Source organism: Anolis sagrei, chromosome 1 (assembly GCF_037176765.1).
Source record: "Anolis sagrei isolate rAnoSag1 chromosome 1, rAnoSag1.mat, whole genome shotgun sequence".
In the NCBI taxonomy this organism is placed as follows: Eukaryota; Metazoa; Chordata; class Lepidosauria; order Squamata; family Dactyloidae; genus Anolis; species Anolis sagrei.
The window spans coordinates 233,813,332-233,885,420 of NC_090021.1; the positions used below are offsets into that span (position 1 = coordinate 233,813,332).

General features: G+C 41.4%; 1 protein-coding gene across 9 annotated transcripts; it reads right to left on the minus strand.

Moving 5' to 3' along the window:
- Nucleotides 1-3,278: 3,278 nt before the first annotated feature.
- On the minus strand, nucleotides 3,279-48,795 carry SLC43A3 (solute carrier family 43 member 3). 9 transcript variants are annotated; one of them, XM_060771877.2, is made up of 15 exons: nucleotides 48,690-48,792; nucleotides 42,389-42,524; nucleotides 42,117-42,173; nucleotides 23,114-23,344; nucleotides 21,467-21,596; nucleotides 14,550-14,596; nucleotides 12,937-13,013; nucleotides 12,592-12,684; nucleotides 10,575-10,714; nucleotides 9,541-9,677; nucleotides 8,684-8,866; nucleotides 7,375-7,494; nucleotides 7,057-7,243; nucleotides 6,123-6,246; nucleotides 3,279-4,055 (listed from the first exon to the last, which is right to left on the minus strand). In XM_060771877.2, exons 4-15 carry the CDS (start codon nucleotides 23,292-23,294, stop codon nucleotides 3,906-3,908), a joined length of 1,569 nt encoding a protein of 522 aa, XP_060627860.2. In that variant the 5' UTR covers nucleotides 23,295-23,344; nucleotides 42,117-42,173; nucleotides 42,389-42,524; nucleotides 48,690-48,792; the 3' UTR covers nucleotides 3,279-3,905. The 9 variants fall into 9 exon arrangements, with proteins under 9 accessions (XP_060627860.2, XP_060627879.2, XP_060627898.2 ...); XM_060771896.2 differs by lacking the exon at nucleotides 48,690-48,792 and adding an exon at nucleotides 48,376-48,464; XM_060771915.2 differs by lacking the exon at nucleotides 42,389-42,524 and having other exon boundaries at nucleotides 48,690-48,791.
- Nucleotides 48,796-72,089: the final 23,294 nt, after the last annotated feature.

Consider the following 72,089-nt stretch of genomic DNA (forward strand, 5'->3'; position numbering starts at 1 on the left):
AACGACTTGTCTACATGGGTCGAATAACCTGTGATCACCCAACATTGTGTCCTGGCTATCCCTACAACATTTTTGAATTTCTGATGGGTGTGTGTTTATTCGTTCAGTCGCCTTCAACTCTTTGGGATCTCATAGACCAGCAGATGCCAGATCTTCCTGTCAGCCATTGCCACCCTCAGCTCCTTCAAGGTTGAGTCAGTCACTTCAGTGATAACATCCATCCATCTTGCCCTTGGACAGCCCCTCTTCCTTTTTCCTTCCATTTTCCCCAGCATCATTATCTTCTCCAAGCTTTCCTGTTTTATCATTATGTGGTCAAAGCACTCAATCTTTGCCTCTAATATTCTTACCTTCAGTGAACAGTCAGGCTTTATTTCCTGGAGTATGGACTGGTTTGATCTTCTTGTGGTGCAAGGGTAATGGTCTTCTTGCCATTGGATGGGTAACATAGAGTAAACCCGATCAACCCAATTCAGCTCCACATTAAGGAAGGTTGAGGAATGTTCTGGTTTTTCCCTAAAACTTATGAGTATTCTGAATCTTCAGAGCAGTGTGGAAAGCAGGAGTGGGTCTGATTTGGACCAGTTTACTATGCACTTAGGTCACCACTGCCATCTCTTTTTCACTGCACTCATCAGCACAGGGAAAGGGGTGTGGCTGCAGAGCTCCATGTGAGTGAGCTCCTGGCCATCACTGGTTATACTGGTTGTGGGTTGGGTGGTGTATTTATGCATGTTTTCATTCATATCAAGGTTTGTTTGGTTTTTTTGTTGGGGCATGTGTTGGGGGCAAAAACTGCATGAAATTCACATCTGTGTGTGAGAGAGGGGGAGAGAGAGAGAGAGAGAGAGAGAGAGAGAGAAGGAAGGGTGGAATGTTGTTGTCGGGGGGGGGGGGGTTGAGGAAGCACATAATTGAGGACCAGAGCCATGTGTGACTTGAGGGAAAATTTCCTTTGTTCCCTACCCAAAGCCTCCCTCTCTTTTTCTCTCTCCCCTCCATCATTATATACACACACAAACACACACACATAGTTTTCAAGTCCTTATGGGGTAAAGACAGGAACAATAGCTTACCAATATAAAGAAGGAGCTGTGATGCAAATCAGATGATGATGAACTGGTTCAACTTATCTGAGATAGAAAACCAGTGAGAGTGCTCCTATCCTCCTATTCTTTCCTATAAGAACTACCTTGGTTGAATTGCATCTCTGCTCTCTTCTTTTCTCTTCTCACCAGCAAGCAGCAGCACTGGTTCCTCGCAGGGCTGACAACTGCAGAGGGATGGTAGTTTTGGATACTGCTCAAAGGACTACAAAATAGCTCCTTGCACACTGTAAAAAGTCTTATACACATGGTTTTCTGCATGCATGTCACTTAGAAGGATTCAAGCTTTTTTTGTTTGCTTTGCATCTCTGAAAATAGTGTGGGTGCTGTGAAGTGCATCAAAAGCATTCTGACACATGTGTAGATAAATTACTTCTGCGAACCGATGCGCATTTGTAAGAACCTGTATTTCATATAATTTGAAAGATAAGAGAGAAACATCTTATTTCCCCTCCTGCATTACATTTACTCTCCTTTTTGGTCCAGTAGTCACCAACAATTGTAGAAGCACTGCTGTTGTCAACTTCCTGGAAAGATATTCAATAGCCTGCTTCTAAAATGTAGGACTCTGTCGCTTTCCATTAAGGTTGGTGGTTCAGGTTTGCCAGCCAAACTTGAGATGTAGGGACAATTCATGAGGCCATTAAGCATTACCACAGTTCCTCAAAGCTTGTCAGTCAAGCAATGAGAGAAAGAGAGGAGAGGAGGAAGGGAGAGAAATAAAGAAAGCACAAATGAATGAAAGACAGAAAGAGATAGTGAGCACAAATATCCTCTTGGGAAATTAGAAAATAACATTCAGTTAAAGTGCTGTTTCCAAATCAAGGAAAGCATGGGGATTACTTCTTCTCACTCACTTAGAGAGATGATTTAAGGAACATTTAATTTAGACTGATGTAAGCAGCGTCAGCCCTGGTTAGTACTTGGATGGGAGACCACCAGGCATGTAGGCGGGGGGGGGGGGGACCTTAGGGGGCTTCAGCCCCCCCCCCCCCCGAAATTCTCATGGTGGTCCGCGAGAAGGCCTTACTGGCACATTATTTAAACTGTTATGTTTATTCATATCATGATCTGATCACCATACTCAATATATCCCATATGCATGGGGGTATTGGAGTAATGATACAAAAGGTTTGCTAGGGTAGACCTTCTTTCGCTCAGACTCAGCCCTCCTCCCCCCCGAATCAAAATCCTGGCTACGGGTCTGGAGACCACCAACTAATATTTGCTTGTTGCAGGCTGTTTTCATAGATGAGCTAGACATTTGCACCTAGCACTTTCATCTTGACTTGGAGTTAAATCCAAAAACAAGTGAATTTGCAGCTTATCTGAGGATGACCAATGAAACCAGAAACCCAGAGCCAGGCCATGAGATCTGATGACCCTTTTAAAGAATAAAAAGTATGGTATTTGGTTGGTGTGAGATTTCCATGCTGTATGGCCATGTTCCAGAAGCATTTTCTCCTGACATTTTACCCATATCTATGGCAGGCATCCTCAGAGTTTGTGAGGTCTGTTTGAAACTAGGCAAGGGAGGTTTATATATCTGTGGAATAATGTCCAGGGTGGGAGAAAGAACTCTTGTCTGCGTGAGGCAAGTGTGAATGTTGCAATTGGCCACATTGATTAATATTGAATAGCCTTGCAGCTGTTGCCATAGCCCAACTTGGACATTCCCCAGATATATATCTCATTTGTCTAGTTTCCAACAGTCCTCACAACCTCTGAGGATGCCTGCCATAGATGTGGGAAAAATGTTAGGAAAAAATGCTTCTGGAACATGGCCATACAACCCGGAAAACTCACAGCAACTCAGTGATTCCAGTCATGAAAGCCTTTGACAACACAGGGTGGTGTATGTTTCTCTAGTGATGTCCAAACCGAAAGGTCCCTTCTTAAATAACTAGAGCTCTGGCTTTCTGACAAAGAAAGGAAGCCAATAGTCATGTTCTCAAGACTCATGAATAACTAACAACGGAAAGAGAAAGGGAACTCCAAACCTATATGTTTTCATACATTTAGGTCCTTTATGATACATTTTTAATTCAGCATTGAGCCTTGTTGGGTCCCCACCACCAATTCCTTAACAGTAATTCCAGGGGGCCTTCTTCTTGCCGTGTGTAGACTGGTAATTGGTTTCCTCCCTTGTTTTTCTTATAATAAAAACAAAAATGTTATTCAAGTGCTTTAATGGCTTAATTTTTTTCCTTTTTTGGAACTGAGTATGGACCTTGGTTCCTTAAAATATCTTTAAAAATCCAAAACCATGAGAGCATATGGTTTTTAAATTACTTCCAGACCATGATAGAAAAAATGGGAAAAACTCCACTTCTTAAAAACAATACTTTTCAGACATGTTAAACACTCTGACTGGAAAATGTTAAACTAGTGATAGTACTGGCATTTGTACATGACCCACAAAAATATAGCTCTATAAAATATCAAAATAAAAATACCTAAAAATACATCTTAATCCTCCCGTTTTAGGAACATAAAATGTAAATTTAATACCTAGAAAAATAATGCCTTATAAAGAAAGAGCTATGAACAATCTGGCTTTTGAAACACAGATGTGGAAATCCAACCCAAAGTTATATGTTTTAGTCACTTGTTTCAAGGCGCTTAAGTGTGGCTGATAGTGTTGGATTATGACACATTTTCCTGGCAGAAGGGCTCACAAGGAGACAAGGCTTATCCTCACAGTATGCTCTTTGATTCCCTTTACAGGTCTTCCTTTTCTTCTTAAAGTTCCCTTTTTGTTAAGTTTTAGAGGTTTCCAAAGTCAATGCAGGGAAAGGCTCAAATGGAAGACTCAAGGCCAGGTTTCAAGACAGGGATAGTTGAACTATGCATTTCATCATGTTCCTTCTGTCGCCGCCTGCACTCCCGCCACACTATGAAAGGGTTAACCAAAGCCAATAGCATTAAGATTATGAGGCCAATATTCACCTGAAAAGAAAGGAAATATTATCAAACTTCAAGTATGTATCTGACCCTGGGAAAATATACATATTTCCACAAGCACACAGAAGAGGAGATCTGGCTGGGTGACTGCCATTCAGATGGGCAATAGCACAAGGGAGCCCTTTCAATCCACTTCCCAACCAATCAGTGGCCAGTTGAATCAGACATGAAGCTCACCTGGTTGCCTTCTAGCAACCATTACACAGCTTGGGAAGCAGTACTTAAAAGGAGTTAGTTGAACAGATTTCAGGTTGCTCACAGATGTTTCAGAATTTGGGTTGAAAAGGCAAAGTCCAGGTCTAGTCAGGTGAAATTTCTGGGGTTCTCTATGATGTTACACCTTGAGCAATGTTCATCAGAGTCCTTATGCAAGCATAAACATTTGCCACCCAGTCTCCTGAGCTATTTGTAAACCACAAAGGTTGAGCAGGCACATAAGAGCCCATGAAAGGGAATGGAAAGCCTATGTTCCTGTAAATTGCATCCAGTAATCTGGAACTGGCAGAACACATAGGCCACTAAATTGCCAGATCTGACATAAATAGCAATGCTACAATTGCAACCCTTTAGTTTTGACTGGTCAACAAAGCAGAACCTTCTTCCTTGATGAATATCAGGCTACCATTCATGTCACATCCCTGACTTCAAGGACTTCCCAATGCAGATTAAGATCCATAGCTGGCCACACACAGGCCTAGTTTGGTTCTGAGAATGGCTATGGCTGAGGTTATTTAAGTTTTTTATGTGCATATTCAATTTGGGACTTAGATACAGAAAAGCCTATAAGTGAAAAGGAGTGTGTTGAAATGAAATCTTAAATGTCCCAATTGTATTCCTAGAAGATATGAGTTCTGGTTCATCCTCCTCTGAATCCTGACAAATATTTGGGCAAAAGAGGGATTTTCAACAGTTATGTTCACAGAGCCTCTTGTTACCAAACTGCTCTCATGAACACACCTACTAAACGCCAGGTGTGCCATATCCCTTTCTACAGCTTATCACGTTTACTGGGCACATATTAATGTAAATGACTCCACGGGGGGGGGGGGGGGGATAATTTGAACTGGTCGTTCTATTGCTATTATCCAGATTGAAACTGTTTTTCCTAAAACAAAGTAACCAATAATTCTAGTTAAGAACAGTTTGCATGGATTTCACTTTGAAAATGTCTTGAATTCTAGTGAATGGTAAAGTAAGTTATACTTATTTTGCACAACTTGCCATTTGAATATAGATCTAGACACATCTCCGTATTTTTGAATGTATATTTTCTGATTGTATATTAGATTGTTTGTGTCAAATAATTGATAAAATAATTAAAAATATTAATAATTTGAACTTCACTAGGTTTTTGCATAGGGTGGGCATCCTCTTTCAGCCCAAGGACCACATTCAATTTCAAAGACGTTGTCAGAGGCTTCATTCCAGAGGTGGACAAAAGCAAAAATGTCAGCATACATAAACTTAAAGTGCTTACTGACACTAAAAGAAGCCCTTCAAAATTTTATAATTGTGGAAATGTTCCATACAGAAGCTAGGAGACATCCAAATGCTGATTTCATGGAGAAAGGAATGTGCCTATCTGGAAGATTTGAACTCAGGGTCTGGGATTCCTCACTCCTGCCCTGTGCAGTATTGCCAAACCTCATTTCAACGTAATGAGCAGGATCCGTTTGGTGACACATTCACATACCAGTCTCTTTTTGGATAAGACAAAGGGGTCCAGAAGATAAGGGGAGACAACTCAGATAATGAAGACACTGCTGCTCTCAGCTCCCAGGAGGAGGAAAAGGAGATTGCACTTCCATCCGTGAGTGCACCTTTGTGCCTTTCCTCCACCAAGCTGAGAGTAACTGCCATTTCTTCCTGCCTCCATCCCATCCTTACCAATAAGCAGCAATTTCAGAGCTCTCTCCCTGGGCTTGACAGCTGCTCAGATGGAAGGAGCATTACCCTCCACCTGTTCAATGTTGGATCTCAGCTAGTAGATCCCCAACTGAGATAGTGACTGCTGCACAGTGAAAGAAACCCACTGGGTTAAAAAACACTCACATAAAAGGGATCCTCTTTGAGTGGGCCCTTGATGAGCGAGAAAAAGGGATACTGTAGGAGAGAAACCACAGCCGAGAGTCCCATTATAAGACCATATAGCTTCCCGAAGTGTTCCAGAGGAAAGCTACAAAAACACAACACAGAGAGAAAATAAATATTTATGGGAAAAGAGAAGTCCATTGCAAAAAGCCTTATGAACTGGCCTTTCTTTTTCCTTATCTTCACTGTAAACTGCCACTGCTCTGATTCTTCTCCACTTCTTCTTTTTAAAAAAGAGAGATGCCTTTCTAAAGATGCTGCATCCCTTATCAGGTTAGAGAACAGTACAAACTGCTTGTTTGTTGCACCTGCATTAATATTTCATGATCCATGACAGTGGCAAATGTAGCATTCAATAGATTTAATTCACGGATTTGTATACAGAAAGGACTGCACCTAAAGTAATTTAACCAGGAATGAACCCTTAATCAGAACCCCCACCAAACAAAACAAAACCAGAAAACCCACCACCATCCACAGCAGGTCTGCAAACCTACAATACTCTGCCTACTTTTATATGCATGTTTACACTGCAAATCAGAACCATTCAAAACCTGGATTAATGCCCCATCTAACTCAATCTTCTGCATTTGACATAGACCAGACTCAAAAAATATGCAGAAAAAATGGCAGTTGTGCTACAAACTCTGGAAGATGCTTCTCAGTTTAAAGGAAGGACTCCTAAAACACTCCTAAAACAGAAAGAGTCTGGTGATGCTGCTGTACAAGGAATCTAAATACCTCTTCCTGCAAGATCCCTGGAGCAACTGCAATGATGCCAAAATATGCCACCAACAGGATTCCAGACTACATACCAACCCGCCCGCCCCCCATGCTTTTCAACCTTCTCTTTTTCTTTCTCTTTCCCCCTTTTTGCCAACAGACAGTTACTTACGCAATAGCCAAGAAAGCAGCATTGCCTCCATAGAGGAAGGAACGGCTCAGAACCTGCAAGATGAAGGTGGCATATTGTACGGACAGCACTGGAATGGAGGCACAGATTGAGAATGCAATGCACTGCAACACTGTGATGAGCAACGACAGCACACAGGAACGCAAGTCCGCAAGTGAATCTGGTACACCTGAAAGACAGATATTGACTCCAGCTGGAGAGAATGCAGAGTGAGATCAAGGGACCCCCAAAGCACCAGAGGGCAGTTTTACAAGAGAGACAATGCTTTACAAGGGAGACAAAGTTGACAGATTTTCATACCCTGGGAACTTCCCTGCTTTTTCTGTCCACGTTTGTGACGATCAAGAATAAGCCCATTCCAGGGGGCACAGAGGACTCCACATAACTGAGTGAAGGCAAAAGCATTGGTGTAGTGGCTCACTGTTGATAGAAAAAGAGGAATTAAAAACAAGAACAAAATCCCCACAAGGAGTCTTTCTCCATTATACCAGAATTTTCATATATATAACCCATGCTAGATATCTGTCTGAGGCTAGAAGGAACATTAAAATCTTTACTTCTTAGTACTCCAGTGGTTTTCCAGATTGAGGCAGCTTTTACTTCTCTTGACTGAGGTTCTTGTGTGCCTGGCTATAGGAACATAGACAGATGCTCTTCCGCTGGCTAATATATAGCTGTTTTGGAAGCTGTTTTGGAAGCTCTTTTGAGGGAGATGGGAGTTGCTGCCCAAAGGAAGGGTCAAATGCCTCCATTCACAATGACAAATGCCAACATTAGGCTAGCATGTCACCCATAGGATCCCAGCCCTCTGTCTGCGTTTGAGAGATCCTTATGCTCCTGAGAAAGGTTTTTGCTGAAGAGCATGGTGTATTCAACTACAGCCTCAAAGTTAAGAAGAAATTAGATTTGTTCTTAAGTTGAATTTGTATGAAAGTTGGGACAGGTACATTTTTAAGTGCAACTATAGCCACACGCACACACCTACACAAACTTTGGACAACATAGGGAAGGTTTAACACCCCTGTGATAGTTGTTTTGCTGTCTGTTTCACCTCACTTTCTGTCCCTGTGATAATTGCATTTTGAAATATTTGGCTTGTTGTTGAAACAAGGATTGGTGAGAAAGCTTCAGTGGAGCCTCCTTTTCCCCATGATAACTCTTCTAGGAGTGAATTTCCCTTTAAGGGGTAGATTTCTCTCACTTCATGTTGCCTCACCCCCATTCTTAACTTGTAAGTTGGATGTTTGTAACTCGGGGACTGCATGCATTTAGTTCTACATGTATATTCACAAAAAGACAGAGAACTAAAAATTGAACACATCATATTCTTTCAATACAGTCCTTTCTCAAAGGTCTAAGAATCTGACTTATTGAGTCAGGAAAGATCTCCCCTAACTATTTTCTCTCTCTCTGCACTCTTCTGTTCTGCTGTCCCAAACCCATTCATCTCAGTAATTCTTCCTCTATGCCTAAATTTGCTCATAGGTTCCATCCTCCTCTAAATCCATTACCACCTTCCTCCATGTCTAATTTTGCTTGTGGATTCTATTCTCTTCCTCCAACAAAGTCCCCACTTCCCCTGCCCTGGTTTCACTGTGCTTTACCATACCAAGAGTTGCATCTTTATCAGACAGCTGTATCAGCATAGGGTTGAGGGTTCCAATGAAGAGATAGTGGCGCAACTGCATCACTGACAGCCACATCAGATGCCAGAAAAACAATTGGGAGAAGACACAGCTCCAGAAGGAAACAACAGCTGGCTCCTTGGTGTTCCGTGTTGTTTCAGTATGACCTAAAAAGAAAGTTATAGATCAGATGGTGTATTTGCATTACTGTTACAGATATGAAGACACACCCACCACAATTATACTTTGCTACTGTTTCAGAAAATGCAAAAACAGGTTTACAGGAAAGAGACAGCCATCCTGCATCCCCAGGGCACCTAAGCCCAGACAGTGTGGGATAGTTGTTAAACAGCAACTTCCTGTTCCGCTTAGGAACCAGCTGCAGCTACCTGGACAGGTCCTAACTTGGGTGCGGGGGAGGGGGGGGAGAGAGAGAAAGAGAGAGAGAGAGAATGAGAATCCAAATCCTTCTTCAAGATCAGTTAGTTTAGTAAACCTGCATAAAGAGTTCCTGTGCAGCAGGTCCTAGCAAGTTATCTAAAACAGTGCCACTAACAGTGGTGGCCCATGGAATGGTGCCATTCCATAAGCCTTCATCCACCAATCTCTAGATAATTTTCAGGAAATAAACAAACAATTGTACAAATTGTAATACCGACCCTAGGCACATTGGGAGGAAAACCGATGGTCTTTCACATTATTGGCAAAATAATATAATATAGCTGAAAATACCCATCTAGAAAGACTAAGGTATTATCCCACATGGCAGTCCTGACAATAATAAAGATACACTAGTTAGAATCCCCAACTATATATGCTGCAAACTAGTCTCAGTATCTACCTTTAGTAGTGGCATTTTCTTCATTGAGTGCTGAGTCAGGATGCAAATTCCCTGAGTCCTGACCCTCATCCAGGCTACCGGGGCCACGTTTTTCTTCATAGGTACGATATGATTGAGATCTCCTCCGACAGCTCATCCTGAGACACAGGAAATATAACTCGCACTTGACTCCTGTTTCCAATACAAAGAGCTAAAGCAGGAGTGCTACAGATAAGCAGAGAATGGTATCTGAGTACAAGATGGATTCTAGCAATTATTTCAGATGATGTCACATAACAGGAAGATCACAAAGCCAAGTCAATAAAGTTCCCAAAACTTTCCATAAAACGCATAAATTATGAATATATATATATATATATATATATATATATGGATTTGAAACTTTTTATGGATTTTTTTTGCATAAAAAGGGAATGAGTGGATAATATTTGGATTTGACAGTTTGTAAATTTTAAATTTCAGGGATGTGTAAGATGCAGAAACATAAAGGGACAGATTGAATTAGGCTTATAGCTGGTGAAAAAAACGGAAGTTATATTTAATGTTGTTTGTAAGTGTTGTGTTTTCTATGTATTTTCTATTGTATGTGTTATGTTTATTTAGCTTAGTGCAACATATAATAAAATTAAAACTAATTAAAAAGGAAAATCAAATTTACAAAAAAGGAGTCACAAGAAAGCGAAAACTCCAATGTTGCTATCTCTCATCACTAGAAGTAAGACTCAGATTATATTTGAATTGACACTTATTACTTTTTCTTCCTTAAATGTTTTGATTGTACACATAGATATATCTGGTAATGGTGAAATGGATAACTCACAAGATGTACTTCCTTTCTTTACATACTTCCTCGTGAGGCAGATTTCACAAATCATAGTCTGACTTAGAGGCAAGCTACAAGTGGCACGCAAACAAGTCTAACTATAGCCACAGAAAGACAGACAAAGAAGGAGTTAGACTGGTGTTTTTAAAGATAGGGAAAAGAAAGGAGTTCAGATACATATCTGACAAGGTTACGGAGAAGTGCTGCTTACCCATACGTATATCCTGGGGGCAGTGGGTAAGGAATATGGCGACGGGGCATCAGGAAGAATGTCCGAACCAAGTGCCAGGCACTGCAGGCTGAGATGAAGAGGAACATGGTTCTCAGCGCAAGGCCCTGTTCGTACAGCAACTGTGGGCAAACACCAGACACCTGAGGTATCTTTGCTACCTTTTACTCTGGTCAATTTGCAATTATTACTGGAGTGCTTCAGGACCTCAACAGAGTAATAAAGACTCAATTCCCACTGCTACAGTTCACTCCCCACCTACTACAGTTTTTTTTATCAGTCCCCAGAATTTCTTTATTCTTTTTAAATGCTACATCTAATTTGGCCACCAAAGAATCATAGGTGCTAGCAGCAACATCTTTGTTGCCTGCCGTTACAGTCACCATCCCAGTTGAAACTCCCTCCACACTAACTTTCCTTCTGTTTACTCCTTGAGAAAGCATTTTCCTACATCTTTCACCAAAAAAGCCTTTGGCAGAAGGGATGTCTTGGTCTTTGCTGCTCCATTACTCATTTTCAGGAAGAACCATAAAACCAAACACATGTTGCGTCAGCAAATCACACCTTGATTTCCTGACTATGCAGAAAAAAATCACTGTAATATAACTCAAGGAAACTGAGTCATGAATTAAGGAAGCAACACCATGTCACATATATGCAGGGCTAAGCCAAAGCTGGAAGAGAAACCTTGTGGGTTGACAAGTCTTCCACTTTTTAACCACAACTTTCTACTTGAAGTTATGCAACTATGGTTCATTCTCCCCAAGCTTTCATCATCCAAAATTTACTTTTTTGTAGTTCACATGAGTTCTCCCACCAAATCACAGCAGTCTTTTGGCTCAGTGCATAAATTGATAGTGTCAACAAAAATGCCTCCAAGATTCGTTGCATTACAGAAGGCTGCAATCATAAACAAAGCACAGACTTCTGCTGTGTACTGCAGCACTGGTGAAGAATGGTACTATGAATATCTCCAATAATCCATTCAGGAGGTTCTTGGGTCTATCAGCTTCATTAGAATGAGAAACAAAGTCACTTAGTAAATTAAAAGCAAAGGCTCCTTGTTGGGACCCTGACCAGAGACAGAATCCCAGGATGCCTTGCTAGGATCAATTAATAGAAATGGATAACTAACACCACTTGATCAGAGGAGATGTGATATGCATCCTGAGTTTGGAAGCATTTACTTTCTTGGACCACAACTCCCAGAATCCTCAGAAGTGCAGTTCATCCAGGCACTGGCTTTGCCAAGTTCCTCTGCTGCATGCCACCCTAATGAGTATGGAGAGCCACAAGTAAATTGACTCAGCCAATTCCTGGAAGGCTTATTCCAGGTTCTGGCTGACTCAACAATTGGCTTCAAGCCTTTTGCACCTTCAAGGTCAGAAAAAATAACAAAGGGAGAAACAGTATTGGTTATGGTCTTAAGGACTATTTCTTCGGGCTCCATCCTCTATTTTATTTATTTATTTATTTATTTATTTATTTATTTATTTATTTATTGCTCCGTTAAGACTGCTACTTGCCCTTCTTCTGGCCATAAAAATAGATAGAGGTATCTACTAGTACGTTTAACTGGGAAAAAGATATTTGTAAACCAGACTGTTTTTACTCTCTGTCTAAAATAACTGCCAGTTCGGTACTTAAAAATAATGGTGATGATAGGTAGGATGAATGAGAAGTGATGTCTTGGATGTGCAGCCAACCACACTCATTTCCATGCCAAAGATAATGGAAGTTTTGATGGTTCTATGATCAAGGTGCTAACTTAGTGCATGTGAAAGACAGCAGCACTATCCAAGCACCCACCAATTGATAGTGACTGTGCTGACTGGAGGATTCTGGGTGTTGTAGTCTAAAAAAAAGTAGCCAGGAAATTCCACAACAAGAACAAAATAAAGAGCTTGTTGACTGGGAGGTGGGTTGTTTTTTGTTTTTGTTTTTTAAAAAATGGTAGCAAGTGTCCTTCTTTCTTGCTCTTTAGAAAACAGACACCAACCTTAATGACAAGAAATACAGCAGATGAAGAGTCAAAAGCCCCATTGTAGAGGGTAATGACAGTAGAACGATTTTTTCCAAATAGGTTCCCAACCTGGAGAAAGAATGTAAAGAGAGAGAATTTCGCATTTTAATTGCAAGTCTGGAAACATATCCCCCACATTTCACAGAGTGATTGTCTAGAAGCAATAAAACTGTATCTGATATGAATCTGTTGTTACACAAACAAAGCATTCTTTAAGAAGCAGGCCAGTCCCATCCCTGCCCTGAAGTCATGAAGGTTTTTCTCCCTTTCCCAGTTCCACCTCTCCCCTCAAAGAAGACTAGAGAGAGAAGAACATCTAACCTGCATGTTGGTGAGAATAAGCAGGATACCACCCACAGACAGAAAGGATAGTGCTGGAAATAGCATCACTGCAGTGGCTGCAAGGGAAGAAGAAAAGTATCAGTGGAAGGCCTGCCAAAGCCACAGGCCCACCATGCTCACATAATACAGACACAGATGGGCATCAACCCAACCTAATCAATTTCCTGTGCTTTGTATATGTGACACATATTGAAATGCCCAATACCAAAAAATGAGCCATATGCGTTGTTCATCTTTTATAAAAATATGTCATACAAATATTCTGACTTACAAGGTTGTTGTAGGTTTTTCGGGCTGTATAGCCATGTTCTAGAAACATTCTCTTCTGACATTTCGCCTGCATCTATGGCAGGCGAAACGTCAGGAGAGAATGCTTCTAGAACATTGCCATACAGGCCAAAAAACCTACAACAACCCAGTGATGTCAGTCATGAAAGCCTTTGACAATACATTCTGACTTACAATGCTCCAATCATCACACTGATACAAAGAACCCCCCCCCCCCCCCCACATGCCACCCAAGTGTAAAATCTGACATCACATTTCCCATATAACAGGGAAGAAAATAATTCATTCATTTTTGAAGCTATCTAGGGATTAGCCCAGGATGCCAGCCAGGGATGTGTTATTCCTTTTTTTATCCCAGTGGTTACAAATGGCCTGCACATTTGTAACCACTTTCCTCAACCTGACATCCTCCAACGGCTCTGTAGTAACTCCCAAAAATCTTAAAGCATGGACTGACATTGATGGGAATTGAAGTGCAATACATCTGTAAGGAAATTGAGGAAGACCTGTCTAAGGGATCTAGCAGCACACAGGAAGTAACTAACAGTCTTCCAAAAGGGAATATGGAGGAAAGAAAGAAAACTTCCTCCTTGCCATTGAGAGGCATATTACACATATATCATAGAGTTTCAGTCCAACAAACTATGGCACACTGGCTTCATTACATAAAAAATGTACATGCTCTATTTATTAAATTTATATGAAATTCATTTATACAACTGATAGTGTTTTCACACATCCACAGACACAATAAGCTATTCAGACAAAGCTCCCTGTTCACATCAGAATGATCTGAATGACAGCGGCTGGTTTGGCCATTCAGGCTGGCACAATTCAGCTCAACTGCTCCCACCAAGAAAACTTCATGCCTAACTGGTATGTTTGTTTTGAAATCTGGATATCCCTCCTTTATTCTTTCAAATGTTTCTGATGCCAATGCCCAGAAAGTCCCCATCAGCATGGCCAATGATCAGAAACTCTAGATGTCCCAAAGCAAAACATCTGGAGATCCAAAGAGTCCTCTTCCTGGAAGTAAAATGAAGCAGATAGCAACAAAAAGGCTGGGGTCTTACCCTTTTGGTAACAGAATATATGAATATTAGGTCCTTGACCTTTATATGATGCCTATCCACATTTGTTTGCTGTTAAATATACAAGACCCTTCCCCTGACTTGCAGCTAATATTCTGAACTTTGCACAGAATGCAAGTGGGAAAAGGTAAGTCTCTAAAAACTATGTTGAATGATACCTGCTGACTCTATTTCTAGATTCTATTATCTTCATAAAGAAGGCAGACCACTCACCTGCTGTAGAAAATGCAATGAGAAGGGTGCCAGAGGTGTAGGCAGATCTGGAAGACAAAGAGATCCCTTCCCCTGAGTTACTAAATAGGAAATTGGTTGTGGGCACATAACTAGGCAGATGAATTAATTTGTCTTTTCAGTTCCCATCAGACACACTAAGCACTTTCCCTTTCTTTTTTTCTTTTTTGGAGCAAATGGGTAGGCAGATGTGGGAACTATGGGCAATACAGCAGAAAACAGGCATCAATATGAGAAAATCTGGAATTGAAGGAAGAGATGGGGGAAACTGAGAATAAAGAAAAAGAGAACTGTGCTGAGGAAGAGGAGGGGAAGGGTAAAATTAGAGAGTAGAGAAAATAATCAAACAGAGCAGAGGAAATAAAACTGTCTTTTAAAAATGGGCTCAGATCCTGTCAGGCTTATTAATATATTTATTTAAAGCCTCAGATCTCATTCCATACTAAACTACATGCAAGAAAGAATACTTGCAGATGCAAAGGAAAATAACACCTGCTGGAGATGCCAATTAATTTGGGGATCACAACATACTTCATGTGCTCCCCTGCTGTAATCGAGAGAAATAGCTCTCTGTTCTGAAACTTCTATTTATACTGGGAGAATAAAACCTCTTTCAAACCATTGAGAAATTTCTTTCCAATAAAAAGCTTCAGAGGAAGAATATTCTGAGGGGGGGGGGTGATTAAACTCCTCCTTCCCAAAAAGGCGTATTGATTAGCACTGGTCTCTGAAAATATTGGCTGGAATCCTGTTGTGTTAAAAATGCATTATTGTCACAGATATAGTGCTACACAGTGACTCCCAACCTGATCTCCCCAGTGTCCAGTTACTAAGCAGCAACCACTTATATTGATGGTGGTCTATTCGCCTGTTGATCAGGAAGCAGCTGGCATTCCAATCTATAGTGCAACAGGCAGAAACAAAACCCCTGTCACAATTTCCCTTTTGCATAATGGAGATTGGGACTGTCAGTCAGCTGCTTCCCAGAGGAACAGGCCCATATCAATCACAGTGGCTGCTACCTAGTATGTGGGAACTGGGAGAGTTTTGCAGCCCCTTTATATCACTAAATTTGTGAATAATTTGCAGGCATTTAAGTTGCCTGGGGAGAGAAGGTATATTTGTGCAACACAATGTATAATTGGGTTAGAAATCTTTTAAAAGGTTAGAAAGGTTTGGGTCACTCACTAAAAGCCTGTAATGACTGAGCCCTTCAGCTATTGGATCTATATAGACATGTAATAATCAACACAACTTCATCACACTTGCCATATATTTCATGTATTTTTCAACTGTGCTAGTACAGTGATGATACAGCTTCTCCACTGCATAAGAAACTAGGATGAAGTATCCAGAGCCAACAGCTATGCTCATGATCTTGGATCAGTTTGGTGGAGCTCTGACCCTCTGTCCCTCCACTATAGCCTCTGGGGAGACAAAACAAGAACACTGCCCTCAGATAAAAATTCTGCCTTTCCAGTAACTCACTCTTAGCAAATGCTAGGAATTTGGTGACTAAAATGTCACTGAGGGAGGGGACCTAATTCTTTTCTGGAAGAGTAACACCCAAATTTTGCTCCCTTTGTTGCAACACCCCTGCAATCATGTCCAAATATTCCTCTGGCTGGTACACACACACACACCACTGTTATTTACAGATCACAAAACCTATGTTTCCTGGAAACATTTTGTACTCCCTAAACCTAAAACTTCCTAGACCAAAAACTGTATGTTCTTTAATCAAATATTTCAATCTCACTGTTATCACCATCCAGTTCAGAGTGTTTCCTGGTGTGCCAGTCATTCCAGACAAAATGCTTATTACATTTGTTTTAGACTGTGTACAACCTGTTGGGAAATTATTTTTATTTGGCATTTTGTTATTATATGTTTACAGTTACATTTTGGAAAGTTAACTATATTATCACTGCACAACACAGCAATCAAGGCACAGTATTATTTAAACAGCAATTAAAATGCAGTTTCAGTAGTTGGCTATAAAAGTGCATATTAAAATCTACCATACTAAGCAAGGAGTTTGAAATAAACATTCTCTGTTTACCTTTTCTTGAACATGGCCAAAAGAGAGAATTTCAGCAGGTGAAGTTTGCTTGAAAAGTTACACCTGTTCAAACTCCCTCTTCAACTAATTCTGAGAGTTACAAGAAACCTGCCTTCTTTGGTATGTGCCTCTCCAGTGAGCAAAAATAAATTTGGTTCTGGCTCTAGTGAATGCTGGAAAGCTGGTCCAGTCAGATTTTCCTTGATACAATATGACCCCACTGTGTGAATGCTGAGGTGGGCAATTCCAGGAGGGAAATGTTTGCACAAGTCATGGGAGTTTGTTATGTGACTGCTAAAAGGGGTGGGAGGAGAGAACCCCAGTCTGCCTCCTCAGCATGTGCCCTCCTGCATATGGTTAATCAGTCCACTACTCACATGAGTTGCATGACTTTGCCCACCACATTAATACTCTGGGTCAATTAAGGAACTCAAATATGCAGTCGCAGCAACTATCAGCTTCCTGTGCTGCAGTAACAGGAACCTTTGGAGCAACAATGGCATCGATAGCAGGCTTCTTTCACAGAATTGTGACCAGACCCTTTTCTGATACAATTCAGTTTGGTTGACCAAGGACTTGGACCCATTCTGCAAACATAAATCCCACTCACTCTCTGCTCCTTATTCCTGGTTGATCATAATAAAAACCTCAAAATGGAGAAAGTGGACCAGATTCACAGTAACTTAACAGAGACACTAGAATAACTGGGATTCAGTGACCTCCTTTTCCTCCAGGACTACAGTCAGAGCAATGCATTTGATTCATAATTACTAATGGAGGCTGGCTTCAAAAATGCATTCTTCACACAGAGGCACTGTTTGTGACCATAGCTTTTGGCAGTTAATTTTAGCCCCAATTATTGCACAAGTTTGTCTGTTCTGGAATGATTGCCAATCATTTCCTTGGTGATCTTTGGGCTCTAGAACTGGATGTTACATGGTGGAGCACAGGGACAGTGCTTCTCTCTGCCTGGTTTGTTTACACATGCAGACTTTTTAATCCTCTAAATATGTTTCTCTTATGTTTTCCCCCTTAAAACTAAAAAAAGAAAAGCAAATCCCAAACAATGCAGCCATTCTGCATGGGAGAGATATAGATAGTTTCTGCCCTGAGGATCCTCATTCCAAAATGCCAAATATCGAGAGAAGGAGAATACTGGAAGTGGACACATATCCACTTTTGATTTTGAGGGGTGTGTGTGTGTATTCTGCTGGGATTACAGAAAAAAATGTTACTCCTGGAGATTTCCAAGAGCAAAAAAGCAGGTTTCTTGGGCCTCCCTTCACCCCCCCCCCCCTTGAAGGATTGGGGACCTCAGAACGTGGACTACACTTTGGTCACCCTTTCTTAGTTGGTTCATCCCCTTGGCCTTTTGTATTCCTTCTTTCTGCACCTCCCCCCTTTTTTGTTTTAAATATGAAACATCTTCAATTCAATATCATTCTCAGTTTATCCACACCACAGATTTGTAGAAGGACAATGTTTATTTTACACGCATTCATTTGGATTTGGATGTGAGGAAGGGAGAGACAATAATAGAAAACAATTTTCCTCTTTTGCTTTAGCTTTTTGTATAATGAACAGCAAATTTTGGCATGGCATTTCATTACTATTCTGCCTCTATCACCTATCAACAATTTGGGATCAAACATAAAAAGCCAGGGAAGATTGTGCAATGAATGAACTCTAGTTTTCAGAACCATAAAGTTCTGCATTGTACAGAAGCTCTGGAGTTTTAACTGCCTATGTTTTCCTTTAAAATAACAATGTTATTATTTTTCTAAATACACTAAAGGCACCAGATCCTGTCTGAACTTGGAACCTAAAGAGGGTCAGATCAGGTTTATACTAGGATGGAAAAACAGCAATGGCAATGGGCTACTACATACATTCTCACAGAGGAAGAAACTGATGAGATGACCTCTGACGATCTCTTGCCTAAGAAAACTCTATGAAATTTGTGGAGTCACTGTAAGTTGACAGGTGATTTGAAGGCGCGCACACTCGCACACAAAATGTAATTATTAATATAACAAACTAATGATTTCCATTAACAATGTTAATATTTATTCCTTGGAGCACACTAAGAATTTCTGAAATTAATTATTTTTAAAAGCTCAGTGCAAGGAGAAGTATGATCTTTGAAACTTTTATACCTTGTCCCTCATTGTGGACGGAGAGTTCCTAATAATTTAAAATAATCTGCCAGCTTCCAAGCTCAGGACATAATTGGCATTATAGATTTTATTTCAGACTGAAAATATTATGTTGGTACTAGTCACACATTCAGGCTGAACTATGAATAAACAATTGTGGAAATAAGTGCAGTTTTGCAGGACCGAGCAGTAGATGCCCTTGGGGCACATTGCTAGAGTTTGCCAAGTGCAGCCAGGTTAAAATTTAAAAGGCAATGGTCCCCCCTTCCCCCACACAACATCTAAATTCAATGTAAGCAACAATTCTGATTTAGTTCCAAAAGCCCACCCATGCTGCACTTAGTACATATCACTGGAAGTCACAGCCAAACACTTCAGTCCAAAGTCAGAAGTCACCCAATGAAATGTCCACAACTGGTGTAGCCTGTAAAGCTATGTGAATAGCTCTCTCAGAACTTGAGACAACTTCCCATTGCTGTTACACTCCAAGAAAACCCAATGGATGTCTGCTTTATCCCCCTATCACCATACACTCCTGACCTGTCAGTTCCTTTTGCTACCCCTAATATTTTACCATTTTCAATTTGCTGGACATACGAATAAAAGCAAAGATATACAAGTATGTCTCTTCAATTCAAGAGCTCTGAAGAGAGATCTCACGGCTTATAAACAGCACTGTGGAAAGGCCTCATGAGAAATTGGCAGCAATTTCTACCTCCTTTGGGTGCAGCTCCTGCTGACTGTGGTGGCAAGCTGTGTGTGAGGGGAATATGAAGAATGGTATTAAGTCAATATGAACTTCCCAGCACTCTGGGCCATATGGAGACAGGCTGCATTGTCAGAGATAACAGGCTTTTATCACTCCAAAAGTCTGGCAACTCTGATAGACTGGGAGGAGAAAAGAAAAGGAGACAGAAAGAGGAATGGGGAAAAATGCAGAGGAAGATGTCTGTACATCACAGTTTCCTTCCCAGGGACTTTGCATATCCCTTCCACACATAAAACGAGTGAGGTCTGTTGACACATGCAAGCATTGACTGGACCACTTCGGACTGCAGGAAGGTAATAATACTTTGGGAAGTACCCCCTGAAAACTAGCCCTGCATAGGGAAGATCTGCTAGAAATCTTCTCTATAATGTGCTATATTTCTGCTGCCTGATTGTTTTTCATGGAAATATAATGAAATGTGGTGTGCCCTGTTTGCATTCCGTTCCACTATTTGCAGACCCGGCACAAGGTTACTCAGAGAAAACACCCTCTACAAGTGCTTTTCATCAAAGTGTTACCTCTCTCTTCAGATCCTGTATCAGCTTGCAGTGGCAATTCATAAACTTATTTGGCCTACTGCCCCCTTTTCTGGAAAGAAAACTCAGCCCCTCCCGAAATCCACCTTTTTTAAGCAAACAGATACAGTAACAAATGTGCATTCTTTTATGTATTTACATTTCTACCTACATCCTTTATTTAACAATTTATTAATGAAACTTTTAAATACTTATTGCATTTGCACTATTATTAGCTACTTGTAACACAATTCAGAAGCAATCTAAATTAGATTTCACACATATCGCTTTTTTATAGTATCGTATTTTAAACATCACACACATATTCCTGCAAATGGATGCTGGACATGCTCACCTGCCAACTCTTTGTTAAGATCTGTTTATGGACTTGGCCATTGATTGGTTATAACTCGCATTTTGTGTACTCATTTGCAAAATAAAGTAATCACTATTTACTTTTAATCTATGTTACACAAAATAGAAGAAACATGTACGAACAATGCCTCAAATTTGTCTTTTCTCCTTTCTTTATGTTTCCACTTCCCCCTTATTTTATTCAACCCCCCCCCCCCAGCTTCAATTGCACCCAAGGCTACTACCACCCCCTGGATCATTCTATTACTCACCAAGAGGCAATATCCCACACTTTAGGAACCTCTAGAGCAGGGGTCCACAAACTTTTTAAGCAGAGGGCCAGGTCACAGTCCCTCAAACTGTTGGCGGGCCAGATTATAATTAGAAAAAAATACGAATGAATTCCTATGCACACTGCACATATCTTATTTATAGTGCAAAAACATTTTTAAAACAATACAATAATTAAAATTAAGAATAATTTTAACAAATATATTCTTATTGGTATTTCAATGGAAAGTGTGGGCCTGCTTTTGGCTGATGAGATAGGGTTGTTGTTGTTATTGTGTGCTTTCAAATAGTTTCATACTCAGGTTGACCCTGAGCGAGGGCCAGGTAAATGACCTTGGAGGGCCGCATCCGGCCCTCAGGCCTTAGTTTGAGGACCCCTGCTCTAGAGCAAGGTTGGACTTGGACTGTAACTCCTTTGCAGAATCATTGGACTATAACTTCCAGAAGTCTTAGCCAAGATATCAAATAGTGAGCAATGCCAAGTTGTAGTTTGGCAACATCTGGAGGATGCTCCCTGCCCCTGGTAGAGTGGCTGCTCTTCAACTGATCAGCCACTACATGGAAGGATGAAATTTAAACAGATCCAAATTCCTCTTTCCCAGTGCTGCAGCAATGGAAAAATCTACACTGCCAATTTTTTTCCAGTGATGCAGCAATTAAAAACACAATTTGCAGCAGCCCTATTTTTGTTCTACATGAACAGAGAGCTCCAAAAAAGAAAACAGGGAAGGCATTGTGCATCCAGAACTTACATGGCAAGCAAGCGAGCGACAGTGGTGCCAAAGCGGTCAAAGATGTAGCCTGTGGGGAAGGTCATAAAATTGTTCATGAAGGAGCCAATGGTGAAGATGAGGGAGAGTTGTTCATCCTGGGCACTGCAGTCTGCAAAGAAAGAAGGTTTTTAAACACAGTCCCTAATGCCTGCTGTGCATAGATCCTCAGTTCTCAATATCTGACATTTTATTTTCTACATAGCTTGGAAAAGTCCTTCGACATAACATAATTGGTTACATAATGCATTTCAAAAAGCCCCCCCCCACTACCATTAAGTATACTTTCCATTACAGACAGTGTTGTGCTTTTTACATGTTCATTGCATTTTCCAGTAATTGTAAAAAGAGTCCTTAGAATTAATAAGACAATGACATAAAACTTGAAAAATGCTACCTGAAATACCATTAAAAATGTCTTTTGAAAGTAACTTAAAAATAACTGGATAGTATTATCTAATGCAGTCTGGGGGTGATCCTGGACTCATCACTAACACATATGTTTCCTCTCATAATATGACTTTTGAAATGTAACTTTGTTACACCCTCATTGGGTATGCATGCACACTCATACACATATACACCAAAGGATCAGTACTTATGTTAATTCTCGTGCTGGCTCAAACCATCTTGGACATTTCACAATTTCCTACCTGGAAGCCTTATAACTTTCATGTCAGTAGTGCTGATGCTGGATTGAATTTTTTTAACAGTAATGAAGGTGCATTTCTGTTTACATTCAGAAGAACTGTCACCTAGGAGTTCCAGGGTTGAGCCTAGCATGGATAGCCTAGCATACCTATGGGGCTGGCAAGACTGAAAACCTTGTTAATCTTCTATCCTGGACAAAGCAGGGAGCTAACTTTCTCTTTATGTCTCAGAACATTGTTACACCAGTCTTTGAATGTCTACAGTCCTTCTTCATGCAGACAAAGAAAGCTCCGTAATTATTTGCACACAAATGGCAAAGACACATGCAGGAGTGCTTCCAGGGGAGTACACCAGCTGGGTAAAAAGAGGCTTCAGTCTACCATTCAATATTTTGGTCCTTTTTTTTCTCAAGCAGATGATGATCCACCTCCTGCCATTTCAAGCCACATGGGGAAGTTAGTACTTCTCTAATTAACTGCTCACACGGAAGTGACAAACCTCCACAGTGAAGCCTAACCACAGATGTCACTCAGGATAAAGAATGGCCTGCATCAGCTGTTCCTGGAAAATATCCTGTGATAAACAGCTGTGCAGAGACTCCTGTGATAACACTGGACCAGCTGACAGCTTTTTGCACCCAGTAGTTCCTATATACCCTTGAGCCTGTTCCACCCTTCTCCCTACATAGCCCCCTAAGGCAGGCCTACCATAATATGATAACAGATAAGCTAAATGTATCCCACCAGCCAAGGTCCACTTGGATCCTTAAAGCTCACTGGGTTCTTTCACCTGCCTTGGAATACCAAAAACAAAACATTATGACAAGTTTGGCAGGCAGCAATGCAGGTTTGGTGGATAGTGTTTGGCTGAGGGAGATTATGAATTCTGCCATCCTGCTACATGAATGTTTGCATGAAATCCAAGGTGTATTTCTATCCCAACTAAACCCTCTTTCTCCATTATTCCCCCTGATCATACCTGTTTGATTGGTTGTTTGATTGGCAGCAGACATACACAGATCCTCAAAGTAGTGCAAGTCCTTGAGGACAAAGACCAACGATGCCCATCCAAAAATGACACCGGCAAAGCACATGCACTCCAGCAGACCTGAGATAAACGTGGCCAGGCGTTTGGCCATTCCTGAACCCTTGGGCTCCATGGCATCTAGGGCACTTCCCTCCTGATTCTGAGGCAATTCGTTTTCGGAACCTGTAGTCATAAGGGAGAAAATGCAGAGTCAACAAAGCTACATTTTATCAGCAGACTTTTCCACATTTAATAACCCACATACCAGTACTACATGATGGGCTTTTTAAACCAGTGGTTCCCAACCTTTGGGCCTCCAGGTGTTTTGGACTTCAGCTTCCATAGTTCCTAACAGCTGGTAAAATGGCTGGGATTTCTAGGTGTTGAAGTCCAAAAAACCCACTGTTTTAAACAGAGGGGATTTCTTTCCAGCATGGCAATGGCACACACTTGCCTCTGTGTTGGAAACATCTGGGGCATTGAGAAACCAGAACAGATTGTATTTGATAGAGCTCCCTTTTCTGTTTTTCTTTTTTCTTTTTAAAGGATGAGTACCAGAATCCCCTGCAGCCAGCAAGTCCAGTGGCATTTTGGAAGCCAAAGTCCAAAAGCGTAATGCTTTCAAAGTCTGCTTATCTGTGGAACTTTCATCTAGAACCATAGAATTACAGTGGTAGTTCATGCACCAGTACCTACCCACAAGCTACCAGTCTACAGAAAAAATCTATGAAAAAATGAAATGAATGTAGTCAGTGGACACAGACACGGTGTCAGTCCTTGACATATTGAGGGAAGAAGAGGGTGCTTTGAAAGCAATTTTCCTGCTTCTTGGCAGGGGGTTGGACTGGATGTCCCATGAGGTCTCTTCCAACTCTATGATTCTATGAAATTCACTCCTGAAACAGTTACCATGGGGGGAAAGTGTCTCAAATGAAGCTTTATCACCAATCCTTGTTTCCACAAAAAGACACATTTTTCAAAATTAGTATATATATTTGGCTGGAGTTACACTTAAAAATGTGTCTGTTCAATTCAAAATGTACGCCATTCAACTTAAAAACAAACCTACAGAACCTAACTAGTTCATAACTTGGAGACTGCCTGTACTTCTTTATTTCTAACCATAGAAGTAAAGATGAATCATGATTGTTGTTTTATACTTTTAATTTATACCAACTTATAGTAACCATAAGGTGATATTATTCCAAGCCCCTTGTCTAGATTTGTCCTTGGTAAATCTATTCAAAAGAAGTTTTTCGTTGCCATTTTGCAAAGGCCACCCACAAAAACCCAGTAGGTTTCCATGGCTGAATGAGGAATTGAACCCCAGTTTACCAGAATCTTAGCACAATACTCAAACCACTATACTACACTGATTCAATCCCAAGAGGTATCCTTATTGGATTTGATCCTCTTTAATCCTGCAGTGAGATGAATCAATATGAAATATATTTATTTCTCCAAAGCCATCTGATAACACTCAAGGCAGGGTGAGAGGGATAGGGACCATAGCCAGACTAAACACTTGGGCTACCACACCATATACAACAGCACACCAAAAAAGTCCTCTTAAGGCAATGACTTACTATAAGGTTCCTACACATGACATGCTGCTCAATGGTAGGTTGGTGGTTTTCCCTACTAGGTTAAGGAACCTTGTTACTTGAGATGCCAGATCTGACTATGGTGGTACATGCCTTAGTTACATCCTGTTTGGATTACTGTAGCACTCTCTACTTGGGGCTGCCTCTGAAGCTTTACTTGGGGCCCTTCCACACAGCCCTACATCCCAAAATATCAAGGCAAAAAATCTCACATTATCTGAGTGTGGACTCAGATAACCCAGTTCAAAGCAGATATTGAAGGATTTTCTGCCTTGATATTCTGGGATTTATATGGCTGTATGGAAGGGTCCTTGGTCCATACGGCTTTAGCAAGATTGTTGATTAGTGTTGATTACGAGAATCACACAATTCCCTTGTTGTAACAGTTTCATTGGCTGCCAGTCTGTTTCTGGGCACAATTCAAAGTGCGGTTTATGACCTATAAAGCCCTGTATGGCTCAGGTCCAGACTGCTTGGGAGACTGTGGGCCCTTCCACACAGCCATATAACCCAGAATATCAAGATAGAAAATCCCATAATATCTGCTTTGAACTGTTTATCTGAGTCCACACTGCCATATATTCCAGTTCAAAGCATAAAATGTAGGATTTTATTCAGCTGTGTAGAAGGGGCCTTGTTAAAACCAGCCCATGTTCTGAAGTCATCAAGAGAGGGCCTTCTCTCAGTTTCATCACTGTCAAAAGTACAATTGATGGGGTACAAAAGTGGATCTTCTAAATGGTTGCCCCAAGGATCTGGAACACCCTTCCTATAGAGTCCAGAACAACCTGTCCCTATTGTTCTTCTGGCTGCAGGCTAGTATCTTCTTGGTCAGACAGGCTTTGAAAATACAGAGTTTTGAAAGAACGGCCTGTCCGAGCGGGGGGGGGGGGGGGGGGGGCTACATTGTTTTAAGTGGAACTATTTTAACAGTACGTATGTATTTTTACATTGCATTTTAACTGAATTGTTTTAACAATTGCATTCGATAAATTCTATTTTAATATTTACTTTTTATATGTTTTAATTCTACTGCTTTTTATGTTGAGTGAATTTGGGTCCCAATTCTGAGGAAATATTGTAATTATCATCATCGTGAGATATGCAACTATACAGTCACCACTCAGAATAAAATACACGTGCTGCATGCTTTTATTCCTTTTCTGAAGAAGTGCTTTGTATGAGAAAATGATTAGACCATCAGGTAGCAACACAACCAGACTCCTCTGTTTGGAGACATCAAACAGAGCATGAATTTTATATATTTCAAACTAGGAAAAACAATAATACAGTAACAGCTCCAATTACAGCTGCAATGTGTCTATATGGCACATACTGCTTCTCTACCAAGTAAACCCAGGCTGAAAAAATAGACCCTTCACTCTGAGGAATATATATGAGATTATAAGATATATAATGGAGAGAGAAAAGAGTATGGCAAGGGCAAGAAACTATGAATATAGCCTGTGTAGTTACACGTGATAATTCATTACACAAATGATGGCTGCTAAACAGGAATGCGCCCTCTCAAACTCCCTCCAATGTTCACAGATTCACATCCCACCATCTGCTCAGCTTAAGATACCCAACTTTCTGTCAATCACCTATCCTCCTGCTTGACATGTGCCTGTGCCACCATTTACCCCCTCACTAAGTATCTATGCCTCCACCATCATCCTATCTTTCGCTGGCAAGCTCGTCACCATGGTATTTCTCCAGCATGGTAGAATATGCAGAGAGTGAGGTTTTGTCTTTAGTTATTGTGGTGGGTCGTAGATGGATAGATAGTCAGGGGTCTCTCTCTGTGTGTTATGTGTATGTGTGTGTTTGTAGAGGGGTATGTTGGATTGTATAACCTTCCTAGCTACAGCTTTGTCTGTGAATCATTAATCACACATTCTTTTAATAAAAGCCTGTTCTCTCTCAGCTGTGGGTGGTGGTAAATGTTAAAAATAATGTTCTGCATTTCTGGGCCCCGTTCAATACCCAACCATTCCAACATGTTCCATTTGTATTAACTATCCCAAGTCCAGCCTCAACGGCTGGTAAACAAACATTGTCAGCTGTCAATCGCTTAGATGGGAGCTGGGGACCAGCTTCACAAGCTCTTGGTTTCTCACTCTCTCACCTCAAACACAACCTCAAGATTTTTATATGCTACAAAGGGTATGGCCATGCTGAGTGGGGTTGTGGGTGTGAGGGATCAGACCATATCACCTTTTGAGAACTGAACTATAGGTTTAGTCCAAGCTAGACAAAAGTTCAATCTTCTACTGGAAATGTGGAGTGAAGCAAGTAGGAAGCTCAAATATAACATCAAGATTTTTATCTGCTACAAACATTGGAGCCTCAGGTGGCACAGTTGGTTAAACTGCTGAGCTGCTGGATGGTCGCAGGTTCAAATCTGGAGACCGAAAGGTTGCAGGATCTAATCTGGGGAGTGGCATGAGCTCCCGCTGTTGGCCCCAGCTTATGCCAACCTAGCAGTTCAAAAACATGCAAATGTGAGCAGATCAATTGGTACCGCTCTGGCGGGAAGGTAATGGTACTCCATGCAGTCATGCCGGCCACCTGACCTGGGAGATGTCTATGGACAATGCTGGCTCTTAGGCTTAGAAATGAAGATGAGCACTAACTCCCAGAGTCAGACACAACTGGACTTAATGTCAGGGGGAAACCTTTACCTTTACCTTTACCTATAAACATTGGAAGCAACCTGGATGGTGTTTAGGGGGTGGATCAGAACCACACCCCCTTTTTGAAAGTAAACCATAGGTTTTTTTTCTGAAATCAGAAAGAAATTATCCAAACTATATAAATATCCAGTCTTCTAATGGCAATCTAGAGTGAATCAAGGAGGAGGAAACTAACAAATATGATCTTCCCCATATCCACTCCACTCATTTCAAATGAAAAGCTTTCCCTCTCCTATTTGACTCTCCTCATTTCTCTATCCACAGGTCGAATCCCATGATCCTCCAGGTGTTGGTGGAAAGCTAATATAATAACAAGGGATGCTGGTAGTTGTATTCTTATTCTACCAGTCAGAATCTAAAAATCATGGAGCAGTGACGACTTTATTGACTAACTAGAACAGGGGGCCTCAAACTTAGACCCAGGGGCCGGATATGGCCCTCCAAGGTCATTTACTCGGCCCTCACTCAGGGTCAACCTAAGTCTGAAATTACTTGAAAGCACACAACTACTACTACTACTACTATCCTATCTCATCAGCCAAATGCAGGCCCACACTTCCCATTGAAATACTAATAAGTTTATATTTGTTAAAGTTGTTCTTAATTTTAATTATTGTATTGTTTTAAAGTGTTTTTGCACTACAAATAAGATATGTGCATTGTGCATAGGAATTCATTCATATTTTTTTTCAAATTATAATCTGGCCCTCCAACAGTTTGAGGGACTCTGACCTGGCCCTCTGTTTAAAAAGTTTGAGGAGCCCTGAACTCAAACATTATAAAACTTTAGACCTCTCTGGTCTTTTTTATCAGCAAAGCACAGCTGCCTATGCCCCATTTTAACTACATTTATCTGACCTATTCTATAGCAATCCCTGGTCCATTTTTTCCTCAAATTCTGGTTTCTCTTTTGCTTATTTGTTTAATTCCAAAATTCTCTACTATTTCTCTGTAGCGAGGCTCTAGGCACCACTCAGAGGGAGAGGGGTGGTATAAATATATTGATGACCTACCCATGTCTTTCGGGATCAGCTTGGTTCCCCACACTCTTGGACAGGATCAGCTTGGCTCCCCACACTCTCAGTTCACTCTCAGACAGGATGCAGAAAGCAGACAGACTTCTCAAGAGAAAAGGGTTTTCCAGCCAAAGAGGCAATGCAGGAGGAAGCAAACACTTGCCCTGGACCACGTCTGACCTGGGCTAGCTGTCAAACATAGCAGGGAACACCCATAGAAACTCTCTGCATTTATATCTCCTCCCTCCGAAGAGGAAGGAAAAAGATGTTGCAAGGGCCAAAGCTCTGGTGAGGAAATCTACGTCAGTTCCACAAATGGATCATAATAAGAATGCAGTGGTATCAAGAATGTCTGAAGAATATGTTTCTTGTTTTAGTACGTGTGCGTGTGTTTGATTTCTGCACTGCTTTGCTCTGAAATGGCAGACCAAACACATTTTGCATTTGGAAAGCTTCACATTTCAGACGTTAAACAAAAAAACATTGCCAATCAAAACCTGCATATTGTAAAAACATTTCAAAACTGTGTGCAAACACACTTCACTTAACAAGTAGATGGCTACTCATTAAAAAAACAACATACAATTCAGAAAATATTCTGCCTCAAATGAAAGGATATTCTGAAAACAAAATCACCCAACACTACTGAAGACAACATGGACTAGGTATAGAAATGGAAAAAAGGAAGATGCTTGTGGAAAATTAATTGTCCTAGTAGATACATCACTGACAAATATTCACTAGGACATTCACATTCATGCATAGCCTGCTGTGCTCTGTATCTCTAGATCATTTCACATGTCATTTCCTTTTTTTTCCTGTGAGTCTTCACCATGATTCACGGCTGCTGCAAGTGCTCATTTTGCTGCAAGTACATAGCATCTTCCTGACCCACATGATGAATCAAACGTATGTGATGCAGTAAATGCATGTGAAATATTTTACAAGTGGTGATAATAACACAAACAGTTTGATCTATCCTTGATTTAAAAGAAAATATGAGTAATGTAACCCACAGAATTCTGTGTAGAGCACGTTTTCTGAATTGTGACTAACAATTTGGGGTTTAACATGTTTGAAAGGGATCTGAACACTTCCAATGTGCATGAAAAACAAATGCACACCTCCCTTTCCTTCTCCACTGGCAACAAGTCAAATATCAAAATAGAGAAATATTTATAAATCCATTCTCCCATCAAGAATCACTGTTTTCAGGGCATTTATTTATTTATTTATTTATTACCCACCTAGAATCATAGAATCATAGAATCAAAGAGTTGGAAGAGACCTCATGGGCCATCCAGTCCAACCCCCTGCCAAGTAGCAGGAATATTGCATTCAAACCACCCCTGACAAATGGCCATCCAGCCTCTGCTTAAAAGCTTCCAAAGAAGGAGCCTCCACCACACTCCAGGGCAGAGAGTTCCACTGCTGAACGGCTCTCACAGTCAGGAAGTTCTTCCTAATGTTTAGATGGAATCTCCTCTCTTGTAGTTTGAAGCCATTGTTCCGCGTCCTAGTCTCCAAGGAAGCAGAAAACAAGCTTGCTCCCTCCTCCCTGTGGCTTCCTCTCACATATTTATACATGGCTATCATATCTCCTCTCAGCCTTCTCTTCTTCAGGCTAAACATGCCCAGTTCCCTAAGCCGCTCCTCATAGGGCTTGTTCTCCAGACCCTTGATCATTTTAGTTGCTCTCCTCGAGACACATTCCAGCTTGTCAATATCTCTCTTGAATTGTGGTGCCCAGAATTGGGCACAATATTCCAGATGTGGTCTAACCAAAGCAGAATAGAGGGGTAGCATTACTTCCTTAGATCTAGACACTATGCTCCTATTGATGCAGGCCAAAATCCCATTGGCTTTTTTTGCCACCACATCACATTGTTGGCTCATGTTTAACTTGTTGTCCACGAGGACTCCAATATCTTTTTCACACGTACTGCTCTCGAGCCAGGCGTCACCCATTCTGTATCTTTGCATTTCATTTTTTCTGCCAAAGTGGAGGTGAGGCACAACACAGTTAAAAACACATAAACAGCAACCTGGTGCTCAAGAAATGTCCACTTTCCCCACTCTCCATACATATACAGCTTAGAAATGATGGCTTCTAGAGATAGGAGGTAGGAGGCTGAAAGTTGAAGAATGTCAAAGCCAGAAAATTAACCTAACCAATATTTTAACAAGATCTTCCCCAAAAGCAAAACAAAAGTGGACTTACCAGCAGGAACATAGATTAGAAAAAAGAGGCCATCACCATGAAGAAGACAGAGTTGGCGCACACAGAGACATCCTCTCCGCAGGACCAGGCAACCTTGCCTACAATGCCTACACTGATCTAGGATGAAGAGGATGGACTTCAAGGCACCATTAAGCTTTTAAAAATATTTTTTCCCTTAGCCTGTTCTCCTCAAGAAATTCCCTGACACTTGAAATATATGGTGTATACAGATGCTCTCTCTGCACAAGTGTGTGTGTGCACCATAAGTGAGTGTGGTTATATACATACTCACTTCCCAGTCCCTTATCTGAGCCACCAGACCAGAAGCCTAGAAGGGGTGGCTGGGAGCACTTTATCTACTGGTGAGGGACCAAATAATATCTTATAGGCAGAGGCATTCCCCCAGTTCTGTTTACAGGGTTATGTTCAATGAAACATTCAAGTTCTATTTTAATGATGTGTGACAGCAAGGTATTTCCTTACAAATTACAGCTGTTCTTTTACATTTGTTTAAAATCAGGATTTCATGCTCTGAAGGGCCAAACCTTCCCTCTATCAGAAGGTAAGGGCACATCTGTCTTTTCCCCAATTGAAAGGTTTATGGGGGGGGGGGGGGGGGTTGACACCCAGAATCTGGAAATTATTGTCCAAAGCAGTAATATTTCCAGTCTCTGATGGATGAACATCAGCTTTACATGAATTTGAAAGCAAGACATTGGAAGCATCTATACTATAGAATCAATGCAGTTTGATAGCCATGACTTAACTCCATAAAGTCTTTAGCTTTCTCTACCGACGGATACTCATGTCCCATCAAACTAGAAATCCTGAGGTTCCATAGCATTAAGACGTGGCAGTTAAAGTGGTGTCAAAACTGCAATAATTCTACAGTGTAGAGCCAGGCACCAACTGTACATCTGGTAGGGAGTAAAATTTGGTAAATAATGTGTCTTCTGTTACTTCTGCCAACCTGTCAATTTAATTATTCTTAATATTTCAAACATGATGGTTGAGCTACCCAAACTGGAGTTCTGCACACACATATTTTCTTAAAGAGATCCTGGGGGTCCTGCTAACACACTTTCACACTCCTCAAGGCAGCCATTGGAATAGGAATCTAACGCAAGAAGAACTATCCATAACAGAAGACCCCCCCCCCAAATGCAAGCATCACTCAGCCTCAATAAAAAGGGGGTCACCAAAATACCACTGAGAAATGACAATTCACACACACAAAACAGCACATCCAGTCAGATAATCATCCAACACAAATTTATTTCATGCTTTGAATAAGAGAACAATAGGAGATCCCAGGAAAAAATCTTCTCTTAAAAAGTCAAATGACAAATAATCATGTTTGCACATATATACAGAAAGGGAAGGAGGAACTTATTGACATGTATTCCTGATCACATGCAGAGAACATCAGAAGCACTGCACCCAGCTGTTAATACAGATCAAGGGAACACATAGCTTCAGAGGTAATCCCAGAGTTACAGAGATGTGGACAGTTGGGTTTGGCTGGATCCAGCATGAGCCACTGGCCACAAAGCATCCTTGGCTTGGCCAGCAATCTGAACAGCCAAAGGGCTCCATGGACACTCCCTAGCTTCATCTGAGCAGCTCCGGAGCACTTTAACCTGCATTAACCCAGTAAATGTAGCCACTGCTTTAGTCTATAAAAATATAGGTACACTACACATTAAAAAGTCGGTATGGAGTGTGCATCCCACTTTAAATCTTGAAGAATTTTGGAGCTTGTAGCTTAGGGAGGGGTCTTTAAAATTCTTGGCCATAGAAGTCCTGGGCCTCCCTAAACTACAAACACCAGAATTCTGTAAGAGGCAGTCACAGGATTTAAAGTGGGGTGCACACTTTATACCTAGTCTTTAAAGTGTAGTGTGATATTGTCTCTAAGGTCCTCATTAGATGTAGTAATTTTAACATCCCTGGACGTTTCCACCCTGTCTTGGGGACAGAGCCTCATGCCAGTTGTCACACAATGCTGTGTGACTTCCACTAATGCTTCCTCCACAACACAGGAGCCTATCCCATTTGTAATGTCAAAAGCATTGCCGCAAGGGAGCGGCACATGGGGCAACAGTTTTGCCCTGCTGTCCCTTCTATACAGCATTGTGATGAGGTTGTATGATGTTACATGACACTTATATTCCAGGCTAATATGGCAACACCTGTGCATTTTCCAGATAATCTCTCAGTCTTCACAGAACATAATGCTACACAAACTCCAAGACTCAAGAAAAATTTAAAATGAAATGTTCTGTTACTGGGTCATGGAGATTTGCTTTTCATTAAATAGACAGCAATTGTCCTCCTTTGCATCCCACATCTCCCCAACAAGAATCCTTGGATTTTCATGCTTCCCTCATTACTATGCAGACTTCCTTTGGTGTTAAGAGCACAACAGAGGATGGTAAGCGGGTTTCAGGATACAAAACAAAAGGGATGACTGCATACAACACACACTGATATGGTAAAGAAAAGGAAAAGTTAGGGTGTGCAGCTCACACCCTCACCTTTCTGTCTACAAAGTATGTTATTTTTTTCTTGCACACAGGGCCCAAAGAGGAAAAAGATTGCATATTTCACCTCAACCACCAGCAGCTTTTCTATAGGACCAGAGGTGTATTGTACCTACATTGCTTTGTATCTTCCATCATGCTGCCCACTCTCACATCTGCCTGTCTTTGCTGAAGTTCATTAGGTAAATGTCACAGGCAGGGTGTCCATATCTTCTGTGCCATTAGCCAGGCTCCCTGGCCAGGTATGACACTTCTTCTGCTTTAAGCTGCAGAGAGAAGACACTGCACTTCCCGCTGCTGCTGATAATTAGAAAGACCTTTTAATCCCTGACAAGACTTTGCACTTTCTACTTGTTTGTTTAACTTCCTTAATGCACCTGTAATGTAGCTGAATTACTGCAAGGACTTGTGAAACGTCCACTTAAGTATGCGGTTAATTTCACTACTAAAGATTAACTTTGGCCCAGAAGTGTCCTGTTCTTCATATGATGGAATTTCTCTTCACAGCTGTACTGACTGTTACTCTTTGTATGTCATACTTTATTACTATTATTATTAATGATTTTCTTTTCACTTCCATGTTAACCTTCCACCTTTCACAGAGCAGGTCCCCCAGCCCCATCCACATATCCATTCTGATTAAATAACAGCCCAGACAACACAGCGAAAGTGGACCTGTTTTAAAGTTTTAAATTGTTCTAAATCATTTTAAATTGATTTCATCAGTACACTGCCCTTGAGATCTTGTTATGCAGGATAGGATATAAATATTTTAGAAATAAATAAATAAACGTGCTTCTACTGGAGCCGGGTAAATTTTTTTCATGGCTAGAAGTGATATGATAGACATCTTTGTCTACAGCAGTGTTTCTCAAATTCTGCTCCTCCAAATGTTTTGGACTTCCAGCTCCCCCAATTCCTAACAACTTACTAGCTGTTAGGAATTGTGGGAGTTGGAAGTCCAAAACATCTGGAACATCAGAGTTTGAGAAACACTGGTCTAGAGCAGTCTCATCTTGGCTTTCAACCACAATGCTCCTATGGAGACTTTCATATACAGAATTATAGTGGGTTATGCAGTCCAATCCCTTCTCTTGTCATATTCCTGACCCTGGGATCATGCTCAGTTTTCCCCTAAGTTTATTGAAGTCAGCTTTCTTGGAAGTCTAGAGTTTGGAACAGTAAGAGTTCTCTGGCTGAAGATCTGAAATGCCGCTCTCAACTTCAAATCCCAATATTCAACAGGATGAACCATGGCAGATGAAGTGGAATCACAGCACTGTAAGTGTGTAGAGTATAAGGCCCCTCAGTCAGTTGCATGTGGCTGAGCCCTGCTACATGCACAATGGAGGACCTTCTTATAGCAACACCAGAGGCACTCCAAGTGGCCACCTACTGGTCAAAGGACATTTAATATAATGCCAAGTTTTTTTAAACTATGTGGTTTTTTAAATACATTACAACTGTGCCCTTGGTTCTCTTCTGATAAAATAAATAAAATGGCTGTGAAAATACTGCACCCCACACCATAACATTAAAATATGCTAATTTATAATATCTATATAAATAAAAATGTAGTGTTCATTTGTGGTATTCACAGAACTCAAAAACCACTGGACGAATTGACACCAAACTTGGACACAATACACCTATCAGGTCAATGAGTGTCCATCGCCCCTAAAACACACACACAAAAACCAGCAGAACGGACTTAACCACCCCCCCAAATAAATTATATATACATATACACTTGCACACATACATACATACACACATATGTACACAAGCACACACAAATATACACATACATATAGACATGCACACATACATGCACACATGCACATATATTTACATATACACATGCATACATACACATAAATACACAAGCACACACATATACACAATATACATATGCACATATGCACACATACATATACACCTATCTATCTATTTGTGTATATGTGTATATATGTGTGTTTGCATATATAGATAGATAAACACACACACACACACAAACCATATATACAGACTGGTCAACAGCAATGTGTGGCAGGGTACGGCTAGTGGTGAATAAATATAGCAATACAAAGATTATGGCAGCATGGATGAAGCAATGTACAACCATGCCAAATTGTTTTGCTTTTATATTTTATTGCATTTTGATACTTCACCAGATAGCACTAGTTTCCATTATTACATTGGACTTTTCTTTCTGTATAACACAAGACAGTTCCTACAATGCTGCTGTTGTATTCACAGACAATTATTGTATGCTAGAAACATCATTTTAAAATCAGTATTATTAGTATGGTTGCCATTTGCTTTTTAATGAGTTGGGATTTAAACATGTGATAGGTCTTCCTAGTCACAGGACACCATTATCTCAGCATTTCCAGATGTATTAAGTTATACAATTGCCTCTCCCCATTTCTGCTGGTTTAGCTTTTATGGATTTGATTATTCGCAGTTTTGATTAATATGCTCTCTCTAAAAAAATCCTAGATCCTATAGTGCAACTCAATGATCAACTTCTGCCAAAGTTGAATACAGAATGGTGCTGGAGGGTATAGAGAATCTTAGAGTGTTAACAATTGATATTTTTTCCATTCTCATGGGAATCCTGCACCCCAAACCCTAGCAAATGTGAAAGATTGTAACATACTGGTTGACAACTTAGATAATATAAATTCATCTTATAGAGCTTATGCCACCAGTCATGCATGACAATCCATGAAGGAATTGGTAGATTTATGGGGATTGCCTCTTACCTGGAATGATTAAAATAGTGATCTTATCAAGTAATGATGCTTTCTAAAGATCAAATGATGAACTGCACTTGGGGCAGAAATAGGTATGCAAGTTTTTCATTACAGGACAAATGAAATTTCTAGTCAACCCTACAGCCAAACTATTATTACATACTTGTAGAGGGCTACTTATAAAACCTGGAATCAAAAAATGGCTTCTTTGATAGCCTAACTCATATTTAGACCAGTGCTAAAAATGCACTATGCACTAATTAAATGTCCAGTATGATAATAAAAAGTGCAATAATGGTGAATTTCTATTTATCTTACCTGAACAAGAAAAATTAATCAGGCTTGGGAGGCAAAAAAACAAAAACCAAGCCCCAAAAAGTCAATGTCCAGAAGATATGAATCCAAATTGGGTGACATGATTTCCAACCATAATTGATCCTCAGCATCTCTCTTTTTAAAAAATTAACTACCACCTCTCATACTGATAGAACTCTTTCTTTACACCATTGCCCTTCTGTACAAATGTCTACTATCTCATGTAGTGTGTATATTTTATACTTAAAGGGCAGGATGCGTAGATCATCAGTCTTGGTTAATAAACTTACAGATTAACAGGTCATGTTGTCATTTTATTATTGTTATGTGCTTCTTGAACAGATAATCATAGCAAAACTAAGGGCCCTTCTACATAGCCCTATATCCCAGAATATCAAGGCAGAAAATCCCACAATATCTGCTTTGAACTGGATTATCTGAGTCCACACTCAGATAATGTGAGATTTTCTGCCTTGATATTTTGGGATATAGGGCTGTGTGGAAGAGCCCTAAGCCTACATTTTCTATCTGAGAACATAGGTGTAATTATGTCTTTTTGCAGAAACATTATGGCTTTTGGTAGCATGTTTGAAACCACTGGTGGGTATGCAACTAGCAGGCTAAACTTTTTAGCTCTGTTGGAGGATCACACTTAGGAAGTCATACATACTCTATAACAACAGATTGGGTAGGACATGTGCCAAAGAGAGTAGAACTGTTTTACACATAATAGTCATATTAGAGAATTTTACTGTGTGTAGTTTGCCATGCAAACAACATCAGTTAAAATTCCCTCTTCAGCTTAGCTATTGTATCTAATCAATTTAATGCAGATGCTCACTCCCTAGCAGCTCTTATACTAAATTAGCAGCAAATACAGTAGTCAACCAAATACCTCATGCATGCAAACATCTAACAGGCTACAGTTCAGTGATGTGCCACATGAATCTGCTCTGGATTTTAGTCTGTACATAATTCAAAGGGAGCTCTCCCAGGTGCTGAATTTATTTTAGAGGCAGGTCTCAAAACACTTGAGCAACTCCTTTAAATTTCTGATGAAAACTCACAGCTGATTCACTACCCAGTGACATGAGAGCTACTAGACACCACTGCCACAACTCATAGCAGGGTTCTCCTCTGAAAGCCTCTCTGAAATGAAAGGAAATTGCATAATTCTGGGCACCACAATTCAAGAGAGATATTGACAAGCTGGAATGTGTCCAGAGGAGGGCGACTAAAATGATCAAAGGTCTGGAGAACAAGCCCTATGAGGTGCGGCTTAAGGAGCTGGGCAAGAAGAGAAGGCTGAGAGGAGATATGATAGCCATGTATAAATATGTGAGAGGAAGCCACAGGGAAGAGGGAGCAAGCTTGTTTTCTGCTTCCTTGGAGACTAGGACGCGGAACAATGGCTTCAAACTACAAGAGAGGAGATTCCATCTAAACATTAGGAAGAACTTCCTGACTGTGAGAGCCGTTCAGCATTGGAACTCTCTGCCCTGGAGTGTGGTGGAGGCTCCTTCTTTGGAAGCTTTTAAACAGAGGCTGGATGGCCATCTGTCAGGGGTGATTTGAATGCAACATTCCTGCTTCTTGGCAGGGGGTTGGACTGGATGGCCCATGAGGTCTCTTCCAATTCTTTGATTCTATGATTCTAAGGACATCCCTTCCCTTTTCATATCAATAAGACCTGACATTTCAGGTGAATTGTGCTTTTAAACAACACATGCCACTTATCTGTTGTTCCTGGAATGTCAAACAGATGTAAAGTGGAAATGAAGAACAAGTTTCTTCCATTCATTTTAAGAGGCAGTGGAGGAAGAAACAATAGATATTCAGCGCATTCATTGTAATCTCCCAACTTGTTCCACTTGCAGAAAAATGTGAAGACAAAGCTGCCAAACTGGGAAGGCAGACTGAGGCTCCATCTACACTGTCATTTAAAGCAGTTTCAGAATGCTGATTAACTGCATTGAACTGGATTATGGCTGTGTAGACTCATATAATCCAGTTCAATCTGCATTATACAAGTCACACTGAGCATTGTAATGCAGTTCAAACTGCTATATATGGCAATGTATATGGGGTATGAAAAGAAGCAAATGCACAGTCAAATAGCAGTTTATGTGTGTAATGTAAGTTATGAGCAGATATTTGTGACACAAAGGGTATTGTGAATTGACAATGTTCCTCTGTCATTTAAACTAGGGATGTTATTAGTAACTATAAACAGGAATGCATCCAAAGCTATTTGGAAAAGCTACAGAGGCTTGCCATTATATGAAAAATAAAACATACAAAATCAAATATATGTCATTAATGCTCTTAATTGTGGGACTGGTCCAGACTTGGCTTGCACAACTGCAACTGGACTGAGTTCACTGACAATATCACACCACAGGTAATTTATTGTCTGTGGAAAGAAAGGCTTCTGGTGTTCAGAATCTGATATGTAATGTGTTCAAAATGTTCATCTCACCTCCTAGTTTAGAATTCAGTGTTTTCCTGTACTGTGTAAACTGACAAACAATCACAAACACAGGTGTGATCTAACTCTATATTGCAAAAAAAGAAAAAATCATCAGGTATGTGTGGGAAAAAAAACCTCATCAGGTAAATGCAAAAACCTGAAAACAATCAAAATGCTAAAAGGACAAGAGGAAGGCCATTAAAATGATTGGAAGCTATTCACGGGAATGGCTGTCTCTCTCTCTCTCTCTCCATAGCCTTTCCAGATCAGATGACATCAGAGGCAGATATAATCAGTTCCACAGCTTTGCTCCAGGCCAACAATAGGAAGGGCTAGGAAGAGAGAGAAGCTCTCAGACTTGCAAGCATGAGTTGAGTCCTAATTGCCTGCTGAGGACAGCAACTTCATGCATCTCTCTCACTTCCAACTGAGAAGACCACCATTGTGAGGGAAACCCACTGCTCTATCCATACTGGTAGAAAGACATTCTTGCCTCACACATACATTTACCCACAACTAACCTGCAGGAGACAGAGCGATCTGGAAGCCTCGGGTATGTTTGTGTTGCATCAAAAGTTGCCATTCCTGATTTAGATGTTTCTACTTCTGTATGCATAGTTTGGTGCAAGTGTTTTTGTCATTGTTTGAATATTGGAGGGAAAGCATCTGAACCCAATGGAACCCACCTTCAGAAGAGAGAAAGCACAAACCTTCTCTAGGCAAATTTTGGACACACAAAGAAACAACCCTGTGATAGGGTCAACTTAGGGCCGCAATAAGTCAGAAATGACTTGAAGGCACACAGCGAAATCAACACATCATATGGCTGCCATGTGAGTGAGAGGGGATAATTTGGAGGTGTTTATAGATGAGCAATGCATTACTTGCAGTCTAGGAGAAGAAAGTGCCTGATCAGAAAAGAAAACCTCACCCTGGGAACTGCTGATGGTCTTTTAAGGAGGAATGAAGTCTATCAGGTATGGGCAAACCCAGGAGGGGGGCAGATGCAGTCCTTTGGGCTCTTTTCTCAGTCCCTCCTCTCTCTCACCATCCCTCTTTCTCTCTTTCCCTCCTTCCATCCTTCTTTCCCTTCCACCCTTTCATCTGTCTGTGCTTCCTTCCTTCCTTCTTTCATTCCTCCTCCCCTCTCTTTTTCTCCTTCCTTCCCTTTTGTCTTTTCTTCCTTCTCTCTTTCCTCCCTCTCTCCATTCCCTTCCACCCTTCCATCTTTCTCTCCCTTCCTTCCTTCCTTCCTTCCTTCTCCTTTTCCTTCCTCCTTTCCTCCTGGGGGATGTTTAGCTGGGAGAAGAGAAGGTAGAGAGGGAACACAAGAACCATGTTTCAAGATTTAAAAGGGTGTCTCATTGAGAAGCAGGGGGAAAACTGACTTTCTGCTGCTCTAGAAACCAAGGCACAAGGAAGCAATGGGTTCAAATGGCAGGGAAAGAGATCTGACTGAAAAGATTAGGAAGAACTTCCTGGAGAGTGGCTGCCTAGGAGTGTGATGGGGTTCTCTTCTCTGGAGGCCTTTCTGCAGTGGCTGTCTATCAGGAGTGCTTTGATTGTGCCTTCCTGCATGGCAGGGGGTTGGACTGGATGGTCCTTTAGGGTCTCTTCCAACTCTAGGATTCTAGGACTCTATATCAAGAGTATGTAATATGGGGTCTAGTGGATACACTTTTTCTCTCTTATCCACGATCTCATCCTGACAAAGGCCAACCCTTTTGGGATCCAAATGTTTCCCATCTTTCCTTCACTTTCTGCCTCTGGAAGAGAAGAGGCAGAAAGTGAAGGACTCTAGCCCACCATGTGGCCCCCAAGTTAGAAAGTTTGCCCATGCCTGAAATATAGCATGTGGACCCATTGTGTCAACACCATACCTGGAATCACTTACTATCTCCTTTGGAAATTAGAGTCTATCCCATTAAAACTCAAACATGACATCTCAAGAACAGACTGATATCCAGCAAGAGGAGGGAATGGAGCAAACTTCATGTTAATTTCCCAAAATATAAGCATCCTATTCATATTCTTACAATGCACATCTCCTGCTCTAAAAGACATTTCATAGTTTTCTCTTTGCAGACAGAGCTCCCTCTGTGTCCCAGTGACTGCTTACATGTGCAGAATCAATTTTGTGCTTCCAGCTCCTACAGATTGAGTGCTGATGTTATTCCTTGATATGAAGAAAGCTTGCCAAAAACATCTGGGATGTCCATGAGAAACGTGTGACCAGTCTATTTTTTATTAATGTCAGTTTCACGTGCATTCATTCACAATTCAATTCCGTAATGTCATTTCAGGTTTATATGAGAATTCCAATGCATTTTTACACAGTTTACAATAAAACACATATTTTGGTATTTTAAAGCCAAATAAATGATCACAAATTTCAAAGAACTGTGAAACTGAAAAGTAAAACACATTATAATCTATGCTGTATCCAAATCAGCTCACTTGAAAATGCAGATACATTTCTGAATGCTTGAAAATGCATATGATATTATTGTTTAAAATCCTGATGAAATTGTCAAAAATACCTGCTTATTAGGTGTCTGTTAACAGCAAACACCAAGGTATGTGTGTGTGTTTGCATGCATGTGTGTGTATATGCTGAAGAGTGACTTTTCAAAATGGGTTTGACATCATTTTTTCCCTGAACCAACTCTTTTCAAAATACTCAGAGAGGCAGAAAAAAGACAGATAATGTTTTTCTTATCACTCAGGCATCTTGCTTTGTTTTTTTAAGGTTCACTTGTTAAATGGATGCTTGTTGTGTGCTGTTAAAAGCATATGAATCAGGTTCTCAAAAATAGTGCCAAACTAACAAAAGGTGGTGTCTTAAAACAAAGTGCTGTAAAAAGAGGCTACAAAATAATGAAGCACTGTATAATGTAAACACGACTGTGGATTTGCCTTTTTTCCTTATTTTTTTTGTGTAATTTGTGAATGATTAACTAAACCCAACAGCAGGAATAATAGGACGCAAAGGTCATGAGCAGAAATTCACTGACCAGATTGCCCTTGGCCAGTAGTTGGACTGCAAAGCCACAAGCAGAACCTTTAAGTCAAGCAAAGCAATTAACTAAAGTTCAGAAAATGCAGTGAAATGGTAGAAGCACAACCGAGAGAAAAGATTGCAACTCTTGATGACAGTTATATGTGCCAAAGTTCTGATGATTCCAAAAGGCATAACTGCCCTACAGACAAAACATTTGTCTTGAATCAGAGTCAGAGGCAGAGCAGCCAGATGCAAAGGAAGACAAGACTACTGTATCTTTAATAGCTGTGCAAAAAAATGGGAATTCAGCAAGTGACAAGTCGTACTTACTAAAATTCCCTCTTCTTTGCAATGCAGGAGGGCAGTCATCGTTTGCATCTGGTCATTCTAGAGAGAGAGAGAGAGAGAGAGAGAGAACCACACATTTATATCGGAGTTATATCATCTTAAAGGGTCTGGCTTCCTCAAAAGAATCTTAGAAATTGCCAAACAGAAGCATAGAAAGAGAGAGCTCTTTGAAAGTATCCCTTCCCCCTCAAGTGTATTGAGAAACTTATAGTTTCACCAGCAGGGAAAATAACTGTTAAGAATAATCTTTTCACCTTGAAGCCTGCAGAGCAGGTAAAGCAGAGAGGAAAACTGGCAGTCCTTCACAGCCAGTCATTGAGGTGATATCAAAGGCATGGGAGGGAGTGGAACATTGGTTCCCTTCAAGGGTCTGTTATATGGCTGCAATCCCTTAGAGAAAGAAAGATGAAAATATGAATTATGTCTTAGTGTCAGGAGCTGATTTCTGCTGTTCCCAAAGACATTATAAATCTTCTCCATGACATCTTGAGGCCAGCAGGGGACATCAGGGAAGAGACTTCAAAACATATTGATGGACTCTTTCCCATGGGAAAACTAAACGGGCTGGCAAGGGGGGACAGGGAGATCAGTAGAAAGCCAAGAGTTGTTGGGTGAAATCACCATTGGGGACTTTCTTTAGCTGTAGAGATCTGAGCAATTAAAGCCAATACCAAAAGAACTTTTGTGAATGGTCTTTGTTGCTGGCTAGATTTTGCAGGGACTGACACTTAGGTTGGACTCCCAAGTGTCTATGACTGTGCCATCATAGGTTTCTCTTTGGTCTTTCTCATTTAACTATGGTTAGGCATTCATATTTGTGGGTTTCATTTCTGCAGATTAGATATTTCCCTGATTTGATTAATATGTTTTCTCTAATAATTTCTAGGTTCCCCAGCACAACTCTTGGTCCTCCAGTTCAAGTCTGTGGTCACACATCCAACTACTACTGGATGTGTGACCACAGACTTGAACTGGAGGACCAAGAGTTTCCTAGAGAGAACAATTTTCTAGGCATGTGTAGGTCCTCCAGCATAATTAAATGGCCAGAGGATGTTGACCTCAGAGTTCATCTGGAGGACCTAAAAATTCCTAGAGGTGCTCTTTGGAATTTAAAAAAAGATTTGGTTTTTTTATATCTGCAGTTTCACCATTTGTGTAGGGGGTCCTGCAACCCTAACCATTCCACTTTCAAGGATGCTTGAACAGAGTTCTCAGGGTGGCTTGAAAGATAGATAATCAGAACTATCTATATAAACTAAAACACATGGATGCAAAATAAAATAATTATGTAGAGATAAAGATGTGGATTGACAGTTTAAACCACTGTCCAGGTAAGCTATTTGCCAGTGTTGTTTGCAGAATGAGAATATTAGGATCAACTTACCATCTTCTACAAGAAATACTTATTCCTATCAGATCTTTGACCAGGGTGAGTACTCCTTGCAGTAAGCCACTTTTACATCACTAACAGGCAGAAGTAATTCAAAGAGGTACCAATATAAAAATGTTGTTGGTACAGCTATAGAAATCAACATTATTCCACAGGTTATGCATGCTGGGCTCCATTCTGACCATTATGCCAATACATATAAATTGAATATTTCTGTGTTCCTTGATGCATTGTGTATTTGTGCAAATACTGCATCAAGTGGCGTCAAGTGGTTATTCAGCCATTACTGTATGTTAACTGACGTGTTCTACAAGCATCAGTGGGGCATAGTCAACAAGCAATATTGTGACTGGTGGCAGAGAAATGCCTGTGGATATTCTACATTAGCTGTTACCTCTACAGCTATTATGCTATTAACTCGGCTGCTGCTTTAGCATGTGCTAACAACTGTGTCATGCTGCTGCTGAAAGGTTTACTGAAGTGGCTGCTGCTATAATGGAGCCACTGAAGCAAACTCTTTGTGCAGCTGAAATTGTAGTGATTTCTCAGATGGTTCATTTTTTCCCAGTTTGCCATCTGATGTCAGATGGCAAATGCTAAAATCACTTTGATACAAGTGCTTATCAACACCTCCTGAAAGTATTGCCCTGGCCTACATCTTTCTCCCCCATCTTTGGCAGAGCACCTAATTATATCCAGCAGATTTAGTTGATTCAAAGGTGGGTGACTCTGGCAGGTCCAATGGCTACTTTTCATGTAGACTCTCTGGAAGCTGCATGTACCATCAAAAAACAGAACCCAAATTGTCTAGAAGATCACGGCTAGTGATAAAAAAATTATATTTTTAAATGATAAATAGTGCAGAAAAGTCTTCCAACTTATTTAAAAGATGAATTGTTACAGTTGGAGGCTTCCAGAGTCAGTAATGCTTTTTTGGCCAGGAAAAGAAGCTTGACCTGGGTTTCTAGAGGTATCAAGGGCTACAAAAACATCTCTAGAAGCTGCATGTGGCCCCAAGGTTGCATTGTGTCAACCTCTAGCTGGGGGAGTTTCAGAACTAGACCCTACATATGTTGGTGTATAAGTGTGTTATATTGAGCCCAGTGTACTCTAATTTCCTAGTTAATTTAGAATAACAGTTAAAGGAGTGATGTAGATAATAAATTATTAAAATGACACCTGAGTTTAAGGACCTTCAACACACCAAACTACAGCTACATTCTTAGTGTAAATGCTGTTTTTAGGAACCAGCTTTGAATCCAACGCTGGAAGAAAAGTAGCATTCAAATGAAATGAATAAATACAACACACTGCCCACTACACACACACACTTCACTCCTATGTATAGATACTTGTGCCTATTTTGTTTCAGCAAAGAAGAAATTGGCAGAAAATAGCACTTTTCACAGCTTTCTGACCTGCTAAAACAAGCAACATAAATGTAGCTGTGAAATGTGTTTGGTGACATGATTCAAGAACATAATTTAACTGAATGGTGCCTCTAGTCAGTGGTGGCCAATAGCTTTCAGTCAGTGGAATTGTGAATCTATTCTGGGCTTTAGTCTCAAACTTTAAATGAAATATTTGTGGTGCTTCCTCCTCTGTTTTCAGAGAAGCAAGGTGGAGCATGCTTCTAAAATGCATGGCCCTCCTAAAACTGAAAAACACTTAAAAGGAAAGCAAGTTTAGGAAACCTGATGGAGCAAAGGCACCAACATTCATAGATCAAAAACACAATTCTATCACAGTGGATTAGGAAAAAGACAAGATAGACAAATTATTACTTTATGCATACCAAACATAACATGCCCTGAGGATCTGGCTGAATGAACAAACCCCAAAACTGGCTCTGAGCCCAAAGCCTGCGATCACCCGGCAGCATGGAAAATAGAACCCTGTCTGATGCAGCTATTTCCTGGGCTGAACAAAAAAAAACCAGAGCCTGTGAATAAATTTCTAGGCAATCATTAAGCCAGTACAAGTAATCATAACCTTGAGCCAATCTAAGAATTATGTCTAGCCACAAGTACATATCCTTGCTCAGTGATCAGAAGAAAAAAAAAGTTCTGTTAAACTCAATTTGTTTCCTTTCATTGTTTCTTTGCCATGCAGTTTCAGTACCACAAACAGTGGACAGAAGCTCAGAGATGAAAGGCTAGAGATTGGCAATGCTTTTCATTTACGGTACATTCTGCAAAATCCTTATTTCAGGATGTTATTCAAGTTCTTAAATCAGGGATCCTCAAACTTTTTAAGCAGAGGGCCAGTTCACAGTCCCTCAGGCTCTTTTGGGGAGCTGACTATAGTTTGAATAAACATGAACAAATTACTACACACACTGCACATATCTTATTTGTAATGCAAAAAAATGTGAAAGAACAATACAATATTTACAATGAAGAACAATTTTAACCAACAATTTTAACTTACCAATATTTCAATGGGAAGTGTAAGCCTGCTTTTGGCTGATGAAATAGTCAAGTTAATTAGGATTGTTGTTTGTCTACAAGTCGTTTCATACTTAGGGGTGCCTAAATCTAAAAATTAGGCCTGGGAATGGGTAAATTACCTTTGGGGAGCACATCCAGCTTGCAGGCCTTAGTTTGAGCGCTCCTGCTTTAAATTATGAATGGAGACACACTAACCTTAATTAATGACCTGATTTTATTCATCATTTACTGAAGGAAACTAATGGGCAAAACTCAAACTAGTATGTTTACAAATGAAGGGCTTTGTGTGAATAAATTTGCATTTAAATGAAAAAATATGCATCGTGAAGTTTTGTTACATTCCAACTTAGCAGCCACATCTAATCCCTACCCTGCTTGTTGAAGATCTGCTTTCCCCTCCCATGCCCTAAAAACATTTACTGCTTTTCCTTAACTGCACAATTCCAACAACTTCCTGAAAATCCAGCTTTATTCCTCAGATTCTCCCCCTTCTGCTCATGTGACAACTGTGGCCCCTTCCACACAGCTGAATAAAATCCCACATTATCTACTTTGAACTAGGATATATGGCAGTGTGGACTCAGATAATCCAGTTCAAAGCAGATATTGTGGGTTATTCTGCCTTGATATTCTGGGTTATATAGCTGTGTGGAAGGGCCCTGAGGCTGCATCTAAACTAAAGAATGAATGCATGTTTACATCACTGTAACAATCCTGGCCCGATGCTATGGAATCTTTGGAGCTGTAGTTTGATGAGGCACTAGTACGCTAAAGTATCGGTAGAGAGCTAAAGACCTTGTAAAGCTACAACTCCCATGATTCCATAGCACTGAGCCATGGCAATGGTGTCAAACTGCATGTTAAACTGCATTCATTCTACTGTGTAGGTGCACCCTGAGTCCTTCCAACCATTTCTTCTCCCCATCCAGTTGCAGTTATAACACACAGTTCCACACAGTAGGGAGAAAGTCCCTGCTGAACTGTGAGAAAGTTTTATTTAGTATTTTTTAATTCACTGAAAGCATTTAAAAACACCTTTCCTGAGCCCAAATAAATTATGCTTTATTTAAAATCAGCTGAAAACAAGGTAATTATTTTTCTCACCCTTACAATCTAGGAAGAAAGGAAATGTGGACAAGTAAGGATTTGTTCTGCTTCTCATTTCTGCTGTGCTTCCTAGCTTGGCCAGTCAGAGAACTTCAAGTAATGTGTAACTTAAATATGTAACAAATAAATGAGGTAGAGACACGTGAACACACTTCTTTTCCTACACTATTGCCCCTGATCATACAATTTCTGCAACAAGGGGGAAATCTGTTTGTCAGGCATGGGAGCGGGATACACGCCACAAGCAGTGACATTCTCTGAACCTACTTTCAACTCTCATGAAGCAAAGAAACCAGTGTTTGTTGTTAGTTTAAATGACCCTTGGATGATCTCAGGCAGTTTCTGAATAAAGCCTGTGCATTTCCAGAATCCTCCAATACCTGTTATTCCACCACCACAAAATTCTTACCTTGCCTGGGGAACTAGAAAGCCCTCCAGATAATCTCAATATGAAGGCTGTAAAACAGCTTTGCCCAGTCTCCTCCAGAGATTCAGACCTCCCTTGAATCCCGGTGATACTTTTATTAGTTTCTGTGACAGACAGCTGCCCAGTTTCTGAAAAACACAGCCTTAGAACATTTTCCAAGTGTCCTTCTAAGGCCAGGAGAAGAAGGAGGCCTTTTACTCCTACACATAGCTGGAATATGAAGGCAGCTTGGATTTATGGGTAGATTATAAGACATGCAATCCACCCTGAACCCTAGAGATAGGACAGCATTGCAACCCAATTAAATAATGCAGAGTGGAGAGGATAAAAACTCAGCATTACAGTGACCCATTTAGCTGGGATCTATTTTGGTCACCTGTGGCTCATTCCTTGTGTTGTCTTTCCTGCAAATATAACTTCAGCCAGGATTTAAGAAACAGAGTAGGGATTGAGCTCTGGAATGCTATGGAGACTTGAGGTTCATCTGCACTGTAGAAGGAGTGAGGAGGAGTCTCCTTCTCTGGAGGTTTCTAAGGCTGAATCAAATCTGCTTTGAACTAGAATATATGGCAGTGTGGACTCAGATAACCCAGTTCAAAGCAGATATTGTGGGATTCTCTGCCTGGATAATCTGGGTTATATGGTTGTGTGGAAGGGGCCTAAGTAGAGGCATGTCAGGAGCTCGACTGGATGGCTCTTGGATCTTCAAATCTTTAAAGGCGGCCATCTGTGGGGAGTGCTTTGATGGTGTGTCCCTGCATGGCACTTGGACTGGGTAGCCCTTTGGGTCTCTTCCAACTCTAGGATTTTATTATTCTACCTCTTTCCAATTGCCCCAGAAGATGCTCCCCGGTTCCTCAGACCTACCTCCTTCTTCAGGGCCCGGGCCCGGCTCCCAAGGGGTTGGGGTTGGTGTCGGCAAGAGAGTAGCAAAGAAAGGCCGCCGCCGCCGCCTCGCCCTCGCTGCAGGTGCCTTTCCTCCTCTTGACCCAGGCTGGGGGGCCTTCCGAAGCCCCGCCCCCTCGGGTCCCCCTCTCCCATTGGACAGAGGCCTTCCCGCCTCACGTTTTCCCTCTCTCTGCCCCCGTCCTCCTCCCACGCCCGCCCTGGGGCTGCCTTGGGGCAGACTCCGCGCCCAGCCCGCCAGGAGGAGAGGCAGGCGGGCAGGCAAGGGGGCTCACCTTGGCTGCGGAGAGGCTCGCTCCTTTCCCTCTCTTGCTTGCTTCAGCCGGGCCCCAGTTGCAGCCATTGCCGCGCGCGGGGTGGTCGTGACGTCAGAGCCGGGCGGACACGCCCCCGACGCGCCCCCTCCCCCCCTCCCTCCCCCAAGTTGCATCTCCACTGTAGAATGAAGGTATTTGAAAACCACTCTAATCCTAAGTGTTGTGGTTTGACAAACAGGGCCCTTCCACACAGCCCTAGATCCCAGAATATCAAGGCAGAAAATCCCATAATATCTGCTTTGAACTGGATTATCTGAGTCCACACTCAGATAATGTGGGATTTTCTGTCTTGATATTCTGGGATAAAGAGCGGTATGGAAGAGCCCACAAACATCTTCTCTGCCCAAGATGGTGTTGCCTCAGCAAAATACTAATCCCAGGGTTTGATAGCATTGAGCCATGGGAGTTCAACGGGTGTCAAGCTGCATTCATTCTGTGGTATTTATTTATTTTCGTGTCAGGAGCAGACCAAACAGTTGCCTTGCATTTGTTAACAAACAAACAAAACACAAAGTTTGCAAGCTTGGTAGTTGATTAAATGCCCTTTGACCAGTATCTGGTCACTTGGAGTGCTTCTGGTGTTGCTGCAAGAAGGTCCTCCATCGTGCATGTGGCAGGGCTCAGGTTGCATTGCAGCAGGTGGTCAGCAGTTTGCTCTTCTCCACACTCGCATGTCGTGGATTCCACTTGGTGGCCCCATTTCTGAAGGTTGGCTCTGCATCTCATGGTGCCAGAGCGCAGTCTGTTCAGCGCCTTTCAAGTCACCCAGTTTTCTGTGTGCCCAGGAGAGATCTCTAATTTGGTATCAGGTATTGAGGTTCTGGGTTTGAGCCTGCCACTTTTGGACTCTCGCTTGCTGAGGTGTTCCAGCAAGTGTCTCTGTAGAACTTAGAAAACTATTTCTTGATTTAAGTCGTTGACGTGCTGGCTGATACCCAAACAGGGGATGAGCTGGAGATGTCACTGCCTTAGTCCTTTCACTATTGGTTGCTACTTCCCGGCAGATGTCAGGTGGTGCAATACCAGCTAAACAGTGTAATTTCTCCAGTGGTGTAGAGCACAGACACCCCGTGATAATGCAGCATGTCTCATTAAGAGCCACATCTACTGTTTTAGCGTGGTGAGATGTGTTCCACACTGGGCATGCATACTCAGCAGCGGAGTAGCATAGCGCAAGGGCAGATGTCTTCACTGTGTCTGGTTGTGATCCCCAGGTTGTGCCAGTCAGCTTTCGTATGATATTATTTCTAGCGCCCACTTTTTGCTTGAGTAGCATCGATGTGGAATCAAATATTTGCAGAAGAATATCATTGGATAAGTGTGATTTTTTTCTCTTGAAGGTTGGGATTTCCCCCTTTAAATTTGTACCCTGCTTTTCCATATGTATGCACTCTAAGAGGCTCACAAGAAATAATAATGTAACAAAAGTAGTAGTAGAAGGAGTCGTAACAGTAACAGCCTGCTGGCAATTTGTTATAAAATAAAGACAAACTGGAGAAGATCATTGAAAAGGGAGAAGACTGTAAGGCTGCATCTGCACTATAGAATTAATGCAGATAGACACCACTTTAAGTGCCTTGATTAATGTTTTGGAATCCTGGGATTTGTAGTTTGGTGTTGTGGTTGTACTCTGGCAAAGAAGGCTAAAGACACTGTAAAACTCCAACTCTCATAATTTCATATTATTGAGCCATCACAATCAAAGTTGTGTTAAAATGCATTAATTATATAGAGTAGATCCACCCAAACCCAATGGCAGGAATTCTGTGACTCTCCAAATTTATGTATGTGTGTATTACTTACAGCATTTTTATCCCGCTCTTTTCAGCCCGAAGGTGACTCAGGACGGCATACAATTGGACTGCAGTTCCCATGATTATAGCAGATGGATGGGGCTTGCAGTTCAACATCTGGGAAGCTGCACAGTTCTCATTTCTAAGTGAATGGAAGGGTGTTCCCTGAACCTAAAAATATCAAAAACTATATTTTGTCATGGACATACAATAGAGAGAAAGAGAGAAAATACCAGTAAATGGGAGGAAAGAAAGGGATGTTGCTTACAATATGATATGTTCTAGTTTTGGAGTAAGTGTCTTCAAGTAACATTAAAAGCATGTAGGATCCAACTGTATTATCCCTCAATTAAAATTCCAACTCGCAGGGATATATAATATAAATCAAATGGCACTTGACAACAAATAAAACAGGACAGCCATGGCAGCAGAAATTGTGGAAGGCCACCATCTTCTTTAAATGGAGAGAATCCAAGGCAGTCTACTCACAAAGAAGTGGCAAGTAGGCCTTTATGATACAGACTCAGATCTGAAGAATGAAATACATCATTGGAAAATTATGATTATAGTACTTCAAGTAAAAAAATAAGGTGGTGAGGACCTTGATGGGATATAAAGTGAGATACTCCAGAGAATTTAAAATACCTCTTGCGAGAATAAGACATTCATATTAAGTATATTATTAACTCCATCCCTAAATGCTTAGTTTGAATGATAGCAATCTGTCCATATCAAAAGCCATTTCAAGAAGCAGTGCAGACAAATCCAGATTAATCATTTGTATAATTTCCTGAGGAATCAATATGCCTACAATCTAATCACTTCTGGACATCAGTAAAATTGTCAGATACCAAATAATCCAAATGAATTATTAGCCCCAACGGCTTTAAACTGAAGATTGAAACTAATTAATAGCATAATAAAAAGAGATCCTGGAGCTAGTAATTAATTTTATCAACTCAGACAAAGAAGATTTTGGTGTCGAAGTAAACAACAAAAGATCATTAGCCTATAAAAATGACTTTTCCATATATAAATCTAGATGTTGCTAATTGTGTCTTCTTTGTTGCAGGTCCCAAACAAAGATAAAATATTGCAGATGAGAAAGGGCAGTCCTGTTGTGTACCCAGTTTGGAAAGTCAGAAAGTATCTTATTTGTAATCACTTTCAATCTAGAAAAAAGATACAAATCTGAATCCATTCAAAAATTCCAACAGGAAACTAAATTCTTTTTAAAACATCAGGGAAAAGAAAACCCCGGTTTTGCAATGGGTTAAACCCTTGTGCCAGCAGGACTGCTGACCAAAAGGTGAGAGGTTCAAATCCAGGGAGAGCAAGTTGAGCTCCCTCTGTCAGCTACAGCTCCCCATGCAGGGACATGAGAGAAGTCTCCCACAAGGATGGTAAAACATCAAAAACATCTGGGCAACATTCTTGCAGATGGCCAATTATCTTACACCAGAAGCAATTTGCAGTTTCTCAAGTCACTCCTGACACACACACAAAAAAACTATAAAACTATAAAATGTGTAATTAACTCTAAATGATCAACTCCCTGTCTATAGCAAATAAAATGAACCACATATGGGTGAATTAATTGTGTTCACATGTTTCAAACCATATTAACTCCTAAATCACATACCAAGAGTGGCATTTGCCTAGTTTAGGAATAAAAGAACTAAACGTTTCATAGATACATCTCCTTGTTGTGCCATCTGGAGATACTTATTTTGCATAGAATATGGCAAAATAGACCCATGTATGATTCCACAGCAAGTTGGTTTCAGGAAAGGGAAAAGCTGCATATCACAAGTACTGAACCTGACTCAGCAGGTAGAAAATGGTTTTGAAAGGCAGCAGATTACAGGAGCTGTCTTCATAGACCTGTCAGCAGCATATGACACTGTAAATCATCATCTTCTCCTGAGAAAAATGTATAATATCACAAAGGGCTACTACCTCACCCGCTTCATAGGAAATCTGCTACAAAACAGGAGCTTTTTTGTTGAGTTCCAGGGACAGAGAAGCAGATGGCGAAAACAGAAGAACAGCCTGCCTCAGAGGAGCGTGCTTGCTCCATTGATGTTTCACATTTGCACAAATGATCAGCCACTGTCGGAAGGGTTGTAGATTTTCATCTATGCTGATGATCATGCCATCACAGCTCAAGTAAGGAGCTTTGAAATGGTTGAACACTAACAGAAGCTTTCTGAAGCTTTAGGTGCTCTTACTGCCTATTACAGGGGAAACCAGCTGATTCATAATCCATCTAAAATGCAGAAGTGTGCTTCTCACCTTAAGAACAGACAAGCATCTTGAGCTCTAAGGATTACCTGGGAAGGAATCCCACTGGAGCATTACAGCATGCCCAAATATTACCCTGGACCATACTCTGACTTACAAGAAGCACTGCTTGAATATCAAGCAAAAAGTGGGTGCTGGAAATAATATCATATGAAAGTTGACTGGCACAACCTAGGGATCACAACAAAACACAGCGAAGACATCTGCCCTTGCGCTTTGCTACTCTGCTGCTGAATATGCATGCCCAGTGTGGAATACATCTCACCACGTTGACCTGATGACCCACTCCTTATACTTTTCTACATATGTGAATGTAAACTGTGTTTTAGCTGACCTTAGATTGTTCAAATCATACTTGGCATGTCGCATTTACAATAAGAATCCAAGGAAGGATGAATTGCATATTGATTTAATCACATTTTCCCTGATTTTTCCTATTCTGTTGAGCTTTTATCTTTTTTTCCTGTATGAAACATAAGCTAGCATCCTCCCTTTCATATAGGCTTGAAATGTATCTTTCCCAGTAACATATGATTGAATGAAACCTTCATTTTTAGTCTATCAGTCTTGGAGTGCTTTTTGAATTTATCACCTTTTAGAAGAGAGACTCTCAAATGTCAGACTCAAGAAGACTTGGCAAGATCAGGTGAGAGGCACTCTTAAATGCTATTTCACAGCTTGCATTCACTTCTCTGTTTCCAGAATTTGGAGTATTACTTTTAAAAAGGAAATACTTATGTTACTCATTATTCTAATCACCAAGAAGATTACTGCAGACCCGGGTGGAGGGGCGTGAGGGGGAATACTAGATTACTCAATGTTGCCATTCCCATTATTTCATACCATTGAAAAATACAGGACTTGGTAGTTTGTTGAAATGGAGTAATGAGGCTGCTTGTAGTTTTGGATTCTCCTTGCGGGCATGACTACAAGAACTATCATGCACTTCAGAATATCCCACCATACAACTACATACTCCTATAGTGAAGATTGGTGTCCTTTTCCCTCTCTCAAGGGATAATTTTCCATGAGATTACATATAGAGCTGTCCAGCAAAGGCAATATTGTATGAATCAATTCCTTTGTGTACAGTCAGCAATCCACATCTGCTGAGGTTAGGAGTGTAGGATTCCTGTAAAATTGGGAAATTGTTAAGTTTTTTTATTGCCCTAGGACAACAGCTTTCTAGGAATCTCTAGGTCCTCCAGTGGGATGTTAGGCCCTTCCACACAGCCATATAATCCAGAATATCAAAGCAAATAATCCACAATATCTGCTTTGAACTGGATTATCTGAGTCCACACTGCCATATAATCTAGTTAAATGTGGCTTTTATACAGTTGTGTGGAAGGGGCCTCTGTGATCAGCTTCCAGTAAAACTGATCACAAGGACGCACTGAAGGGCCTAGAGATTCTTCAGCCCCATCTAACTGACATATAATACAGTTTGAAACTGCATTATATCAATATACATTGGCCATACAATGCAGTTTGAAACTGCATTATATGACAATGTAGATAGGTTCATTGTCTTACTGCTTTCTTTGGTTAGACCCGAGAAGATACAGAAGCAGTATTTAATAATTGCTATGTGTTAAATAATTTGCCATCACAGGTAAGCAACAAATCTGCACATTTATTCAGGACTCAGAGTAGTAAGTTCAAATTACAGGAAAAGAGATTCCACCTGAACATTAGGAAGAACTTCCTGACCATAAGAGCTGTTCAACAGCTGAATTTTCTGCCTCAGAGTGTGGTGGAGGCTCTTTCTTTGGAGGTTTTTGGAAGCAGGATGGCTATCTGTTGGGGGTGCTTTGATTGTGCTTTTCCTGCATGGCAGGGTTGGGTTAGATGGCCCATGTGGGCTCTTCCAATTCTATGATTCCATTATAAACAAAATGTCAGTGGTTGTGATGAGCGGAGTGCAAGGAGATATATTGCAAAGGTCCAATGGGGTGTCAGTTGTGGGGTCTCTGCCAGTGAATGTGAGATCATTCACTTTTTTATTTATTTTGTGTCAAAAGCATTGCATAAATAAGTATAAAACTGATAAAAATAGGAGCACAAGCAATTAAATCGTTTTTGACCAAAGACATTCAACCACCTAGCTTTAAATAATTCTTCCTCTGTGCATGAGGCAGGGCGTTGTGGACAAGCATATATATGTAGAGTTGTTTGTTCTGCTCCATGGTTGCACAAAGTGAAGGATTCTTCTAGGTAGTGCCATTTTGCCAGGTTGTCTTTTGATTTGCCCACTCCGCTTCTGAGTCTGTTCAGAGCCTTCCAAGTTGCCCATTCTTGGTTTGCCCCTGGAGAAAAACCCTTGTTGGGGGACCATCCATTTGGGATTTCCTAGTTTAGCTGCCCAGATAGATATTCTTGCTGTTGCTGGGGGAATATTAGGAGTTTTCCTTGATTTGAGTCTACTGGGAGGAGGCTGATAGCCATGCACATGATGGCTTTCACAGCATTCAACCCAGGACTGCTTATGGACAACGGCTATGTTTTTATGTGATATGTGAGGTTATTTTATGGGATGTGTTCAATAATGTTTAATGTTTTATTAGGAGAGGGTCAATTTTGATGTTTTATATTGTTTTTTATGAATGAGATTGAATTGTTGCCAACACTGTGAACTGCCCTGAGTCCCCTTCGAGGTTAAGAAGGACAGTATACAAATACCATAAATAAATAAATAAATAAATAAATATTCCTTTCACAGTTAGCAACTTATCATCACACATTTGGGGGGGGGGGGCAATGCCAGCCAGCTTGTAGAGTTTATCAGCACATGTTTCAACAGATCACTCACTGTCAGAGTGGCACATCAATGAAGAACCTGCAGCCCTACTTATGACGTTGAACTACAACTCCCATATCCTCTAATCATTGGCCATGTTGGACAAGGATTATGGCACTCCAGAGACAACAATCACATATGGGGAAGGAGGGGTGGGGTATTGGTCCTCCACCCTTAAAGGTTATGATTATGTTTTGTTCTCAGTACAATAGTACCCATTCACTTTTAGACTAGCCACATTGCAGAATTATAACAGTTTCACACCACTTCAACTCCAATTGCTTCATCCTATGGAATCCTCCGATTTCTAATTTGTTGTGGCACCAGAATTCTCTGATAAAGAAAGGAAAATGTCTCACAAAATCACACATTCCAGAATCCCATACCATTAAACCATAGCATTAACGTAGTGTCAAACTGCTATAATTCTACAGTATGCATAATCTTTGCTTTACTTCACTTTTGTATTGAATGAGCAGGTCTTCACTTAGGGTATAAAATCCACATTAAACTGAATTATATTGCAGTGTGGACTCAGATAATCAAGTTCAAAGCAAATATTGTGGATTATTTGCCTTGATATTCTGGGTTATATGGTTATATGACTGTGGAAAGGCTCTGATATCTTTCAGTGGGAGCTGAACTCATTTCCATCTTTCATGACTACTGCCATTCTGAATCAAACCACAAGTGTACATATTGCTGCTTCTTCATCCCCTGTTTTGCATTTTCTAAACTGTTTGTTTCTGATATGTCACTGGCTGTAAGAAAATGAGAAGAGGCAAGTATAAGTGTTTATCCTCGACTGTCTGTCTTCAGATATTTATATTCCCTTAGACTCACTGCAACTAATGATAGTTTTATTGTATTGTTTTGTCATGTGGGACAATGTCTTTTAAATGGGTCACAATTTTAAAAAACAGCCTGCCAAAAGGGGACCACACCTCATTTGAGAAGGAAGCAACTATTTGCCTAGTTAAACATGGAGTGTGCCGTTTTTCTCATCTCAAGACACCTGAATGGAATTGACAGTTTTACAACTGTTGAATTACGGCACATAAAAATAGAAGCCATAAATGGACCCAGGAAGAAAATTGAGAAGGAGCAAATGAGGAAAAGAAGCCAGAACTTTTAAATATTTATGCTGCATATACATGTGTATGTGTATACAGACACACAGCTACACATCCTGTATCATAAGGGAGAAAACCAGGAGCATCTCTCAATAGATTCAAAAGCAGGCAAGTAAAGGAAACTTTGAGAGTTTCCCTACCACATAACAGAGAACCTGGGGGAAAGTGAGGATGAAGGGGCTGGCCAACTGGTCTCCAATTATGTCTATAGATGCCTATGCCATGTCAAGTTGGTTTCAGAAGGCTTGGCTGGCTGCCAGTTTGCTACCAAACACAATTCAAAGTGCTGGTTTTCGCATATAAATCCCTAAACGGTTCTGGCCCAGCTTACCTGTCCAAACGCATCTCTCTCTAGGAACCATCTCCAAGGTTAAGGTCTTCTAGGGAGACCCTGCTCATGGCCCCACTTCCTTCACAGGTGCAGTTGGTAGGGACGAGAGACAGAGCCTTCTCATTGATGGCCCCTCGGCTCTGGAATTTCCTCCCCAGCAAAATTAGATCAGCGCCCTCCCTCTTGGCCTTTAAAAAGAACGCAAGACATGGTTCTGGGACCAAGCCTTCGGACAGTAAAGTAATGCAGTACAAGAAATTAATAGGAAATATGTGCAGTTGACAATTGGAATGGCTTCAGATTATGATTCTGGATTATGTGATTTTAATATTAAGATGTTTTAATTCTATGTTTTGATTGTCTAAATAATTGTTTATATTTTATGTTTAATGTCATCATATTAGATATTATGATTTTGTTTGTATGTACATTGGCATTGAATCTTGCCATTGTTTGATGTACACCACTTTGAGTGCCCCCAGGGGTGAGGAGAAGCGGTATATAAATGTAATAAATAAATAATAGTTCATAGAATCATAGAGCTGAAAGAGATCCCAAGGACCACCCTGTCAAATCTCATTTTGCCATGCAGGAATCCACAATTAAAGCACTCCTGACAGCCATTCAGCTTCTGCTTAAAAACCTCCACTACACTCCAAGGCATCATATTCCTCTCTCAAACAGTCTTATCATTACATAGTTCTTCCTAATATTTAAATAGAATCACTTTTGCTGTATTTTGAATCTGTTGCTTTGTGACCTTATCCCATGGGGCGGGGGGAGGGGGGGAGCATTGTGTAATTGTGCTATTTAGTCCTGTAGCATTGCAAATCACTATATTCCATGATTGATTAATTATTGCATGTTATCTGAATTTGCTGGTTTCTCCATTACTAACCATTTTCATCCTTATCCCACAAGCGAGTGGATTGTCTGCCCTCTTTCCTTTAAAAGAATTGGGTCTTACTTCTACATCATGAGAGTTCAAACTCACGCTGGATCGAGATTTGTAGTATTAAAGGTGAAGAAAAATTGTGATCTACTAAATAGCGATATTTCTTCATTTCAAATGTTTATTTATTTATTTATTTCAGACATTTATATCCCACAGAGGGACATTTATATCCCACCTCCGCAGAGGGACTCAGGCAGCTAACAACCAGCAAAGCATGGTGCCACAACAAAAGCATAAATATATAGATTAAATAAAAACAAAATAAAACAGTATAAAAACATTCAGACAATCACCGATTTAAGTCATCATCCTAAAAGCAGTCCATCCAGTCCATTAAAGCCGTATCTTCACCAAAGGCCTGATCCCACAGCCAGGATTACCGAAAAATATCAAGCAGCTGCATTATGGTAGAGTTCCAGACACTCACTGCTGGTTAGGAGACCATCCAAAGGACTACCCATTTGCTCACATTATAGATTCAATTCAATATGGGCAATTTTGACAGCTCTTATCCCATTTTTTTTGTACTTTTGATATCCTGGTTCTTGGGTCCAGAAGATGATCTCATATCGTCTCCCCCTACCCCCCCCCCCCCTTTTTTTGGACTGTTTATTATGTTTGACCACCAAATCATGTTGGGCGCAGACAGAAGTTCCCCTGTGTCGTGAGATGAGCTCCATCACTTTTCATTGCCTCAATGGCTTAGAACTGTTTTAAAAGGGGAAGGGGTGTGGGATAAGGTTCTTGGTCTCTAGAGCAGCAAAAAACAAACTTTCTCTCTCTTCAGTATATCCTTTCAAATATTTAAATATAGATATGATGTCCCCTCTCAGCCTTCTTTTCTCAGCTCCCTAAGCCACTCCTCATAGGGCTGTGCTTGAAGACCTTTTACCATTTTGGTTGCTCTTCAATGAACACGTTCCAGTTTGTCAACATACTTCTTGAATTGTGGGCCTGACAGGAGCAGCTATCTTGGTTGTTGATGTGTCCCCATCTTTATGAATAAAGCTAAGGGTGGGAACTATTTTTTTAAAACTTTGCAAAGGCTTTGTGTAGGAAGGGAGAAAAACCATCCGACCACTTACCTCTAACAGTATCCATCTGCTTTCACTGTGCCACAGGCACCCCCCATCCTCATCCCCAACCCAGGTGTGAGGTAGGTTGAGAGAAAAGTGCTTGAAGTCATAAAGCCTATGGAAAGCAAAGCATGCAGAGGAGAACCCGGTTGCTATCAGCTATGGCCCCTTCAGCACTGCCATATAAATTCCAAATTATCTGCTTTGAACTGGATTATATGGCAGTGTACTTATATAGTCCAATTCAAAGCAGATAAGGTGGATTTTATATGACAGTACAGATGGGGCCAAAGTGGTTTCTGAAGCAAAAAAAGGATCAAAACCCATCAATTTCCAGTGTATTTAGGCAGAAGGCAAAATGCAGAAATAAGCCAACATGGCTCGTTATTCCCACCTCAAAAAAACTTTTGAAGCAGTAATACTCTTATACAGTGAAAAAAGTTTCTTTATACAGAAGGATTTGATATCACATATACCGTCACTGTGGTGACACAACTAAACTCAGCATAGCCTAACTGAAAGTCCCAGCTAACTCCTGTTGTGAGAGCTGTGAAAATAGATCCACAGAAAGTCTATAAGTCAGAAAGAAGGACTCAATGATAAATTTACATGCAAGGGGCATAAATACCAAAAAGACAGCAGATCCCATGTGATCTTGAAAAATAAGCAGGTCAGTCCTGAGTACTGCTTGGATGAGAGAATGCCAAGGAATATCAGGAAAGGAATATTTCAGAGGAAGAAGCTGGCAAACCCTCCTTAGATTATTCCTTGCTTAAGAAAACCCTAGGAAATTCATGGAATCATCATATTTAGAAAGTGAGTGCACATGTTCCATTTTAGGACCTATAAAATGTGCTTTGGAATAGTTACCTGTTTACCTGTATCTCCTAGAATTCTTCAGCCAATATAGCCAAGCTGTTGCAGAATTTGGGGGATTATAGTACATTTCTCAAACAATGTTCTGCAAACAAACAAATATTCATGAATATTCAAACTTCAGAGGTTTCAATACATCTTCATCCAATACTAGAAGTTGGTGAGGATGAACCCACTATTAGAGTGTATGAAGTGGGCATTTCATTTAGTAGATGTTGGGGAGTATCCCCCTGGCCTTTCTTCTTGGCCACCCTTCAGCCAGCTCTACTGTAGCCTCCATTCCCATAGTCCAGTGCTCTGCTTTCTTATTTGCTAGGCCAGTTGGGTCAACTAGCCATGGTCTCTAAGTACATCATATCTAGACTCATTGGGGAAAGCCCTGTGTCCCAGGCAAGGAGGAAGAAAGACAGCAACCCACCCTGTGCTCCCTTGGTAGGCATTGTGTATCTGTATGCATGGCCTCTTCCTATGATGGATGCTGGCTGAAGCTGATAACTGCCATGCCTTCAGAGGAGCAGTTTCTCAACTGGGCAGTGATCAGACATCAGGAAGATGAATAAGGGGGAAGTTCCAGAGATCTGTCTCTAGGGTCCCTTCCACACATCTAATCCACATTGAACCGGATTATATGCCAGTGTGGACTCAGATAACCCAGTTCAAACAGATACTGTGGATTATCCACCTTGATATTCTGGATTATATGGCTGTGTGGAAGGGTTCTGTCCTGAGCTAGTTTGCTACCCCAGCTTTTTCCCCATTCCACTACACAAAAAGGATTTTCAGGAGAGAGAGGGGAACCTCTTGTGCTTTGGTCACTTGAAAATAAACGTACATATTGATAGGTTCTTGTGGGTTTTTTCGGGCTATAGAGCCATGTTCTAGAGGCATTTCTCCTGACGTTTCGCCTGCATCTATGGCAAGCATCCTCAGAGGTTGTGAGGTCTGTTGGAAGTAGGAAAAATGGGTTTATATATCTGTGGAATGGCTGGGGTGGGGCAAGGAGCTCTTCCCTGCTGCAGTTAGGTGTGAATGTTTAGCTGATCACCTTCATTAGCATTTGAAGGCCTGCCTGAGCCTGGGAAAATCTGTTGCTGGGAGGTGTTAATCTGTGCCTGGTTTTTTCCTCTCTGTTGTTTAGCTGTTATAATTTTAGAGTTTTTTAATACTGGTAGCCAGATTTTGTTCATTTTCATGGTCTCTTCCTTTCTGTTGAAATTGTCCACATGCTTGTGGATTTCAATGGCTTCTCTGTGTAGTCTGACATGGTGGTTGTTGGTGTGGTCCAGCATTTCTGTGTTCTCAAATAATATGCTGTGTCCAGGCTGGTTCATCAGGTGCTCTGCTATGGCTGACTTCTCTGGTTGAAGTAGTCTGCCGTGCCTTTCATGTTCCTTGATGCGTGTCTGGGCGCTGCGTTTGGTGGTCCCTATGTAGACTTGTCCACAGCTGCATGGTATACGGTAGACTCCTGCAGAGGTGAGAGGATCCCTCTTGTCCTTTGCTGAACGTAGCATTTGTTGGATTTTCTTGGTGGGTTTGTAGATTGTTTGTATGTTGTGTTTCCTCATCAGCTTCCCTATGCGATCAGTGGTTCCCTTGATGTATGGCAGGAACACTTTTCCTCTGGGTGGATCTTCATCTTTACTCTCGTGGCTTGTTCTTGGTCTTGCAGCTCTTCTGATGTCTGAGGTGGAGTATCCATTGGCCTGGAGAGCCCAGTTGAGGTGGTTCAGTTCATCTTGGAGGAGGTGGGGTTCGCAGATTCTTTTTGCATGGTCTGCCAAGGCTTTAATGGTGCTTCTTTTTTGACTTGGGTGATGGTTGGAGTTTTTATGTAGATATCTATCTGTGTGTGTGGGTTTTCTGTAGACGGTGTGACCCAATTGTTGATCTGGTTTGCGGATGACTAGGACATCTAGAAAAGGCAGTCTTCCTTCATTTTCTTTTTCCATGGTGAACTGGATGTTTGGGTGGATGCTGTTAAGATGGTCCATGAACCTGTTGAGTTCTTCTTCTCCATGGCTCCAAATGGTGAAGGTGTCATCCACATATCTGAACCATATTGTGGGCTTTTTGGTTGCTGTTTCCAGGGCTTGTTCTTCAAAGTGTTCCATGTAGAAGTTAGCTATGACCGGGCTGAGAGGGCTCCCCATAGCTGCTCCATCTTTCTGTTCGTAGAATTCATTGTCCCACTGAAAGTAACTGGTGGTAAGGCAATGGTGAAACAGAGCCGTGATGTCTTCTGGGAACCTCTGGTTGATGAGTGCCATGGTGTCTGCTACCGGGACCATGGTAAATAGAGACATATTGATGCTTGTGACATCAATATGTGCTTTCAATTGATGTTGAGTTATGAAAGCTTCAGTGATGGACACATCTTGCCTTGTTTTTGTGTATGTTCAAGTTGTTTTTGACTTATGGCGACCCTAAGGTGACCATCATGTTTTTTTTTTTCAGAACTGAAAGTGTGTGGCACTCCCAGGATCACCCAGTGGGTTTACATGGCAAAGCAGAGAATCAAACTCTGGTTTCCAGCATCATGATGCAGCAGATGTATAACATGATACCAACAAGAGTGCCTGATGCAACGTATATTGGGCACCTGTCATTTTGCACGCTCTGCTATGTAGTAAGATAACAGCAGCCCTCTACTGGATATGAATGTTATGGAACTGTCCAATTCTAATTTCCACAGTATAAGTCCCCTTGTAAAAATGTAAGACCCCAACATGATTTCTTTTGTGTTTACTTAATACTGTTGGCCTCAATATACAGAGATTCTGCATCCTCTGTTCAGCCATAAAAACCTTGAAAATGGTTTTTTTTAAAAATCCAAACAACAAACCTTGATTTTGACATTTTATAATGGACACAATTGTATTTTGTAATTATATAGAATGAGACTTGAGTCTCCATGGATTTTGGTATCCATGTGGGGTCCTGGAACCAACCTCTTGCAGATGCCAATGGCCCACTGTACATAGTTTTTGCTATGTTGGCAAAGACAAAACGCTGTGATCAAATCTTACCAAGAAAACCACATGATAGAGTTACTTCAAGGTTGGAAGTGACTTGAAGGCACATAGCAACAACCATGCGTAATAAATTAATAAAATGTGAAATGTTTTTGGTCAGCCGATGAGTAATAATTGCACAAGAGCTCACATTCTGTAGCCAAAGCCATATGTTTGGAAGCCCATACAAGTTGCTTCACTGATGAAGATTTTCCTAAACTTGTTTATGTGGGAAGAACATTTGTAAATCATTAACTGTGAGATGAATTTCAACTTCAGTCTGCACACACTGGAAAACTTGATCATCTCTGTTTCCAAGAAAAGAGATACACATGTGTTTTTTAAAATGATACCAGCCAAAGAGATTTTCACGTTGATGTAAACATAAATGTGTGAAAATGTAATAAACAAGGATGGAATGATAAATTTAATATTAATAACAAACAACAAAAAATCTTGTTGAACTTTAAATGCTAACATATTGATTTAAAGCTATGGTTTTCAACCTGTGGGTCTCCAGATGTTTTGGCCTTCAACTCCCAGAAATCCTAATAGTTCAGTGGTTCTCAACCTGGGGTCCCCAGATGTTTTTGGCCTTCAACTCCCAGAAATCCTAACAGCTGGTAAACTCGCTGGGATTTCTGGGAGTTGTAGGCCAAAAACATCTAGGGACTCCAAGTTGAGAACCACTGTAATAGTTGGTAAACTGGCTGGGATTTCTGGGAGTTGTAGACCAAAACAGCAAAATAGGTTGAGAATCACTAAAGATATGCTTCATGGGCCACAGTAAATGTATGCAAGCCTTTAAAGAAGAGCTTTCCAAACATTTCATGTTGATGGTACACTGTTCAGATATGCATCATTTTGTGACACAGTCATTCAGTTTCACTAGCAAACCAGAGGTTAGACCGACACCTTATAAGAAATATGGACACATACATAAACTATAATAATTAAATGTATGGGTGGACACAACATATCTAATGAAAACTTTTCATTTATATGTTCACAAATATATGATTTGCAAGATAATAAAATATAGCCCGGAAAGCACACAACAACCCAATAACCAAATACAGTTCCAAGATTTGTGTTATTTCTTGTTCCATTCATGTGACATACCATCACACTGCAGCTGACACACTAATGTGTTGCAATCCACAGTTTAGAAAGCTTTTCTTTAAGGTGTCACGAGATTCTGTGTTTAGCTGCAGCAGACTTGTATATTTTCTGGAAGTTATTATCAAATATTGGCATTTTATCAGCTGCCACCAGAGGGAGCTTTCAGCCCATATATATGCATCACTTCTATTCGACATGCTCCTTAACCAGTCCATCTTCCTAATTACCCACCATTAGGAAGCCAGCTGCAGGGTGCACTGATATATTTAGGATTTGACATGTCTGAAGATCCTAGAAGTCTGAGAGGTGTTGCTTAGCAAGTTTTGCATCACAGCGCAGCAACTGGAATCTGCTGAATGGCAAAGAAACTCCTTGCAATAAGCCACCCATATCCAAGGAGAATGGTTCAAAGCCTGGGATGAGCAAATTGTTCATTAGCTGCATGATAGGATTCCCAAAAAATACTTGCCACTTGCCATGAACATAGGCAAAGGTACAGGTTTCCCCTGACATTAAATCTAGTCTTGCCCGACTCTTGGGTGGTGCTCATCTCTATTTCTAAGCTAAAAAGCCAGCAATGTCTATAGATGCCTTCAAGGTCATGTGGCAAGCATGACTGCAAGGAGTGCCATTACCTTCCCGCAGGAGCAGTACTTATTGAGCTACTCACATTTGCATGTTTTCGAACTGCAGAAGCTGAGGCTAACAGCGGGAGCTCACCCTACTCCCCAGATTCAAACCACCAATCTTTCAGTAAGAAAGTTTAGCAGCTCAGTGGTTTAACCTGCTGCATTACCAGGGGCCCAATAATATACTTGGGTAGTGCCAAATTCTTTGGGTGTGCAAATCAAAACAACCTCCATTATCAAAAACCTTCTACTCACTCAATGGAAGCAAGTCCCACTGGACTCTTTTGAAGTTTTTTAAAGAATTATATATACCTAAATTAAAATACCACTGTTTGCTTTGTATGGGTGGAGTGATTTCTTAAGGACCTAATCTGAGTGAAATTGGGTTATTTTTTCTCATACAAAAATGATCTTGTATCAAGAGGCAAGTTATAGAATAATCAAATTTCAGGTGGCACTCAAACCTTACAGATGATAAACTGGGTAAGTGAAGTACAGATGGCAGAGGATTTCATTCCACATAAAAATAAGTACAATGACAGACATTGGCTAGAAATAAAGACAGAGAGAGGGGAAAAGAAATAACCTTACCTTCACACATACTCTAATAGGATTTTAAATAGCTATAGCCTTGCACAAAAGAGACTTTGCATGAGGGCAGGAAAACTGCTGAAAAAGTCAAGCCATTGTGCTACGATACTTTTATTTTTCTGGCAGGTTTTGTAGATTAAAATAATGTTAGAATGGTTGGCAAATTGACTGACACTAAAACAGCAAGTATGATAATGCGGCGGAATATAGCAAATGTTTCTACTTTTTAGATTCTGTGAGGCAAAATTGAGGAACATTTGGTTCTCCAGAACTCCAGGGCACACAAGCCCTCACACTGGAGCTGGCATCTGAAACATCTGAAGGGCAAAAGGTTCCTGAGTTCTGCAATAACCCCATTCTCTTGCCTCTAATATTGGAGAAGGCTCACATCTGGACTTGGGAAACATTTATTCTGAAAGAGAGCTAAAGAAAGTGCAGAGAAAATAAAGGACTGATTCAATCTTTCCCAGTCCTTGTGTACTCCAGAAGTTTTGGGTTAAACTTCATCATCTCCCTAACCATGATGGGCATGCCAGCTAGGAGCGATAGGAGTTGTGGTGCATCATGCCAGAGAGCACCATGTTGGAGAAAGCTGAATAATGTTTTATCTTGAACACTATCAAAAAATGTGTTGTCAAAGGCTTTCATGGTCAGAATCACAGGGTTGCTGTGAGTTTTCCAGGCTGTATGGGCAATGTTCCAGAAGCATTCCCACTTGATGTTTCGCCCACATCTGTGGCAGGCATCCGAAGTCAGTCAGACTTTGGAACTGACACCTTGTAGGTTCCTGCTAAAGAAAGGGAAGAGCATTGTTATACAACATGCCATTAACTTATAGAATGGGTTGTGACATGGTATGATGATGACTACTACTAGTTCAGATATATTTTGAAAAGAATGGCCATAATATTGAGGAAAGGATGGAGAACCCACCAATGACTGCTTTTAAATGAACAATGTAGGAACAAAAAGCAATGTCTCCTTTTCAGCACTGCATAGACCACAACTCCCAGAATCCCCCACCAACACAGCTATAGTCCGTTTTCCCCTAGGCCTGCCCTGTTTGTCCAGGGGAATATCTGAATCAGAGCTAGCATGGCATAGTGGTTTAAGTATTGGACTATGACTCTGGAGACCAAGGGTTGTCCCACACTCTCAACTCCAGAGAACCCATGATAGGGTTGCCATACGTCAGAAACAAGTCACACAACAACAACAAATGTCTGGATGATGTCTTGCTTTTGTGGCTAGAGGTGACATCTGATAGGCCAGCATTGGAGAAAAGATAGTGTGTAGCATGCGGTCCAATAAGCTCAGCCGTTCTTGGTTGTGGACGCCAGAGATGTGTGACAACATCATGAAGGTCATCTGAGGCTAACATAAGCTCCTTCTATATCACCATATAATTCACATTATGAAAGCAGATTGTCCACATTATCTGCTTTGAACTGGATTATCTGATAACCTGGATTTTTATGGCAGTGTAGAAAGGGGCCATAGTATTCTGGAGCCAAGAAAGAAGAAGAAGAAGAAGATGATGAAGATTAAGGAAATGGGAAGAGCTACATGGCCAGATGACTGGAGGGAGCCGGACAATGGGTGCATCTACACTGCAGCATTAATGCACTTTTGACAGCACTTTAACTGCCATAGCTCAATTTTGTGGAATCATGGGTGCTGTAGTTCCTCACATCTTTAGCCTCCTCTGCCTGAGTGCAGGTGCCTCACAAAACCACATCTCCCATGATTCCATAAGACTGATCCATACTGTTGGGGAATCTGAGCTGCTAGGTTCAAAATAACCCTCGGTTGGGGTGATTCCGCCATAAATATAGCAGAGCACCAGAAGCAAACTTCATAACCAGGAGAAACTTACATGTGATGAAACTGGGATAAGCTTCTATTCTTAGGATGGCACAGGATTGCAGAGTCAGAACTTTAGGTTCAAAAATATTTATTCAAGTAAGATAAATACATTCTTGATAGAAAAGGTCTTGGAGCTAACTAGTGTACTTGTTTTTTTGTTTGTTTGTTTGTTTGTGTCAGGAGCAACTTGAGAAACTGCAAGTCAATTCTGGTGTGAGAGAATTGGCCACCTGCCTGGATGTTTTGTTGTTTTACCATCCTTGTGGGAGGCTTCTTTCATGTCCCCACATGGGGAGCTGAAGACAGAGGGAGCTCAGCTGCACTCTCCCTGGATTCAAACATCCACCAACAAGATCTCCTTACTAGCTTACTAAATCTCATCTTCTAAAGAGGTAAAAGGGTAAAAGGTCCATGCAGCAACATTTTGCCTAGACTAGAGAGAGGTAGAAAGAAAAGCAGAAGACATGAAAATAGTGAATGGCTCCATGGCCAGCCCAGGGTAATAAAACTTAAGAGGAAGTTCCCTCACAGAATTCCATTGCTATATCATCAAAGGAGGACACAGTGGCTAGCAGGAGGAAGAAAGACAAAGCCCTTTTGGGAAACATGCCTAGAGAAGTGAGGAAAGGAATCCCTTAGCTTAGCCCTGTCTCTAGCCCAGCTACTCATTGAGGACTGGAAACTTGATGACACAAGAGACTTGTGCAGTCCAGGGATGAAACCTAACACGTGTTAATTAAAGTGGTATCACACTACATTACGCCTACAGCAGGTGTGGGTTTACCCATGCCTGCAAAAGGCCATGTAAAGCTAAAGCCCCCAGGGTTCCATAGTATTGGGCCTGGCAGTTCAAGTGGCTCAGTACCATGGAAGGAGCCCCCGGTGGCGCAGTGGGTTAAACCCCTGTGCCGGCAGAACTGAAGACCAACAGGTCGTAGGTTCGAATCCGGAGAGAGGCGGATGAGCTCCCTCTATCAGCTCCAGCTCCTCATGCGGGGACATGAGAGAAGCCTCCCACGAGGATGATAAAACATCAAATCATCCAGGCGTCCCCTGGGCAACGTCCTTGCAGACAGCCAAATCTCTCACACCAGAAGCGACTTGCAGTTTCTCAGGTTGCTCCTGACATGACAAAAAAAGTACTATGGAATGCACCCTTGGTCCTCCACCCACAGAATCCCACTTCATTGGCCAAAGACAGTGATTCTCAACCTGGGGGTTGGGTTAGGGTTAGGGTTAGGGGGGGGTCACAAGGGGGCATCAGAGGGGTCGCCAAAACCATCAGAAACCATCTCCAAAGACTATCAGTAAACACAGTATTTTCTGTTGGTCATGGGGGTTCTGTATGAGAAGTCAGGCCCAATTCTATCATTGATGTGGTTCAGAAAGTTCTTTGATTGCAGGTGAACTATAGTCCCAGCAACTACAACTCCCAAATGTCAAGGTCTATTTTCCCCAACCTCCACCAGTGCTCACATTTTGGTATATTGAGTATCTGTGCCAAGTTTGGTCCAGATCCATCATTGTTTGAGTCCATAGTGCTCTCTGGAGATAGGTGAACTACAACTCCAAAACTCAAGGTCAATGCCCACCAAACCCTTCCAGTATTTTCTGTTGGTCATGAAAGTTCTGTGTGCCAAATTTGGACCAATTCAATCACTGAGTTCAGAATGCTCTGTGATTGTAGGTGAACTATAAACCACAGCAACTACAACTCACAAGGTCCAGTGAATGAAAATACATCCTGCATATCAGATATTTACATGACTATTCGTAAAAGTAGCAAAATTAGAGTTATGAAGTAGCAACGAAAAGAATGTTATGGTTGGGGGTTACCACAACATGAGGAACTGTATTAAGGGGTCGCCATGCTAGGAATGTTGTGAACCACTGGCCAAAACCAAGAAAGGTGAGGTTTCCGGGAGTTGAAGGCCTAAAGTTTGACACCTCTGTTCTAGAGGATTAGTGTTGGGAAATGACTAGACTAGAGGACAAATGCAAGATACTGCACTTTAAAGAAATGAAATTTAAAGATACAGAATGGGGGACGATGGATGCCTGGCTCGAGAGCAGTACATGTGAAAAAGATCTTAAAATCCCAATGTCATGAAGTGGCAAAAAAGCCAATGGGATTTTGGCCTACATCAATAGGAGTTTAGTGTCTAGATCCAGGGAAGTCATGCCTTGGTCAGACCACACCTGGAATCAACACTGTGTCCAGTTCTGCACACTGCAATTGAAGGGACATGTTGACAAGCTGGAATGTGTCTAGAGAAGGGCAGCTTAAAGGGTCTGGAGAACAAGCCCTATGAGAAGCGACTTAAAGAGTTTAGCCTACAGAAGAGAAGGCTGAGAGGAGACGTGATGAGGGCCATGGATAACATATGTGAGGGGAAGTCATAGGGAAGAGGAAGCAGGCTTCTTTTCCGTTGTCCTATGAGGAGTGGCTTAAAGAGCTGGGCATGTTTAGCCTTCAGAAGAGAAGACTGAGAGGAGACATGATAGCCATGTGTATATACATGAGAGGAAGTCATAAGGGGGGAGGGAGAAAGCTTGTTTTCTGCTGCCTTGGAGACTAGGACATGGAACAATGGCTTCAAACTACAGGAATGGAGATTCCACCTGAACATGAGGACTGTGAGAGCTGTTCAGCAGTGGAACCCTCTGTCTTGGAGCGTGGTGGAGGCTCCTTCTTTGGAGGCTTTTAAGCAGAGGCTGGATGGCCATTTGTTGGGAGCGCTTCAAATGAGGTTTTCCTCCTTCTGGATGGCCCATGGGGTCTCTTCCAACTCTAGGATTCTATGATTCTATGAACTTCCTGACTGTAAGAGCTGTTCAGCAGTGGGACTCTCTACCCAGAGGGTGATGGAAGCTTCTTCTTTGGAGGCTTTTAAGCAGAGGCTGGATGGCCATCTGTCGGGGGTGCTTTGAATGCAATTTTCCTGCTTTTTGGCAGGGGTTGGAGTGGATGGCCCACGAGGTTTCTTCCAACTGAATGATTCTAGGAAGTGACAGCCTTGGAGGGCTTCCCCCCTGGGAGAGCAGAGGGGAGGGAGAGAGGGGAGGAGGGGAAGGGGAAAAGGGAGGGGAGGCTGCCACTCTCCCGACGGCCGGCTCCCGTCTTCTTGGGGGCCCCTCCTTCCCGGAGCGAAGCCGCACATGGCCAACCGAGCGGATGACGGCCCCCCTGAGTCAGCCCGGCTCCCGCCCGCCGCCGCCCACCTGCACCCTCACCGTCTGTCTCTCCATCTTGTGATATTTCACTCCGGAGGCAGCGAGGCAAACAAACTCGGTGCCAGATTGCACGGAGGAGCCCCTCCCTCCCCGAGTGCTTCAGAGCTCCCCCCCCCCCCACTCCCCTCCCCTCCACCAATGCTGCTTAGATGGGCCGCATCCTAGACTACGCCATAGACGTATGCCTACTGCTATCCCTCTCGATCTCCCCCCGCCTCCCGGTCTCCCTTGCCTTGCCCCGTTCTCCTTCTCCGGTGCCAATCAGAGGCGCATCTCCTTCGCCGTGACAGGCGCGGCCCACTCCCTTGCACGGAGAGAGGGAGGGAGGGAGGGAGGGAGGGAGGGAGAGGGGGCGAGGAGGGCGTTTACACCCAGAGCTCGCCCGCTCTCTCCTTCTCTCCCGTTACTTAATGCGGATTCAGAAGATCCTGCGTGTACATTCTGTCACTCGGCATGATTTTTTTAAGTAAATAAATTGGCGTGTTCCAAGTTATAATAACGAAAGCTGTTCGACGTGGGTTGGTTTTTGGTCATAAGACAAGCATTCCTGCAAATCCTTGGAAGCTTCGGGTTTTGCCAGAATTTCGAGAAAAATTGGACTCAAGGGGGGCGCCTGGGCTGTGGGTAGGATGCAGTTTGACACCACATCCACTGCCCGGCTTCTATGCTATGGAATGCTGGGAAATGTAGTTTGACAAAGCCTTTAACCTTCTCTGCCAAAAAGGGCTCTGGACTCATCAAGCCATTGCTCCCATTCATAGAATTATAGAGCTGGAAGAGGCCTCGTGGGCCATCCAGTCCAACCCCCTGTCAAGAAGCAGGAAAATCGCATTCAAAGCACCCGCGACAGATGGCCACCCAGCCACTGCTTAAAAGCCTCCAAAGAAGGAACCTCCACCACACTCCGGGGCAGAGAGTTCCACTGCTGAACAGCCCTCAGGGTCAGGAAGTTCTTCCTAATGTTCAGGTGGAATCTCCTTTCTTTCCTGTCCTTTGAAGCCATTGTTCTATTGCGTCCTAGTCTCCAAAGAAGCAGAAAACAAGTTTGCTCCCTCCTCCTTATGACTTCCCTTCACAGTTACACATGGCCCTCATCATGTCTCCTCTCAGCCTTCTCTTCTGCAGGCTAAACATGCCCACCTCTTTAAGCTGCTCCTCATAGGGTTTGTTCTCCAGTCCCTTGATCTTTTGAGTCACCCTCCTCTGGACACATTCCTGCTTGTCAACATCTCCCTTCAATTGTGGTGCCCAGAATTGGACACTGTGATTCCAGGTGTGGTCTGACCAAGGCGGAATAGAGGGGTGGCATGACTTCCCTGGATCTAGACACTAGACTCCTGTTTATGCAAGCCAAAATCCCATTGGCTTCTTTTGTCACCGCATGACATTGTTGGCTCATGTTTAACTTGTTGTCCATGAGGGCTCCAAGATCTTTTCCACAGGTACATTTTCAATTCTGCTCCTGTCTTCTGGGTTATTGGCTACCCCTCCCAATTTGGTTTCCTCTGAAAACCTGATGATCATGCCTTCTAACCCTTCATCTAAGTCATTAACAAAGATGTTGACCAGGACCAGGCCTGGGATGGAACCAGCCCTTTTCCATATCATTGAGCTACAGGAGTTCTGTTGTAGCT

Excerpts from the sequence above, each read along its gene's own strand:
- SLC43A3 (XM_060771870.2), bottom strand. Across the intron at positions 7,244-7,374 it reads AAAGCAGGGAAGTTCCCAGG|GTGTACCAGATTCACTTGCG; the intron begins GTATGAAAATCT and ends TCTGTCTTTCAG. Across the intron at positions 6,247-7,056 it reads GCTGCTTTCTTGGCTATTGC|CTTTCCTCTGGAACACTTCG; the intron begins GTAAGTAACTGT and ends GTGTTTTTGTAG.